Genomic DNA, 72,089 nt, shown 5'->3' with positions numbered 1-72,089 from the left:
CTCATCTAAAATTTGTTCTTCCACATCAAAAGAGTTAGCAATGCAATTTTCCATGAGATCATCTAACCTAAATGCATAAAATTTTCTATCTACCAAATCATCAATGTAATCTATCATTAAGACTTCTTTTTCATCATTGGAATGTTTCATAGTTTTAAACACGTTAAAAAATAACTTCCTCATCATTAATTCTAAGGCTAAGTTTTCCTTGTTGAACATCAATTAAAGCTCTTCCTGTGGCAAGAAAATGTCTCCCTAAAAGTAGGGGCATATCATAATCTTCTTCCATGTCCAAAACAATGAAGTGAATAGGAAAAATAAATTTATCTACTTTTACCAAAACGTCTTCCACTACTCCCCTTGGATATTTGATACTTTTGTCAGCCAATTGAAGATAAACAGTGGTAAGTGTTGGCTCCTTAAACCCAAGCTTTCTGAAGACAGAAAAGGGCATCAAATTAATGCTTGCACCAAGATCACAAAAGCCTTATCAAAATTAATTTCACCAATGATGCACGGAATAAAAACGCTCCCTGGATCCTTGAGTTTTGGAGGTAATTTATTTTGTAGGATTGCCGAGCATTTCTCATTAAGTTTTACCATCTCAAACTCCTATAACTTTCTTTTGTTTGAAATCATTTCCTTCAAGAATTTGGCATAACTTGGCATCAGAGAAGTATCATCAAGAAGATGTATGTTATTATGCAACTTTTGAAACACCTCTAAAAATTTAGCAAATTGCTTATCCAATTTAGCCTTAAGAAATCTTTTAGGAAAGGAAGAGGAGGTTTGTAAGATTTTAAATTAAGAGTAGAAGAACTTCTATTTTTCTCCATTGATGACTCATTGTCTTATTTTTTGGCTTCAAGGTCTCGGCTTTCTTCCTCATTTACATGCTCATCATCTTTTTCTTCTTTTCCAAGTTCTTTTCCACTTCGTAGAGTAATGGCCTTTACTTGTTTCCTGGGATTCTTCTCGGAATTGCTAGGTAATCCTCCTTGTGGCCTTCCCGAAATTGCTTGAGCAAGTTGTCCAATTTGAGTTTCCAAGCCTTGAATTCTTGCCTCCGTACTGTTTATAAATTTTGCCATCATATCCTCTAAATTTGGCTTCTTTTCTTATGGATTTTGTTGGTGTTGCTATTAAAAGCCAGGAGGTGCTCTTTGTTGATTATTACTCTAAGAAAAATATGGAAGGCTTCTCCATCCTGGATTGTAAGTGTTGGAGTAGGGATTAAAATTGGACCTATTGCCACCTTAAGAAATAAAATTAGCTTGTTTGGAAGAAGAAGAAAAAGGATTTTCTACTTGACAGTCTACACTAGCGTGTCCCCCTTGCCTACAAAGCTCACAAGAAGGAAAGGGAACAGAAGAAACACTCATAGCTGAAACCCCCAAACTTTCCAATTTCTTATTTAGTGTAGCAAGTTGAGCCAATAAAGCAATGATAGAATCAACATTATAAATTTCAACTCTCTTTTTATTTGTTCTCTCATTGCCCCATTGATAACTATTGGCCGCCATCTCCTCCAAAAGTTCATATGCTTCTTCGGGAGTTTTCCTCATAAGGATACCACTTGCAGCTGCATCTAACATTGAACGATTAGATTGATTAATGCCACTATAAAAAGTTTGCACTTGCATCCAAACAGGTAGACCATGGTGGGGACACTTCCTAAGCAGTTCCTTAATCTCTCCCACGAATCACATAAGGTTTCATTATCAAATTGTGAAAAATTTGTTGTGACATTCCTTAATTTAGCCGTTTTAGCAGGTAGAAAATACTTAGATAAAAGCTTTTGTGACAAGTCATCCCATGTAGTAATAGAACCTGCAGGAAGAGAATTAAACCAATCTTTTGCTTTATTCTTTAAGGAGAAAGGAAACAACCTAAGTCTAATGGCATCATCACTAACTCCATTATGCTTAAAAGTATCACATATTTCAAGAAAATTAGCAATATGAGAGTTAGGGTTCTCATTGGGGCTAGAAATTTGCACACTCATCTGAATCATCTGAATAATTGCAGGCTTGATCTCAAAATTGTTCGCTTGCACATTAGGCTTCCTAATGCTTGATGTAGTACCATCCATAGTAGATATAGCGTATGAGCTCAATGTCCTTGGATTATTTTGGGCTACTTGAGCCATCTTGTTCTTTTTCTCCTTCTTTAGCTTTTTCAAAGTTCTGTCGATTTCTTGATCAAGGGGTATTAATTCTCCACCACAAGTGTGTGTCATGCACTAGGAACCTACAAAGAAAAGAAAAAAAATTATAAAGTCAAACCCAACAAAAATTAAAATAGAATAAAATTTTGAATCCTAAAATAAAACAAATAGATATTCAATCTAAGGCTAATTTAGGTAGTTTTGATATGCAATAAACTAGTTCCCTGACAACGGTGCCAAAAACTTGTTGTGTAATTTATGCATAGTTAATTCAGGCAAGTTTACCTTAGTCAAGTATGCGTATAATGATGTGATGAGTGTCGACCCCACAAAGACTAGATCATAGTACCAAATCAATTTTAAACTAGCCTAAATTGAACTCATGAATCAATTAAGTGAATAAAAACTAAGAAGAAATAATGCAAATCTAAAACTTAGTAAAAACTAAATCAATGAATGAATGCAGCTAGGGTTTAGATTTCATTAAATCAAGGTTATATAATTACCTATTCAATTCAACTCAAGACCAAAATTACCCAAAGGTATGTTAAAGTTATTTGCATGTGATGGTGGATTTCCCTAAATTAATTAATAAACTTTCTCAAATCATGTTAATCCTTTATTAATCCAATTCTACCATTAAATTTCTAAGTGGTTGTCAAAAGGAAAAATAAGCATTAAGTTCTTTGGAAGCCTCTAATCTTAGAAGGAGATTTGACTCACTAAGCTTCCTTGACTCCCACACATGAGCTAATCATCTTTCCATATCATAGTCTAACATGCGATTTTTATTTCGTAGGGATCTAATTCATAACAATCCTTTAGTTAGTCATGCATAAACCATCGAATCTTTAAAAGGTTGGCCAATTTTTTTAAAGCATTAAGCACAGCAATAAAAATTCCTCATGTTGTGACTCTACTCGGACCAGCACTATTCTCTAACTGCTCAGCCCGGCCACCCACTACCTTCTACTGATTTGAGCATTGGAGTATCTACCCAGGGATAACTCCTCGGGCCACTGACATCTTTCTTGATTATAGATCTTGGAGCGCATCTTCATCCTTCCACCTCGACTTCGCCCTGTTGGCAAGGACTATCTAATTGTGACCTCGGTTCGTGCACCACCTCGGATTGAGTAGCATCAAATTGGCACCGTCTGTGGGAAACGCACAAAAAGCCTTCCCAAAAATCTTTTCTTTACCACGCATTCAAGAAGTAGTCAAGATGCCAAGAAACCAATCTGAGCGTTCAACCAGTCAATCCCCATCTTGGGAATCTCGCTGTCACAGCTCCACGCACCATGAAACCCAGCAACCCCAAGCTACAGTCGACCCCGAGCAATTCCAAGCAATGCAAGAAAAGGTCGACAAAATCTTGGCGATGATACAGTCACTGGGGTCTGCGGCAACGCCCACCCAGACTGTCCTTGCTGTTGTCCTGACGCGTACGAAGGCCAATCCTTGCCCCGAGGACCCCAAAACATGCCGATCAGACAAGAGGGGAGCGTGGTTCAATCAAGAAATGCAAGACACACTGAGAAGGTCCTTCTCCTTCGCCCATTCTCGCGAACCTGACAATTGTAGTAGGACCCATCAGACAACACGTGTCCCGGCCAAGGAAAGGCTTGGCAAACGGGCACCCCAGGTGGTCCCTGTCACCGAGTCCAGTTAAGTTAAAGATCAACCAGCATGGCCCAGGGAAGAAAAGACCATGCACATCGCGGTCCCAAATAACAGGGACGCAAAGATCTGGGAGCTCTGACATTGTCTAACTGAGTTGGAGCGCAGCCAAGCGCAGAGGAGTGCGGCTTCGCCTGTAGACCAGCCCATGCAACTGGACGGCTAGCCCGTCAAAGAGCAACCCTTCATCCAAGAGATGATAGACGAGCTCCCCTTCGTAGGATGGAGGGCACCGCAACTCAACAAGTACGATGGTAGCACTAATCCTGGTGACAACCTCGAAGCCCTCAAGGCCCAGTTGATGCTACATGGCGCATCTGAGGGGTTGATGTGCAAAGCTCTCGTCTCCACCCCCAAAGGACCGGCATTGACATGGTACTCATCCCTTCCCTTGCACTCCATTGCATCATGGGAGTAGCTGGAGAACCAATTTCTAGTGTTGTTCATAGCTAACCAAAAGCATTAGAAGACTTCGGCCAGCCTCATGCAGGTGTGGCAAAGAAAAGGAGAATCACTCAAAGACTACTTGGCAAGATTCAACACTGAGGCACTGCAGGTACAAAACCTAAATCAATCTATGGCTATAATAGCCATACAACACGAACTCCACCCTTCACCCTTCAACTTCTCCATCTCCAAGAACCCTCCTCAGACTATAGCCGCATTGATGAAACATGCCCAAAAGTACATCAACACGGAAGAAGCCCAAGCACAGTAGAGAGAAGAGGAAGAAAGGCCTGACAAGAAGAGAAGGGACATGGAGGAGGACAAGGTAGAGAGGTTGGATCGGGACCATAAGAGGCAAGATCACCGGCCTGACCACAGACCAAGGATGCCCACACCGACTTACTAAAACCACTGAACACACAGTGGTCTGAAGTCCTTATGCAGATTCGTGACTGTAGCTATGTCCGGTGGCCCGAAAAGATGTAGACACTGAGCAACAAGAGGAACCGCAACAAATACTACGAGTTCCACAAACCATAGCCACGACATGGATAACTGCTTTGACCTTTGCAACCACATCGAGGGCCTGATTAGGCGTGGGTACCTTGGTGGATTCGTCGATAAGAGTGAGAAGCTAGCACAAGAAGAGCCATGCCTAGAGAATGCTCGGCCACCACCCCGGGCTCCTCTAACCTGCGTTATTCATGTGATATCGGGAGGGATCGCTGCCAGAGGAGAGAGTAGCTCGAGGTGCAAGAAGTATGCATGGTTGCTCGAGATCGACAACCGCAGACATAAGAAGAGGCCGGAAGACCCGATCACCTTCACCAAGGATGACCTCCGGGGGGTCCAAACCCCACATGACGATGCCCTAGTGCTCATAGTTGAGGTAACCAACTTTGAAGTGCGGTGCATCCTAGTTGATACAAGTTGCTCAGCTGATGTCCCCTTTGAAGATGCATTCAAGAAGCTGGCATTGACAAAGACCGTCTCACCCCTGTCAACACTCCCCTTATGGGCTTCTCCGGGGAGTCACTCATGCCGATCGGGAGGATCATCCTTCCCCTTTTGATCGGAGACAACGATATTATGACAACGACCATGGCAGACTTCATCGTGGTCTGTTGCCCTTCTTCCTACAACGCCATCCTCAGCAGTCCGACCCTCAACGCTCTACGGACCTCATTCTCCACCTTCCACCTCGCCTTGAAGTTCCCATCCCAATACGACATGGGAGTAGCACGTGGAGACCAGAGAACTGCACGGCAGTGCTATCTGACCTCCTGCCAAGGACGGTGCCTTGTCACAAAAATGTTGATCGCTGAAGCATATGATCTGCAGGACGGAGTGCAGACGTAGTACAACCAACTTGTCGAAGACCTCATCTAAGTGTCGCTCAATGAGGAAGACCCCAAGAAGACGGTTCAGGTTGGCTCTATCCTGGGAGGTCATCTTTGGGAAGAACTGATGTAGATGCTGAAGGATCACGCCAACGTGTTCGCTTGGTCGGTGATGGATATGCTGAGGATCGACCCCGAAGTCATCACCCATAGCTTGAACGCCGACCCACGCTACCGACCCATCAAGCAGAAGAAGAGAAGCTTCACCGTAGAATAGTGGCAGGTGATCACCGACGAGGTCCAAAAGTTGCTTGACACTAGCTTCATCCAAGAAGTGAAATACCTTGACTGGCTAGCTAACGTGGTGATGGTGAAGAAGGTCAATGGGAAGTGGAGAATATGCATTGACTTAACCAACCTAAATAAAGTCTGTCCCAAGGACAGCTTCCCTCTACCGAGGATCGACCAGCTTGTTGACACAACAGTGAGGCACAAACTCCTAAGCTTTATGGATGCTTTCTCGGGATACAACCAAATCCAAATGCACATAGACGACTAGTAGAAAACAGCCTTCAACACCGACTGCAGACTCTACTACTACAAGGTGATGCCTTTCGTTCTCAAGAATGCCAGCGCCACTTATCAGTGGCTGGTGAACGAGGTCTTTAAGGATCAACTCGGCCAAAATGTTGAAGCCTACATCAACAACATGCTAGTGAAAAGCAAGAAGGCTGGGCACCACCTAGCAAACCTCAAGGAAGTCTTCGACACTCTCAGGAAGTACAAAATGAAGCTGAACCCAACCAAATGTGCCTTTCGGGTCAGCTCTGGAAAATTCTTGGGATTCATGGTGACATAGAGAGGAATCGAGGAAAACCCAAAAAAAAATCCAGGCCATCCTCAACATGCAGTCACCGTGGACCCACAAAGAAGTGCAACGTCTCACCAGACGAATATCAGTAGATTCATGTTCAAATCCGCAAGCCAATGCCTACCCTTCTTTTAAGGCCCTCAAACATCTAAAGAACTTCCAATCGACCGAGGAATGTGAATGGTCCTTTCAAGATCTTAAATGGTACCTGAGCTCGTCGCCTCTCCTCACCAAACTGAGCCCGGAGGACAAGCTACTGCTTTACCTCTTGGCCGGGGATGAGGTCGTCAGCTCGATACTAGTCAAGGAGGAAGACCAGGTACAGAGACCAATTTACTACACCAGCAAAGTTCTCGGCAGCGCGGAAACCCGATATACAAACCTAGAGAAGGTAGTCGTAGCATTAGTTACCTTGTCAAGAAAGCTTAGACCATACTTCCAAGCTCAGAGCACCCAAGTTCTTACCAACTAGCTCCTCAAGCAAGTACTCCAAAGGCTAGAAGAATCTGGCCACCTAGTTAAATGGAGTGTGGAACTGAGCGAATTTGACATCGACTGTGCTCCTTGGCTCGCTATCAAAGCCTAGTCCTCGGCCAATTTCCTAGAAGAATGCACCTTCACCACACAGGGCCCGGCCCCGGCACCATAGATATGGACTCTCCATATGGACGGTTCATCAAATAGACAGGGCAACGGAACTGGCCTCATCCTCCTCGGCCCAGATATCACGGTATTAGAACACGCTCTCAAGTTCAAGTTTAAAGCATCCAACAACGAAGCTGAGTACGAAGCCCTAATCGCTGGACTTCGTCTTGCCCTTAACCTTGGAGCTCGATGAATCGATGCCTTCAGCGACTCCAAGCTAGTGGTCAACCAGATCCACAACCAGTTCGAGACTTGGACCCCCACCATGGAAAGCTACTTACAGAAGGTGCAATAGCTCGTCCAACGACTCGAGCAGTTCAACATCCAATAGTTTCCTCAAGCCAAAAACATCCGAGTCGATGCACTTTCGAAGTTAGCTAGCTCGCTGAAGACCAACCTCAAGTCAACAGTGCGGATTAACACCCTAGCCCAACTGAGCATCACATCGACGGTCCTCCTCATCCTCCCTGTCCAACAAGGCCCATCCTGGATGGATGCCATCATGCAGTATCTCTGGGATGGCATGCTCCAGAAGACCACACAGAGGTCAAGAAGCTCTATCACAGATCAACCCAATTCTGCCTTATCCAGGGACAACTCTACCACCACTCACATACTCTCCCCTACCTAAAGTGTCTCCCCCCTTCCGAAGCTGACTATGTCCTTAGAAAAATACAAGAAGGTTTCTGCGGAGACCACCCAGGCGCCTGAACCCTGGCTCACAAGACACTCTAGCAAGGATATTTTTGGCCAACCATGAAACAAGATGCAACACAGCTTGTCCGAAAGTGCGATAGTTGTCAATGGCACTCTAACCTTCACCACCAACCAACAGTCCCTCTAAATCCGATCACCGGCCTGTAGCATTTCGTGTAGTGAGGCATGGATATCCTTGGCCCTTTATCTACTGCAGTCGCGCAAAAGAAGTTCCTTTTGGTGGCAATGGACTACTTAACTAAATGGGTGCAAGCCGAAGCCTTGGCACGCATCACTACGTATAATGCCCAGAACTTTTTCTAGCAAAGCATTGTCTACCAATTCGGCATTCCATGAGTCCTCATCATAGACAATAGAACACAGTTCACCTACCAAAAGTTTGAAGCCCTCTACACCGACTTGAAGATCAACCACCGAACTACCGTTGTGCACCGACCTCAGAGCAATGGGTAGACTGAAGTGACCAACTGAACCCCTATTATACGGCCTAAAAACCAGACTACATCAGGCCAAGGGAAGGTGGGTTGAGGAGCTGCTAAGCATTCTCTGGGCATACAGGACTACTCTGCAGACAGCTACCAGAGAAACACCCTTCGGACCTGGCCTACGGGGCCGAAGCCATGGTACCCGTGGAGATAGGCTTGCTAACTCTCCGGACTGAGTTCTACGACAAGGAGCAAAATGATGAAGACCTCCGCAGAGTTAAACTTGGTGTAAGAAGCACAGGACCGAGCACATGCCAGAATGGCAGCATAGCTGCAGAGGATGGCCAAGTACTACGACTCCAAAGTCTAAAGATGGGAGTTCAAAACTGGCGATCTCGTCCTCCGCAAAGTCATAGTGCCCACCCTAGGAGAAGGCAAGCTTGGGCCCAACTAGGAAGGTGTTAGACAGTTTTGTATGCCCATAGCTCCAATCAGTTTTGATGTACCTTTGGCATTTAATATAAATGAATAAAGTGCATGTTTGATTCATGTTGTATGGTATGTTTCTGTGTAAGACCCTTAAACTGGACACTTAATGAGACTCATGTTAGTTTAGAACGTTCGCAGCCATTGGATAAGTCTGGGGAGATTTATCCTGCCAAGGCTAACACTGGTGTACTGCCAAGTGTTGGGGTGGCCTGTCTCATCTACCAGGGTGAGACCCAAAGCACATGCAGTGTAGGATTACTTGAATCTTTAAACCGAACCAGACTTCCAGTATTGCCCTGGACCTTGGAGATTGATGGGCAAAACTGGAAAGTTACACCTGACTCCTAGACTCAATTATGATACTGCACTAGGTGTCAGATTGGGCTATCTTTGATATGCCAATTAGTGAGATCCTTAGCGGGGGTCAAAACCTGGGTGTGTTGGGATGATCTAAGAATTCATCTGAGTGGGTGATCATAATGACAAGATCAGCCCCTTTGTCGGACAAAGGTAATGATCGGGGATGCACTCTCTCTGATGGAAACCAAACTGTCGGCAATTGATTTCAATCGTTGGAATTTTGTTTTGCAAAACTTATATATATATATATATATATGATATATAGATATGTATGGTTTCAAAATGTTTGCAAATGGTTTTAAATCCCGGGATCCATATGAGTAGAGAGTGCAACACTGTTCCATGCAGCCGAGGGAGAGGTCCTCTCTTGTCGGGGAGTGTTTGGTCATTATGGGCTGAGAGGTTAAGTGTATGGCCATTTAGGGTTACACCTGATGGGCTAATCTTGCATCTGCCCACAGTCCCTGGGCTTTTATAAGATGGCTTGGCCCAGGGACCACTTAGTGTAAGTGTTGGGCCCATAGAGTCCATGTGATGGGCTCAGAGGGTTCACTGGGCTCTGCAGTGAATTCAGCTAGGCCTTGTAACAAAGGTTGGGCCGAACCCATGTGGCTGATATATATATATTTCCAAAAATATATATTTGAAATATATATTAAAACTGAAATATATATATAGTAAAACTAAAATATATCAGATATATATATATATAATATCTGAAATATATTATATATATCATATATATCTAAGTCGGTTTGGGTCGGTTTGGTTTCGGTTATCACACATGAAAACCGAAACCGAACCAAACCATCGGTTTATGTTTTTTGTAACCCAAAACCGACTGATGCTAAAGAAAAACCGGCCAACTCAGATAGAATCAGACCGGGTTGGTTGGTTTGGTCAGTTTGGGTCTTGTTATGAACAACCCTACTTGGCATGCACACGCACTCCACACCGCACCTTGCACACACCACATAACGCACACCGCACACACAACATACTTCATAGCACACACCACGCAATGCATGCTGACTCAACTGACCATAGAATAGTTGAAGCGCACAACGCAAAGCTCGGAAACACATAGCCGACCAAGTAAAGTGACTCGGCTGACGATGGCCAGAGCCCGAAGCGGAGAAGAATGCCCTCGCCTTCCAAGGCCCGAAAGCAGTCATCAAACTCTGCACACCCTGCTGAGGTGTAGTCAGACCAAAGCTAGCCGAAGAATGGCCAGCCCTTGAAGAGCCGAAAAGCTCTTGAGACCAATAACTGAGCTCCCTAAGATATGAGAGTTCGAAACGCACTCCAACCTCACAAGCCAAAGACCAATGATCTCAGCCACCTTCGACCTCGGCCATAGTAAGACCAAGGCCTACAACTTAGCATAAAAGGAAGGGCAGTACACAAGCTTGGAACAAAAAAAAAGATAATTTCATTAAATATCTAAAGTTTATACATCATTGTAAGCTAAGCATACCGAGCTGTTCAAAAAAAAAAAGAAGAGAAAAAGACCAACGTGCCAACAACAACAGCGCAACAAAACCAAGGCATAAGCTCAGGCAAACGCCAACAGGCAACGACTCAGTCCTCGGTAGGAGGATCCATAGCCTCTTCATTCTCCACAAGCACGTACATAGTGGGGTCATCCTCAACAGGCAGGGAGATAGTGTCTTAGGGGCCCCAAGTCTGCGCAACCTTGGCAAAGTCAGGATAATGGCACAGTGTTGTTCTCCTAAAATGGGTAAATCCAGCTTCGAAGGAGCTCATGGAAAAATCATCCATTGCATGTTGATATTCCTCCAAGGCCTTGTACTCGTCAACGGCCTGAGCCCCCTTGTCCTCGGCCTCCTTCTTCATCCGTTCTCGCTCCGCTTTCAGATCAATGATGCACCTCTTGAGGTTGCGAATGGTGTTAGCCTAGTCGTCAATTTTATGCTTTAGCTCGGCATTCTTAGCCTCCATCGCGGCAACCCGTTCACCTGCTACCTCGAATTCAGCCAGCCGAGCCCTCAATCCCACGAGCTCGGTGTGCCCCTCATCATAGAGCTGTCGCAGTTGCCAGAGACGATCGACCAAGGCAATCGCTGAACAGACATTATGCAAAAGAGACGATATCAATACAACCAACTTCAACCAAACAGGAATCTGCGAGTAGAGGTGGACTCACCGAAGCAGCTTGGCAAATAAGCGAGCACTCCAGGGTACCACTCATTGTCTTTGCGGGCACTCCAGGGTATCACTCATTGTCTCTACGAATAAGCAAGCACTCCAGCTTGGCGAATACGCCCTCATTCTCAAGCTCGTCCTCAGGATGGGCGATCCACCTTGTTATATGGAAGGTTGGGCTGCTGCACCTAGGTATATCTACTCGCGGAAAGAGCGGAACCGTAGAATGGTAACCCTCCTTCGGGTCAATGACCACAATGTCCTCGTCATTGCCCCGTACCTAGCCCTCTTCTACTACCAAGATGCCCTCTCGGCAGACCTTGGCGGGTTTGCCTCGAAACGAGACTAGGCTCCCCTATAACCACCTTAGCTACACCTCATTTGCCAAGCATCATTCTGCGAACAATCTCTTCTTGACTCACCATATTGACACCTATGCAAAGAATGAAAAGTCGGCCTTGACAAGCATAAACAGAGAAAAAAGGGGATCAACAAATGAACTAAAGCAACAAGATAGACCGGCCTCCCCATGCATTATCCCAACGTGGATCAACATCAAGAAAGAAGTGTACCGCATCACATTGATCTCCTCGGTCACAGTTATGGCCACTCTCTGCTCCTTGGTCATTCTGTCCATCTTGGGCTGCAGAACCTTACTCCACAATGCCTGGAGCACGGCAGGGAGGGGCGAGCACCCAAGACAGTGCAAGAAGAAGAATTCCCCCTTCTAGCTCTTCATCGAGGATGGGGCTCCAATCAGCACCTTAATGCGCTGTCTGGCCGAGAAATAGAAGTAACCCTACTGCTAATGCTTCAACTAAAGGAAACAGCTCACCATCCCCTAGGTAAGCTGAAGATCATGGACGAAGCAATATGACATAAGGTTGATCAAGAACCTAAAGGAGTTCGGCATCAACTGCATCGGCAACACCCGATACCAATAGAACACCTCGATTATCCCCTCATGCAAAGGAAACCTCAGCCCAGCCTCTAAACTACTCTCGTACACACAAAGCACGCTAGACCGAGCATTTGTGGGCCCCTCACCAGTCTGCACGAGAAGCTCTACCTCTACACTTGAAGGCCCAGCCTCAGCCTCCTCGGCTTGGCGGACCTCCCACGCTCTACCCCATCAAAGTCCACAACCCCAGTAAAGGACCCCGGCTCATACTCATAGTAAGAGGAACTAAAGCTAGAAGAAGAGTAAGAAGAGGAAGAACTAAAAGACGAGGACGACATCTTACCGAACTAAGAACCGTGGAACCAAAGCAGACTCCAAGCACTTCACACCACCCCTCATCAAGCTCTCTAAGCAAATCTCTCTCGCAAATGGTGAAGGAGAATGCTCTTCCCCCTATTTAAAGACTAGCAAAGGGGTGGATCAAAGTAAGATCGACAGTGGAGATCAAGTGCCTCTCTGACAAGCTCTGGAAGACCAATCAGCACAACTAGCCACCACACACGTATGGTCCCGGGAACCAAAGCGACACCTTTGACGACTCATTTCGGAGACAATGCAGACATCGACCTAGCCGGTTCACCCTAAGGAAACTAGCCCAATCAAGCTTGCGGACCCCCACAATGCGCTCAACAAGAACCAGCTTCAAAGGCCACGGCCAGCGACCGAGTCCCCACTACACCTTGGCCAAGCACTTCATTCTACACCTCAGCCAAGTAGTCCACGCTACACCTGGCCAAGCACTCTGTTCTACACTTCAGCCAAGTAGTCTGCGCTACACCTTTGCCGAGCACTCCTCTCCTCGACTTCGGAACTGGGGGAGTGGTGTTTGGATTCTGAATTTTGAAACCAAAGTTCCTCAATCGATGATCGAAGAACTCTTCAGCTACGTCCTGGAGTGCGCAGATTCTGAATCTCGACAAATGGACCAGATGCTCAACCAGACTTCAACATCGAGTTCCTCAGCCGATGATTAAAACTCTCTCTCGCACAACACTTCAGTCGAGAACATTACTCCTCAACTTCGGAACTGGGGAGTGGTGTTCGGGTCATGGTTGTGCTAGCTTTGGATGCCACGTGGCCACCCAGTCACTACCCAATCACCCTGGCCATGTCGGCACTGCTCTACCATCTCTGTGGCATACACCGACTCCGCGGCTACAACGGATAAGTATGACCAAGAATAGGAGTGGATGGGGACAACTCCATCGGGGATTAGGACTATAACCCGAAGACCTTGGTAGTTAACCTCAATCCAGCAGCCCCAGAAGCCTAATTCGATCATGACACGGACCTTCGGCTATAAAAAGGTATCTCACGCTCAAGGTAAGGGATTCCAACTTCTAGCACCCATATTGTTACTCTACTCGGACTAGCACTATTCTTTAACTGCTCGGCCCAACCGCCCACTACCTTCTACTGACTTGAGCGTCGAAGTATCTACCCGAGGATAACTCCTCGGGCCTCTAACATCTTTGTTGATTATAGATCTTGGAGAGCGGCTTCATCCTTCCACCTCGGCTTTGCCCTATTGGCAAGGACTATTTGACTGTAACCTCGGTTCGTGCAGCATTAGAAACTTTACAAATAGTGTGTTAACTCCTTTCATTCAGTCCATTTAATCATTTAGTCAACCCATTCCTACACACGATTCATTTGAAAATATAATCCTTATAGCAATAGCTGGCTCGATATCCAAACTCCATGACACAGGTTAGTCTCCATTCTTCTTTCCTTGTTCTTATTTCTTTATTTAGTTTGTTAGTTTGGTACATTAATTAGTAGTTTTGGTCATTTGCTATTTTGTTCTTTTTCTTGTTCATTTGTTTGTTTAAAATATAGCATAGTTGTCATCTGAATTTAGTTTATTTATTTATCATTTTCTAGGTCATTCGTTCATTTACTCATTTCAGTTTAAATTTTCCATCTCTTAATTTATTTCCTTAATTGTTTCTTTACCATTAGTTAGTTCCATATTTCTCCATTTTGGTGCTTGTTATTTATTTTTTTGAACCCAAAATTTATTAAAATTTTCCCTGGAAATTTAATAAAGTAAAGGTCGGTTTAATTTGGCATAAGTGGGGTGCCTAACACCTTCCTGCACCGTACGTCCCCACACCAACAAAGAATCTCATCCCTTGTGGGCCAAAGAGTCACAAAAAATAAGAGTTTTCTTGAAAATCCAGGTTTTCCTAAATTCTCAATTCTAAAAATTTAGGTGGTGACCCCGTTTTTTAAAGTGGATAGAGCCGGTTCAACCTCCCTCTGGGAGGTGACCCCATAGGTTTGAAAGAAGAGGGGAAGAAAAAAAAGGAGAGGGAAGGAAGAAGAGAGAGGATATAGGGGAAGGACAATCAACTATTGACCTGTCTTACCTCATTGGAGATGGTGGTTGTTGGTGGCTAATTTAGATGGAGGGCTTGTTCAAATTTTAGGCCTTTGGTCAAATAGGTTTTGGATCAAAATTGGGGATTTTTTGTCAAAAAAATTTAAAAAAAAAATAGAGAGAGGGGGATAGGAATCACATTTTTGAGGGGGTGGAATGGACATTCCCCCATATGGGGGAGTCCCATTCAACCTAGGATGGGAATTCCATCTGATCAACTAAATGATTGAAACTGGAATGGGCCATTCTACCATTCCAATTCCAATTCCAAGAGCTTATTTCTGTGAACCAAAAACACACATAATATGTATTTTATATTCTGTGTCATCTAATGTGTGTATAAAATTTATTTTATACATTTTGTGATATAAAATATCTTATATAATATGTATTATAGATGTTATTTTATAATATTTATATATAAACTATAACATAAAAACACATATAAATATGTAAACATGATGTAAATATAAATATGTGTTGGTTGAGCCTAAAGTGTTGAGCCCACTCCTGGCCATGAAATTTGTGGGCCTGATATGGGCTCGGGCCTAGGCCACTCGTAAATACAAAACCTAGGCTCAAGCCCAAAATTTTTGGGATAAGCTGAAAATGATCACCCCTACTCCATTCTAGAGCAAGAGTAAAACCAAAATTTATGTACAATCTTTTTGCACTCTCATGCATTTATGCCAGTGTAAATGAAACAACAAAACATAATCTGAAGGAAAATGACTAAAAAAGTATTATTTTTTCCCATGCATTAAGGATATTGCAAGAATGTTTACTCTAATTTTCTAAGTTATTATGAAGTAAATTCATGAAATGCATGGGGTTAAATAAAAATGTGGTTAGGTTTAGGTTTACACATCATTTAGAGCCCCGCTAAGGTCTATGCTTGGGGTTGGTCTTAAGTGGGCTCTTAATCCAATCAAATCCACCAAATTTATATCCCCACTTTATTAGAGAGAGTCCAAATGGCTTCAAAGAGATTTAAGACTTGAGGAGATGTTATAAACATTAACTATTTGGGGGGAGGGGAATAGATAGAGTTATATTATTAGAAAGTGTAATGATGGATTTATTAGGGGAAATTAAGACTTGAAGGTTTTTATTATGGCTTTTATATATTTAATAATTTCATTTAAAAAAATGACCACATGTTTGAGAAATGAGTGGAGATGGAGGTTTTTGTGAACATTGAGGTGTGAGAGATATTGTGAGAAAATGTGCTGAATCAGGATTAATTATAACTTTATAATACTAGAAAGGCATGATACAAGAGATATTGTGAGGTTGTGAGAGAAGATGTGTGTAGAGGCATCAAAGATTTCTTTCAAGAAGGGAAGCTCAACCGAAAATCCATTGGTCTCATTCCTAAGGTTAAAAACCATGATTTTGCTTCTCATTTTTGGCCTATAAATTTGTGCAACATAGTCTACAAAATTATAGCATAAATTTTGACTAATAAACTGAAGCCATTTCTTGGGAAACTCATTTTTGAGAACCAAAATGCCTCCATCCCTAAAAGAGCTATTTCAAACATTTTATTATTTCATGACTCATGAGGTAATGCACTACATGAAGTGTACAAAAACTTATTCAAACTTTGTAGCCAAGCTTGATATGAGTATGCAATGGTAGAGTGGAGTGGTCTTTCCATAAAAAATCCATTGAGAAGTTAGATTTTAGGAGCAAATGGGTAGGCAGGGTAATGAAATGTCTGTCATCAATGTCCTACCAAATCCTCATTAATGGCGCTCATTTGAATAAAATAATAAAATGAATTGAGAAAAAAATTGAGTAACTTAACAAGATAGACTACAAATTGAGAAAAAAATCTTAAAATTTTATTCCTTATGAATGTTAATGTATATAATTGTTCATATATAAAATAATAAAATGAATTTGAAAAAAAAAATACAATGGAATTGGAGTGAAACAATATAATAAAATTGAAATTTACAATGGAACTGAAGAAATCACAAATGACTTGGATTACAACTTACAAATAAAATTGAAAATTAAAATTTACAATAATATTAAAAATTGTGTACAATAATTGGGTTGTCGAGTTCCATCTCCTTCTTACCATCGTTTGGATTTTTCGGTGCTCTACCGGATAATGTGTCATGTCCTCCTCAATCTTTTAGTCTATCCTCTACATCTTGCCAATCTTTGAGACATGTACACATTTCTAGAGTTTCATCCATCATACAATTTCCCTTATCATTTGATGCCCCATCATCAACACTAAAACAAGACTTCAATGCAATTGTGGACACTACAAGGACATTGTGGTCTTTTTAGAGTTTTTAATACAAACTTCTTTATCACTTGGACAAGATGCCCCTAAACTAGTTGTTTATAGTAGGGGGACATTTAAGTCAATTAAGGCCCCCATAAGGCTAAAATAGAGATTGTAAAGGGAGCTCCCCCTTTTTAATGTATCATATCCTTTCCCCCTAGGCCCAACATGGCGTAGGGGTTCACCCATATTTGAGACAAGGGGATCTTCTATCTTTGTATCTCTTTTTGATTTGTTATGATATTTTGCCTACCATGTTGAATAACTTGGTTGAAAGTAAAACTCTAGCTGGCATTAAAATTTGCAAGCAAGCTCCAATAATTTCTCATTTGTTTTATTGCATATGATAGTTATAATCTTCTCAAATGCATATCTTAGTGAAGGAAGAGCTCTTTTGGATGTCCTATCATTCTATGATAAAGTTTTGGTTTAGAAAGGTGAACTATTCTAAATATAAGATATTGTTTAGTTCTAATCTTCATCTTAGGTTATAGAAAATTATAACTAACTCTTTCTATATAAAAGGTTGAAAATCCTTCCATTTATATAGAACCTTTCCTAATATTGTTATGAATAGGTATTATTTGTTTGAATTTCTGAAAGAGAGAGTTGGCAATTAAAATGAAAGGTTGGAAAAGGGCTTTTCCTTCCGATGAAGGTAAGGAAATCTTACTTAAGTCAATTGTTTTAGCTATTCCCACCTATTCTATGTCATGTTTCCAAATTCTTAAAAAATTTCTAATGATTTAATTTAGATTTAAAGAAAATTTTGGGGGTGACTTACAATGGGCAAAACAAATAGTTGAATCTCTTAGTCTCAAATTTGTAGGAATAAGTTAAATGGTGAGTTGGGCATCCATGACCCTCATGCTTTCAATTTAGCTTTGTTAGAAAAATTGGCTTGTAGGTTGTGTTCTGATTCTGCTAATCTGTGGCCTAGAACTTTGAAAGCCAAATACTACCTGGACTCCCATTTCCTCTATGCAAATTTAAGAAGCAATCCTTCTTGGGGGTGGAGAACTATCTTGGTGGGCAAGAAAATCATTAGAAAAGGAGTGTTGTGGAGGATTAATAAAGTTGTTGGTATAGAACTATCTTGGATGGGTTCAAACCTTATGGCCCTAGATTGGCTTCATCTATTGCCTTTTGAGGTTGCTAATATCATCAATCAATATCTTAGGAGGCAGTAAGTGGAGAAAACGAATAGGTTTTTCTAGCCCTTTAATGCTCGTAAAATCTTGGAAATTGATTTCTTGGAGCTGGATTGGGAAGATAGGTCAATTTGAGTATAGAATGTCAAAGAATATTTTTGTTGCAAAAACCTCCTTTGAGGACCAAGGTCCTAGCACCACTTGGTTGTGTTTGGATAAGGATTCTTGGAAGTTATTGTGGTAACTTCTTATGGAGCCAAAAATTAAGCACTTCTTGTGGAGGTGCATTCACAATGGTCTTCCTGTTAGGGGCAAAGATGTAATTCAGTCCGGTGAACCTAAAAATAATCTCAGATTTCAGCAAGAAAAGAAGGTAGAAGAGAAACAACAAGAAAAAAGGAAGAAGAAGAAGAAGATAGAGAAAAAGGGAAAAGGAGAAAGAAGTTTAATATCTCCTCTCCTTACTCTCTTATCTTTTATTAATCTCATTTAAAAGATAATTATAGTTATGCCCTTAAGTGGGTGGCCAACTGATAAACACACTTAAAAGAAATTAAAAAAAGATTAATAGGCCCATTATCAAATAAACACAAGTAAAAAAAACAACAATAATAAAATAAAGCACTATGGCTCATTCGGTCCAATCTCTCTACACTCCCCCTCAAGCTGAGCATAGATATCAATGCTTACATAATGTATAAGCTTCCTTTTGGAACACCTTTTGTCAAAACATCAGTCAATTGTTCTTCAAAAGCAATAAATGGCAAACAAACCTCCCCTGACACAAAACTCTCTCGTATAAAATGTCTATCAACCTCTATGTGCTTTTTTTTTGTCATGTTGAACAGGATTATGTATAATGTTGATAGTTGCCTAGTTATCGCAATATATAGCATCATTTGCTTCTTGCAATCAGTACCCAATTCTCCTAAAAGTGATCTAAGCCACAATAGTTTTGAACCTCCATGTGCCATTGCTTTATACTCTATCTCAATTGAGGATATAGCCACTACAGACTGCTTCTTACTCCTTTATGAAACAATGTTCTCCACCACCATAGCACAGTATCCCAAGGTGGATCTCCTATCATTAATACATCTAGCCCAGTCGACATCAGTGTATGATTCCAACTTCATGTGTTCATGCTTAGAAAACAAGGGACCCTTCCCTGGAGTGCCTTTCAGGTAAGATAGAACCCTCTTTGTAGCTGCTAAATGTGTATCTTTGGGGGAATGCATGAACTAGCCTATGACACTCACTGCATTGGAAATATTTGGCTAAGTCCTACAAAGATATAACAATTTCCCAAATAGTTTCTCAAACATTCCCCTATCAGTCAATAGTTCACATCAGTAGTTAAGAGCTTGTGATTTAAGTCTATAGGAGTAAAAGCCAGTTTAATACCAAATTTGCTAGTTTTTGCAAGTAGATAAAGGACATACATATGTTAAGAAATGAAGATACCATCCTTACATTGATAAACTTTAATCCCTTAGAAATAGTTGAGTTCACATAAATCTTTGATTTCAAATTCAGTGTTAAGAAACCTTTTGAGATTAGCCACTTCCTGAGTATCATCACTAGAAATCACAATGTCATCAACATAAACAAGCAGAAGGGTTACCAAGCAATCACTTCTCTTTACAAATAGAGTATGATTAGACTGAGCCTGTACGTAATCAAATGTAACAAGGGTAGCCTGGAATATCTTAAACAGGCTCTATGAGACTATTTGAGGCCATAAAGAGTTCCTCAATTTACATGCCTTCCCTTGCACCATTAAAAGTAAATATATATAAACCTCCTCATGTAAGCCTACATTCAAGAAGGCCTTTTTAACGTCAAATTGATGAAGTAGCCAATCAAAAGTAACAAGTAGATATAGCAAAACCCGAACTGAAGTCATTTTGGCCATAAAGACAAAAGTCTCTAGGTAATCACCACCAATCTGAGTATAACTTTTTACAACCAATCGAGCCTTAAAACTCTCAATAATACCATCAGAATGATACTTGATAGTTAACACCCATTTACAACCGATTGGTTCCTTCCCCTTAGGTAAGTCCACAATGTCCCAAGTATTGTTCTTATGTAAAGTATTTAGTTCAGTCATCATAGTATCCCTTTATTTAAGTTTAGATAAGGATTTTGGGGTAGACCTAGGATTGCATGTGTAGAAATAAAGGCAAGAAAGGAATAATAGGTTGGAGAAAGAAGGTTGTAGGACAAATAGTTAGAGATCCAAGGAGTTGTACACTTATGTTTGACTTTACGAAGGACAATAGGAAGATCAAGGTCTAGGAAGGTATCAAAAAGGGTAGAGAAGGGATGACCTATTATCTCAATAATGATAAGAGGTGCAAAAGGCTCAGTTAAAGGAGGTGAAACAGCTTGCTCATACCTGAATCTCTGTCTTTGATACAACCTTTGAAGAATAGGATGAGAAGTAAATGTTGGAGGATGAGTAGGAAGATGAGGAGCTGGAACATGTGAAGGGAACTCAATGGGAGGAGACCCAACAGAAGTAGATTACTCAATAGAAGACTCAAAATGAACTGGAAGAGGAACAACTAGGACATAGAAAATAATTCCTCTAAATGATCCCCTCAGGAGAAATACCAAAGAAAGAGATATACTCTGCAAATGTGACATCCCCATAAACAAAGCGGGTGTCATGAGTTGGATCAAAATAGCAATATCCCTTTTGTGTGAAGGCATATCATAGAAAAACACACATATGTGCTTTACACTCAAATTTGTCTCTGGTGACTATGAATATGAGCATAATAAGTATACCTAAAAACTTGGAGGAAAAGAAAGAAAATATCCTCATCAGGAAGGAAAAGGCTAAATGGGGTTTTCAAACCTAGAACCCGGGAAGGCATGCGGTTTATCAAGTATATAGTTATAAGGATGGCATCCCGCTAAAAACTTAATAAGAACATGAGATGCAAAGTAGAAGCTTCTAGCAATCTCAACAACATGACGGTTATTCCTTTCCACTACTCCATTCTATTATCGAGTGTATGAATAAGAACTCTAATGAATAACCCTAAAGGTATCAAAGTAGGATGAAAGATTCTTCTCAAAACATTCCTTAGCATTATTAGAACAAAATGTTTTGATCCAAGTATTAAAATAGGTAAGAATAAGTTCATGAAACTTTTATAAAATAATTGGTACTTCATCTCAGAATCTCATAATGTAAATCCAAGTATAATGAGAAATCATCAATGAAAATGATAAAGTACCTATAACACCCTCATAGTAGATATATGATATGGCCCCCACACATTACAGTGCACAATATGGAAAGGAGAAATTGACCTTTTATTATTCACTGAATAAGAATGTGTATAATGTTTTGCAAGTTTAAATGACTCACAACGAAGATTGAATAGAGATACTCCCTTAAAAAATTTTGAAAGCAAATGACTCGAAGTAGTGAAAGACAGATGACTAAATGTAAATTACATAACAAGACTTTATCAACAAAGTTTGATGAAATAGACTCCAAAGCTACTCCATGAAGTGGTCCAAGACTTCTATCAGGTGTATCTAATAAGTATATTTTGTTCACCTCATGGCAACTCCCAATCGTCTTCTAAGATTTTAGGTAAAACACAATGAATAGAAAGAAGGTTATAATGCAATTCAACGATTTATGCAAACTACTAACAGATAAAATATTGGTGTTAGGTTTGAGAACATGTATAATAGAGGACAAAACAAGGGAATTAGAGGCTTTGATATCCCCTTTGCTAGAGATAGGAGCAAGAGACCCAATCAGCAATGAATATCTTCTCTCTACTAGAAAGGAGCTAATATGAAAAAAAAAATGTTAAATATGCTAGTCATATGGTCTAAAGCACCATAATCAATAACCCAAGGATTTTTTATTACCTGAAATAGTATCATGATTTGTAGAAGCACGAATACCTAAATGAGAAAATGCAGATGAAGAGGTGTTGCTTGAGAAGTCGAATGTTGTAATAGTGGTCTCCAAGTGGTTAATTGGTCCCTCGTACCTTTCAAACTCTACCTTTACTACTACCAATTGCTTCATAGCAAACTTCTTATCACTTTCTCTATCTCTGCCTTTAAGTATAGTAGTAACATATACATTCTTAGGCTTCCTAGTTTGATCATTCTTCTTAGAATTGTTGTTGTTTCAAAACCTTTCTGGGATTAGATTTGGATGTAGTTTTCAACATGTGTCTTTAGTATGTTTTAGTTTTTTGCAATATTCACATATCACTTCTTTCTTCTTAATTGGACCCTTTAGTTTTATCCCAGCATGTGCAAAATGCTTTGGGGATGGGAGTCCCTGTAACTATATTTTTTGTTTACTCTCTTCACTACTAACCATAAAATATGCCTAAGCAAGGATTACTTTATCTCTAGCTAGAATATTTTGCTTCGTAATGTTAAACCCAGGTTTGAGTCCTGTGAGAAAGTTAAAGACTATTTCTTTCTATTAGTTTCATGATTGTAGTTGCATCCGTAGTGCTCTCCCATACAACTGTCTCCATTACATCAATCTCCTACCATAGTGACTTCAACATAGAGTAGTAAACGACTACACTCTTCCCCTATTGTCTCAAATTGTTTACATCATTCTTTAACATATAGGCTCTTGCAACATTCAAAATCTAAAAATATGTTTTTGTAACATGTCCCAAATTTCCTTAACTAAAGTCATCAAGAGGTAATGTTGACTTATATGAAGCTGCATAGAGTTAATTAGCCATCCAATCATTTGTAATCATTGTATAGTTCTCCTATATCCAGTTTTCATACATAGGATAAGTCTCTATTGGCTCCTAACTGCCTTGTAAGACACCCTAGTTTACCTTTACTACAAACATAGATCCTTATGGATTGTGCCCAAATTAAGTAATTTGTTTCGCTAGCTTAATTGTAATCACTTCACCAAGAATGGAATCTGATGAAGGAAGATTTGGCTCGACCTCATAACCACTCAACACGTGGCAAAGGCAACAGCTCGGCACAACAGCTCGCCAAGACGCGAGCTCCGAAAGGGGGAACCAGCGGTCCGAACTCCCTGCAAGGAGCCCGAACTCCCAGTAAGGAGCCCACCTTAGGCCCCGAGCCTTACGAACACAAAGGGCAACAACCCGAACTGGCCTGCCCCATGGCAGTTCGGGCCACACCTCTGTCCGAACTCAAGACTTCACCTCACACACCACTCCAGCACTTTGCCTCCAGGACACCGAATTGAACAAACCACACCGTACCTGACACCGAAGGAGTCCGTATCCAGGGGTGGCGCACCTGACTGACTTGGGATCTGATGCTTGACAGCTGCACTCCAACGCCCACCTGCCACTGCCACCTGCCACTGCCATCTCCAGTTACAGAGACGGCTTCGACAAAGAGCAGTGGCGGTTCTATCCCAGCAGAGGTGATGACACCCGAACTGGTAGAAGCACAGAATTAATCATACCCAACCTGACAAAAGCTTAGGAGTGAGTGTGCGAAGTGGTTATAAAAGGCTCTCTACCCCCCGAGGACAAGGTATGTGAACTTTGCGCCATCTGGTTTTATCTTGCCTTTGAGAGAATACTAACTTGAGCTTCGGAGTGATCTCACCGGGTTCTTCCCCGGAGATTCCCCACTTTCTTCTCTATTTCAGGCCCCCCTGTTGCTCCAGTCAGAGGCAAGGTCGTTGACAGCTAGGACCGGCCGGATTGCGCACCATCAATTGGCGCCGTCTGTGGGATACGCTTCTAAAAGCCTCCCTCTAAAACTCTCATAACCTCCTTTTTCCAAAAACCCCAACACTCATGGCTTCTTCCAGTAATGTCGGACATGGCATGGAGGTGAACACCACCGGGGAACAACATCAAGTCCCCATGGTGTGCATCGGACAGTTCACCATCCCCCTTCCGGTGGATGGGATCCCCAACTTGAATGCACCACAAACAGTGGCACCCATAAACCTTCCTGCCATGAACGTCCCCTTTCCTCTCCCTGTTGAAACAACCTTTACTAAACCAATTGTTGTCCCCCTGGCGACTAGCCAGAACCAGTTGGACAACCTGATGCAATGCATGCGGGCAATGCAAGCCCAAATGCAACAATTCCAGCAACATCAGCTCCAGCAGCACCAAGTACTGCACCACATCTCCCAATATCACTATCTGCAGCAGTTCCCCCAACTGCCTCTGAACCAACCAATGCTTCCACTTCGGCACCCTACTCCAAAGCCGGTTAATTCCTCCCCTCAGGGTGGACGCCGTCACCGAGGAGAGGCCTCCCAACCTTAGAACCCCCACAAGAGCTAGGCCTCATCCCTGGGCTGAGGGGAAAGAAAGATCACCCCCGCCTCGCAGCTCGCCGGCGGGTCGGGCACCTCGCCTGCCAAGTCAATATCTCGACACTCCAAGTCTGAGCTCCCGCTGACAGAGAATCGGTTCAGCGTCCTGGCGGCAGACTACTAAGCCTGGGCCCATCGAGCTCGGCAACACAGAGGCCAGCAACGCCAGCACCAAGCCCACTCAGCAACGAAGGCACCGGCGAAGTTGCCGAACTACCACCCGTGTCCTGCCCGAGCTCAGAGGTAAAGAAGAGATGAGCTCGGACGAGGTAAAAGCTGCCCCAATTCTCTCAGTTCCTTCCCCCCTCGCATCAGAACTCCTGCAGTCCCCATGCCCAGAGACTTCAAGCTCCCACCTTTGGACAAGTATGATGGGTCCTTTGACCCCAACGACCACGTCGATGCTTTCTAGTCCCAAATGCACCTCGCTAGGGCCAGTGAATCGTGCATGTGCGTGGCCTTCACCACCACTTTCAGGGGGGTAGCCCGCACTTGGTACAGGAACCTGGCCCCCGGGTCAATAAGATGCTGGGCCCAGTTCGTGCAGGTCTTCACTACACACTTTGTCACCAGCAAGCGGTGCCCTAGAACCGAGGAAAGCATCTTTGGAGTAGTCCAGAGAGAAGGAGAATCCATCCGAGGCTACATCAAGTGGTTCAATGAAGCGTGCTTGCAGATACCGCGATTGGACCCCGCAGTGCAGCTCGCGGCGGCCAAGAGAGGAGTAACACACAAGGAGTTCAAATGGCACATGGTAGCTAACCAGCCCGCAACCGTGGTTGAGTTCCTCAAGCTCGTGGATAAGTTCATGAGAACAGAGGAAGAGATCAACCAAAGGACTGAAAGCGAGATCGAGAAAAGGAAGAGGGAAGGCGAGCCCTCCAACCCAGTCGACAGAAAAAACTTGGCCCGGGAGCCGAAGCCGAGCCAGCCGTTCCGAGCTCCCTCAGTAGTTCGGACGGATTACACACCGTTAAACATGAGGCGGACCGAGATCTTGATGACGATCAAAGATGCCCCATACGTAAAGTGGCCACCTCGCCTAAAGGGGAATCCAAACAAGAGAAATAAAAATTTGTACTGTAGTTTCCATAGAGATCACGGTCATAGTACCGAACAGTGTAATAATCTCCGGGACGTGATAGAGGGACTCATCCGTCGCGGATACTTGAGAAATTTTGTACAGCATAATAATAATAATAACAATAAGGCAGGTTGGTAAGAGGAGCACGGAAAGGATGCCCCCGAATCTAGCAGCAGGCCAACCGAACCGTTGCAACGATAGCCTCCGGAAGAGAGACCAGTTCGAGGAACCATCCATGTGATAGTGGGAGGTTCAGTGGTAGCAGGGTGTACTTCGGCAGCAGCCCGGACGTCAGTTCGCGAAGCAGCCCGAGAAGAACAAAACCCTCCAAAGAGGCCGAAGACTGAAGAACCGATCTTCTTCACGGAAGACGATGCGCGAGGGGTCCACTACCCTCACGATGACACACTTGTCATAAAACTAAGGATCAACGACTTCGAGGTCAGGCGCGTACTCGTGGATTCGGGCAGCTCGGCAGACATCCTCTTCAAGTCAGCATTTGACCAGCTACAGTTGCAGAGAAGCGAGCTAAAACCCGCAAACACTCCTCTAGTGGGCTTCAGCGAAGAGGAAGTCAGGCCCCTCGGGAAAATAACAGTACCTGTGGAAGTCAGCACATGGCCTTATGCGGTCAGACTCAACCACGATTTCCTGGTGGTCGCGACCCCCTCCCCTCACAATGCCATAATAGGGCGGCCAATTACGCATATCCTGCGGACAGTGGTCTCCACCTACTATTTGGCAATGAAGTTCCCTACAGACTTCGGTGTGGGGGTAGCGCGGGGCGGCCAGCTTGAGTCCCACAAGTGTTATGTTGCCGCCCTGAAGGGAAAAACCAAGGTGGTCGATGACCTTGAACAAGAGCGGCCTACGGAGCAAGGCAAGGAATGAGCTTCGCCCACAGAGGAAACGGTCGCAATCCCGACTTCGGCTACAGACCCAGCTCGCACGCTATAGATCGGTGCTTCCGTCAAGGAACCTCTACGAACCGAACTGGTAAGTTTTTTACTTCAAAATTTAGATATTTTTGAATGGTCCGCGGCCGATATGCCCGGTATTGACCCCGGCCTTATAACTCACAAACTTAATACTAGACCTGTTCATGGGTCGGGCTGGGCTGGGCTCGGGTCGGGCTTTGACTCTTTATTAACAGAAAACTATTAGGCCCGAGCACGAGCTCGGCCCGACCAACGGGCCTACAACTTGGGCTCGAGCCCGGCCCTGATAAAAAGCCCGAAGCCCGAGCCCGAGCCCAAAGCTCGACCTAATGAAAGAAATTCAAAATTTTCTGACATTTTCTATTTTAATTTAAATGTTTTTTCCCCTATTTAAATGAACAATGGGCCTTCAAGTGAATCAATGGCCTCAAATCAAAAAAAATTATTCAAATAGACATCACATAGGGTTTTTACTTAGGTTTAACTATAGGTCGGGCCGGGTTTACTTAGGTTTAACTATAGGTTAGGCCGGGCCGGGCTCGGGCCGGGCTATTTTGGCAAAGCCCGAGCACGGCTCGAATTTTATGCGAGTTGGGCTTTTTGGCCCGAGGTTAAGCCCGCGGGCCAAAAAGCCTGTTCAAGCCCGTCCGGGGGTCGGGCCGGGCCGGGCCAGCCCGTCGGGTCACCCGGCCCATGAACAGGTCTACTTAATACTGACCCTGTAGTCAGACCCATTAGACAGAAGAAGCGCAACTTAGCCCCAGAGCGCTGGAGGGTGGTCGACGAGGAGGTCGAAAAGCTCCTCGCAACAAACTTCATAAGGGAAGTTCATTACCTGAGCTGGGTAGCCAACCCGGTGCTGGTGAAAAAGGCAAACAGCAAGTGGCACATGTGCGTCGACTACACCGACCTGAATCGAGCTTGCCCGAAAGATTGCTTCCCCCTCCCCAGAATTGACCGCCTAGTGGACGTGACCTCGGGACATGAGTTGCTAAGCTTCTTGGAAGCCTACTCGGGCTACAACCAAATCAGGATGGACCAGTCCGATGAGGAAAAAACCAGCTTCATAATCGAGTTCGGCCTGTACTGCTACAAGGTCATGCCCTTCGGATTGAAAAATGCTGGGGCGACCTTCCAAAGACTTGTAAATAGGCTGTTTCGGCCCTTAATTGGCACGGAAATAGAATGTTATGTAGACGACATGGTCGTCAAGACACAGTTTTCACAGGAATTAATATAAGACTTAGATTCTGTCTTCCAAATTCTGCGTCAATTTAGCATGAAACTGAACCCAAACAAGTGTGTCTTCGGTGTCACCTCAGGTAAGTTCCTAGGGTACATTGTCAACTGGCGCGGTATTGAGGCCAACTCAGACAAGATAAAGGCCATCCTAGATATGAGACCACCCAGAAAAGTAAAAGAGGTTCAGAGGCTAAACGGCCGCATAGTCGCTCTGAGCCGCTTCATGTCCAAATCAGCAGACCGCTGCCTGCCTTTCTTCAAAGCAATCAAAGGCAAGGGGTTCGAATGGACCCGAGACTGCCAGCTCGCATTCGATGAGCTAAAAAACTACCTCGTTAGTGTGCCGATCTTAGCTCGGCCCAAGAAAGGTGAGGTCTTGGAACTGTACCTCTCGGCAAGCGACGAGGTGGTCAGTTCGATACTAATAAAAGAAGTAGATCGGGTCCAACGACCCATCTATTATGTTAGTAAAATTTTGTAGGGAGCAGAGACAAGGTACTCGCATATAGAAAAGCTAGCATACGCACTGGTGATAGCAGCTCGGAAACTCCGCCCATATTTCCAGGCTCACACTGTCATCGTCTTGACTGACAAACCTCTGAGGCAAGTCTTACTCAAGCCCGAGGTTTTCGGTCAGCTGACGAAGTGGGCCATCGAACTCAGCGAGTACGACCTCCAGTATAAGCCACGAACTGCTATTAAGGCCCAAGCCTTAGCAGATTTTATCGCTGAGTGCACGTTCAGCCTTGAGGTCCCCAGGCCGGTTGAGCCCAAGATCCTCAGTTCGGGTGAGCGCGAAGCTCCCAAGCCAATAGAGTATGAATCCCGTGAAGTAGCAGCCAGTGTAGCATCTCTCCTAGTTAGGACAAACGCGAACTGGGATGAGGAGCCCTGGATCCTTCACGTAGATGGCTCCTCGAACCAACAGGGCAGTGGGGCTGGAATAGTACTACACGGCCCAGGTGGCACGAAATTGGAATATGCACTACGCTTTGAGTTCGCGGCATCCAACAACGAGGCGGAGTATGAGGCACTGATAGCCGGACTGAACCTAGCGCAAAAAGTAAGGACAAAACACATAGTTATTTGCAGCGATTTCCAGCTTGTAGTCAACCAAGTTATGGGCGAATACGAAGCACGCGAGCTAACTATGATCGCATACTTGGCAAAAGTAAAGGAGGCTCTGCTCAACTTCCAGTCACACTTCATCAGGCAAATACTGAGGTCAGAGAACACTGAGGCCGACGCCCTGTCCTGGCTAGCCAGCACGAGTCACAACACCATGAGAACCGTGTACATAGAGGACTTACCTCGGCCTAGCATTCTCGGTGGGGCAGAGTAGGTCGCTCCCGTCCTTGAAGCAGAGCCGAGCTGGATCGACCCACTCGCGAGCTTCTTGCTAGATGGAACCCTCCCTGCGGACCACAATGCAGCCAAGAGAGTGCAGCGCCAGGCAGCCAAATACGACATAATAGATGAACGGCTGTACCGATGGTCCTACACGCAGCCCTACCTGCACTGCTTGCGACCTACCGAAGCTGAGCTCGTACTCTGTGACACTCACGAAGGTCTATGCGACGGACACTTGGGAGGCAAGGCCCTCGCTCAAAAGGCACTTCGACAAGGGTACTACTGGCCAACGATGAAGGCGGAGGCCGTCGAGCTCATTAGAAAATGCGACAAGTGTCAGAAGCATGCCAATATCCACCATCAGCCTGCTGCCGACCTCAACTACCTCACTAGTCCATGGCCCTTTGCGCAATGGGGCATCGACCTCTTGGGGCCATTCCCACCAACAACAGGTGGGAGAAAGTTCCTAGTGGTGGCGGTAGATTACTTCACAAAGTGGATAGAAACTGAACCTCTAGCAATAGTTACAGCCCGAAACATATAGAACTTCTTTTGGAAGAAGATAGTATGTCGCTTCGGGCTACCTCGGGTACTGATCTCTGACAACGGCAAGCAGTTCGAGGATATCAAGTTCCAAGAATGGTGCTGAGATATGGGAATTTGTCAGAACTTCACATCGGTCGGCACCCGCAGGCAAACGGTCAGACAGAAGTAATGAACAAAGCCATCCTCCGCGGACTAAAAGCATGACTAGACCGAGCTAAAGGGTTGTGGGCGGACGAGCTACCAAGTGTTCTATGGGCTCACCGAACTACGAAAAAAACCGCCATGGGAGAGACCCCCTTTAACCTCACCTACGGCACTGAAGCGGTAATCCCGGTGGAGATCAAAATACCTACACTGCGACTAGAAGCATATGACGATCAGACAAACGGAGACAAGTTACGTACCAACCTCGACCTACTGCATGAGGTAAGGGACCTCGCGCACATCTGGACAGCAGCCTACCAGCAAAAAGTAGCTCGGTACTGCAATGCCAGAGTAAAGAAGCGGAGCTTCCGCGTCGGCGACTTGGTTCTCCGTAAGATCATGGTACCCAAACCCAGCGTGGGCAAACTTGGACCAAATTGGAAAGGGCCCTATAGAGTAAAGAGAGTGCTCGGGGGGGCATACGAGCTCGAAACCTTAGAGGGCAAACAAGTACCCTGAGCGTGGAACATCGTCAACTTAAGGCGATACTACCTATAGACCACCAAGCAAAGTGGACAAAATCGCTACCAGAGCCTAAGGGCTAGGATGCCGAGCTAACGAAGAAACCTTGGCATAGGCAAGCAAAGAAAAGTGTCAACCAAAGGCTCATGCGAAGTGGAGACAACGAACTAATATGGACATCGGCATCTCAGAGACTAAGTATTAACACCAAAACAGGCCGCGCGAGTGCAGTAACCTGGGCAAGAAACAGGTCGGGCATATGGTCAGTTCAGGAGAAAAAACAACCAACACTTAACCAAAAGAAAGTCGTTCCATTTCAAAATATGGGTGTACATTTCGAACAAAAAAAAATACATATCGAGCTCACAGGCCCAAAGGTACTTATTCTTCATCAGAAGGCACTTCAACAACACCCGAAGGTCTTGCCTCGCCCTCGGAATCCAGCTCACCATCAGCGGCGTCGGCCATCACCTGAGTAATGCGCGAAGTGGATATCGCACTAATATTAAGCTCGGGGTATGTATTCCGGATCATCCATCGGCTTAGTTTAAAGCCCTTTCTGTACGAGTTCACCATCAGTTCATTAAAGCATGGCGAGGCAATGTACTCATCGACGGCCTTCTTCTTGGCGTCCTCAATGCCTTGAGAAAAGATCTGTGTCCTCTCCCGAATATCCTCTTGAAGATATTCAACCTGATGCTGCAAATCCAGCCTCAGGTCTGCCATATGCTTCACCACAACTCCCATGGCCTCAGCATCTCTCTGAGACCTCGCCTGCCTGGCCTGTGCAGCGCGAGCAACCGCCTCAGCAGCACGAAAAGCCTCTTCGGCAACTCGCGCCTGCCTCGAGCTCCTTTCCACCTGGGCCGCCAAGGCATGGATAGAAGAATTCACCTACCAAAAGGGAAGAACAAAATGATTAAAAGAACGACAGCAAAAAGGATAAAAGCAAAGAGCCCGACAAGAAATCTGACTTACCACCATGGCATGAGTGGCAGCATGACAAGTTATTTGGTTCAAAGGAAGCTCGGACCATGCCGCGACCTCCTTAGGATAAATGGCCTCCCTACTCTTCTGTAGAGCGTGGTTTGGTGACAACACGCTCCTAAACTCGCCTTGGGCCCCCGAGCCTGAGGGCCCAGCTCGCGTGTAAGCGGACTCAGAGTAAGCAGGAGCCCCCGTGTAAGTAGCCTCGGCATAAGGGGCCCCTACCGCTTCATGGACTGGAGGGGTCATCTCAGGCTCCCTGAGCGGATCCACAGACGGGTAGTCTGGTACTTCGAGCTCCGCGTCTCGGGGCAGCTCGGCACGAGTTCGCTTGGCGACTCGCTTCCTCCTCTTCATGCCGTGAAACAGGTGCCCACCACGAGTCCTCTCTAAGTCCATCACACCTGCAAGATGAGCTCGACATTAGGAAAAAACGAAAGAACAAAGCAAAACAAAAGACAAACCTGAGTAAGAAACCTACCCGAACTCAAACTGGCCTCAATGAGCTTGGCCTCCGACAGATAATGATGGCATTTTAGCCCAAGTCGTGCCCATTACCGGAGGCCCTTCGCCGTCTCTTTATCAAGCGTAACACTGGAGTCAGGGGCGGCCATCCCCCACCCGGTTTGAAACGGCCACCCCAATACACTTCGCACCCCGAAGTAGTCCCACTTCCACGCCGGGACCTTGTTGGAAAGTTCATGTAAAAGCTTAAAACCCGGGCGAGGAGACAAGTAATACGCCCGCCTACGCTCGGGAAGGGGACCCGCTTGCTTCTTAAGCATTAAAATGGAAGAGAAGATCTCCAAGTCTAAAGGAAAACCCTGTTTGCAAAATAGGGAGATTGTCCCCACCAAGTTACGAATGGAGTTCGGGTGAAGCTGGCCGACAGTAACGCCGAAGTGGTTCATGACCTCGACAAGGAGGGGGTGGAAAGGCAGGCGCAACCCCGCAGCGAGCTGCTCCCGGAATATCACGATCTCTTCAGGACCGTGTTCCCAAGGGAAATTGCCCGAAGGTATGAAGTAGGCGTACTCCCCAGGCAAGTTGTAATGGGTAATAAGGGATTGAAGTCCCTCAGGCGTCATGGTCGAGGGCCCAAACTTGTCTAATATCCAACCTCAACGAGAGGTGGACGCCAAACTACCCGAGGTGACTCGGCCTACGGGTTCGAACTCTTCCTCGAGCTCTACCTCCGGTTCGCTAGGACCATCGGGGAATGCAACTCGGTTCGTAGAACCTGCATCTGACCCCCTTGAAGAACCGTCTGAGCTATCCGAGCTAGACATCGGGAGGAGAAGATGGATTCCAGGAAAGTACTCACCCGGAAAAAGGCTTGAACGGACTACGGGAACTTGAACACGAGCTAAAAACCTTAAATGCGAACTAAAGGCTTGGACGCGAGCTGAAACTTGGATGCGAGCTCAAGAAGCAAAATGCAGAAGTGACAAAGCGACTGGGGTCCCCCACTATATATACCCATAGTAACCAAGAATCAACGGCTCAGATCAAAGCCAATCTGACGGCCTGTAGTCGCACTGACCGCACGTCTCCTGAGACCGAGACGTGACTGGTCACATGTCTCTCGAAACTGAAAGCGCACGTCTCCTCACATTAAAGGCGGCAATGGCACGTTTTCAAATTTGAAAAGACGCCCGATGTCGCGTCTCCCGGCGGCGCGCTTTTTGAATTTTGAAATAAAGCGCGCGCTGTCATGTCTCCCAGTGGCGCGCTTTTTGAATTTTGAAATAAGGCATGCGTCTATCAGCATTTGTAGACAGATCGGCACGTTTCCCGTCTTTTGGGTGCTCGAGAAACCCATAAGAATCCTAACGACGCACCTTGCGCTATTAGTCAACCAATTCGAAGTATGGGACAAATCCACCCGCCACCTCGCGAACTCCCCGTGCCAGGGCAAGGCCCTTAGCACGAGGAGTGGGGGCAATTGATGAAGAAAGATTTGGCTCGACCTCGTAACCACTCAACACGTGGCAAAGGCAGAAGCTCGGCACAACAGCTCGCCAAGACGTGAGCTCCGAAAGGAGGAACCAGCGGTCCGAACTCCCAGTAAGGAGCCCAAACTCCCAGTAAGGAGTCCGCCTTAGGCCCCGAGCCTTACGAACACAAAGGGTAACAACCCGAACTGGCTTGCCCCATGGCAGTTCGGGCCACACCTCTGTCCGAACTCAAGACTTCACATCGCACACCACTCCAGCACTTCGCCTCTAGGACACCGAACTGAACGAACCACACCGTACCTGACACCGAAGGGGTCCGTATCCAAGGGCGGCGCACCTGACTGACTTGGGATCTGACGCTTGATAGCCGCACTCCAATGGCCACCTGCCACCGCCACCTACCACCGCCATCTCCAGTTACAGAGACGGCTCCGACAAAGAGCAGTGGCGGTTCTATCCCAGCAGAGGTGATGACACCCGAACTGGCAGAAGCACAGAAGTAATCATACCCGACCTGACAGAAGCCTAGGAGTGAGTGCGCGAAGTGGTTATAAAAGGCTCTCTACCCCCCGAGGACAAGGTATGTGAACTTTGCACCATCTGGTTTTATCTTGCCTTTGAGAGAATACTAACTTGAGCTTCGGAGATCTCACCGGGTTCCTCCCCGGAGATTCTCCACTTTCTTCTCCGTTTTAGGCCCCCCTGTTGCTCCAGTCAGAGGCAAGGTCATTGACAGCTAGGACCGGCCGGATTGCACACCATCAGAATCTATTGAACCAAGGATGAACACTAGAATCTATTTCATATCACTTCCAGATTGCTCCATTGACTAAACAAAAATTCAAAACAAGGTTTTTAGTTTCTATGGACCTAATTGAGGTCAGTCCAATACATGTATGTCCCAAAATTACGATTTCACTACACCTAGCTACCTAAGAGAAAAAAAAGGGGAAGAGTAACCGCTCCTGCAAAGCTTTCCAAACTCTTTCCAACTTCAACCACCTACTTTTAGGAATCAAATGATACTTCCCAAACTTTGAGCACCGCACTCAATCTGTCTCCTTAACATGTAATTGTAAACTCTCTAATCAACTAGGGTTTTGGGCAAAAAATCAACAACCTCATTTTCTTGGCAATATATAACCAGAATTTTGTCTCTCAAACCCTCCACCAACTAGGTACAAATGTTCTCAAAACAATAAGTGATTCATCTCTCTATACACTCTTCTAAATTGAAGGGTGTATGAGAAAAAAAAAAAGAAAAAAAAACAAAAGAAAGAAAGAAAAGGAAGAGGTGATTTGATACGAAGATGTGATTCAATCCAATAAATCTGAAAATAATATTAGATTTCAGCAAGAAAAGAAGAGAATGTAGAAGCAAAATAAGAAGAATATAGCAAGAAGAAGATGGAGAAGGAGGAAGGAATTCAATATCTCCTTTCCTTACTTTCTAATATTTTTATTAATCTCACTTAATTAGAGATAATTATAGTTTTTCCCCTGAGTGGGATGCTAACTTATAAACTCACTTAAAAGAAATAAAAAAAAAGATTAACAGGTCCATAAGAATGAGGTCTATTATCAACCAAACACAAGTAAGAAACAATAATAACAAAAATTAAGCACTAGGACCCATTTGACCCAATCTCTCTACAAGCAATATCTTTTAAGAGGAATATTATTAATTCACCTATCTATGGTAGATTTTCTAAGTGGAAATTATAATGCATGCTTTCCTCTTTTTGACAAAGTAAGGTGCACACAATTATGGGAAGGAGTGGGTTTAAGACCTCACTCTAAGTCAAAAGATATTGCCTTTGGCAGATGGATTGACAACATTTTTAAAGTTTTAAAGAAGTGTAATATTGAAACTCTTGTTAATATATCAATTTGTTTATTATGGGAAAGAGTGTGTTTCTTGGCATGATTCTTGATTGTGCGGGAGAAAACTTGGGAATGACTTTTGTACATTTCCTATAGATAGTACCAATCTGATTTTGTCCAATCTGAGGTATTCTGAATCAAGATCGCATTCATATAGTCCTGCCAACTAGTGAAGATGAGGTGGAAGGACGAAGCCACGCATCAAGATCAAGATCTGAAATCAAGAAAGAGGATCAGAGGCCTGAGGAGTTGCTTCCCAGGTATGCACTCCGATGCTCAAGTTAGTAATGAGAGAGAGATGGGTGATCGGGCCGAGTTGTTGAGAACAATGCTGGCCCGAGTAGAAGCAGAGTGATGGTATGAAGTCTGAAGAGTTAAAAGTCTCTAACTTTGAGTAGGGATTACCTATTTATAGATGAAGATCCGTGTCCAATTCGGATGAGGCTTCCGGGGTTGTTGGGATGAGGTTATCCGCCGAAGTCTTTGGGATAAGTGCTCTTCCCCGACGGAGTTGTCTTTCTTATCCATATGGGATTCCTCTTCTTGGTCGCATTTATCCTTCCTACATGGTGTCAATGTGGCTGAGGAGATAAGACGGCCACAGAGGCCATCACGTGGCACACGGGGCCAGCTCAACCATAAACCAAACACCACTCCCCCAATTCCAAAGTTGAGGAGTGTAGTGCTTAGCCACAATGTGGCGTGGAAGAGCTCTATGGTTCTCAACTGAGAAACTTGAATTTCGGTTGAGCACGCTTTCTAGAATGAGTGGCTTGAGGTGAAGCCAGTTAGTCGAGTGAATCGTCCGGTTTGACGCCCGTACCATTTTGAGACGGATCAGTAGGGGCATCGTTTCATTTCCCAGAGACTATGCGTGTGCGGAGAGCAGTGGTGTCGTGTTGTCTTCCCAAGTTGTCAGAGGGCGGCGTGGAATCATTGCCATTGATCTGCCTTGATCTAGGTTGCTGGGAGTCCTATAAAAGTGGGGTGTAGAGCATTTTCACTGTCATTTGTGGAGAGTATTCTATGGAGCTCGGAGAGAAGTAGTCCTTGGCTGGTGCTTTATTTTTCCACGGTGCTAATCTTCACTAAGGTAAGATGTCCTCTTCCTCGTCCTTTGACTCTTCTTGTTCTTCTTCCTCTTCTTTCAGTTTCAGTAACGAGTCCGAGCGGGGGTCTCTCGTAGAGGCTACTGCGCTCACGGTCCGTGAGGTTCATGGCTAGGGGGCTAAGGTTGACGGACTTGAGGTTGAGACCGTGGAGCTGGAAGAGGCCGTAGTCTGGGGGGCCAAGGCTAATGAAGCTGAGGATGAGGTAGTGTGTGAGGAGGGGCCTCATGTCCCTCTGTGGCTCAGCAGCCGCTTTGGGTCTACTTTGTGCTGTCTAAATCTCGAGGATCTAGCCTGAATTAGGGCCTTGTATTATATTCCTGAGGAGTATGAGATGAGGTGCCCGAGTGCTAGTGACCAAGCCACCTCGGCTCAGCCAGGCAAGCTCTATGTCTATGAGTATATCCTGATGGCCGGGTTGAGGTTTCCTTTGAGCGAAGGTATTACCGCGGTGGTTATGTGTCCACAGTCTATCGATGTTAGCCTTTTATGCCAAACTCCTTTAGGTACCTGGTTAGCCTTTTATGTTACTACTCAGTCCACAGTCTAGAGGTCACTCTATCGATGTTCATTTATTTTTTACAACTGAAAAAACACCAGTAGGGCTACTATTACTTCTCGGCTTGGCAGCATAACAAGGTGCTTGTCAGGGCTCCATCTTCGATAAAGCATTGGAAGGAGAGGTTCTACTTCGTGCGCTGTCCTAGAGGTTGGTCGTTTCCTACTGAGCTTCTTAAGCCGAGGACCAAGGTGAATGCGCCAACCGAGGAGGAGTTGGCATCTATTAGGCAAATAGAGAGGATATACGTGATAGAGTACACGTCGTTCTCGATGTCGATCCTTGTCGAGCTGATGAGCGGCATGGCCGAGCGATACCAGTCCGGTCTATAGGTCATACTAAACTGTCTTTTTTGCTTTCGAGGTCTTTGCATGGTACTGATTTGTCGTTGACTTGTGCGGGTACTGGAATGGCTAGCTTCAAAGAAATGGCTCCGCGTATGAGGGTCGCGGTAGAGAGGACACGGTCAGGCAGGACTCAAGGTGCACGACCACGGGTCGTCGAGCCGCAGTCGAGGTCGGCGGAGTGCACACCTTGGCAAACAAAGAGGCCGAGGCTTCCGAAAGAAGGAGTGGTGGTAGACCTAGAGGAGATGATGCTTCAATTCGACCATCTGCGGAGTGCACCAGAGGGTTCTATGGATGTATACATGCCGTAGTGGAGTGTCCATCCAGGGGACGGGCTTGAAACAGAGGGGGTCCTTGAGCAGCTTGTCCAAGGTTTGATGATGCCTATCATCAGGCAGGAGATCGGGGGTTTGACCAGCGGTTCTCTAGAAAGCACGGCTCTTCGTCAGATAGTGGTGATAAGTCCTTTCCTTTTTCCTCTAGTTGCTTACTTTGGTTGTTCGATTGCTTCTTTCACTTGTACTGATGATTAATTATTTTTGTAGTCTGCTTGCTAGGTCGTCAGCTTGGTCGATCGCCTTTGTACGCTACGGTGCCTTTATGAGGCACAGGAGGCGGAGTTCGAGTAGGTGAAGATAGAGATTGCCGAGCTAAAGGCCAAGTTATCCGGGATGAAGTACGACATGGAAGAGCACGACGTCACTATTTGTAAGCTAGATGGGTGAAAAAGTGATCTAGGAGTGAAGGGAAAAAAAAATTAAAAGCAAGCTAAGTGGGTGGAAAAGTAAAACTTTATCTCTTGGAGGAAGAATAACCCTCCTAAAAGCAGTAGTGGGTAATATGGCCCAGTTTCATATGAGTATGCTTCATATCCCAAAAGAAACCACAAAGGAATTGGACAAGGTTCAAAAAAGTTTCTTATGGGGAACAAAGCAAAACAATAAGGGCCCATTTGGTTCATAGTTGGAATCGGAATGGGAATCCTTCGGAATTAGAATTGAAATGGTCTAAGTCTATTTGGTTTAGACAGGAATGGGGAATGGGAATTAGAATAAGTAGGAATGGAATTTCATTCCAGAGGGGTAAGGAATGGCCATTCCCTTAAATGGGGAATGCCATTCCAGCACGAATGGGAATGGGATTCCAATTCTGCCCAACCAAATAGTTGGAATCAGAATAGTCCATTCCAATTCTGATTCAGACCCCTATTCCCACGAACCAAACGGGGCCTAAAACTTTTGCTTTCACAAGCTAGAGAAACATTTGTTTGGCCAAAAATGGTGGAGGATTAGGGATTAGAAAACTAACCCAAGTAACCAAGCCAATTTGATGAAAATGGACTATAGAATAATGAATGATGAAAAGAATTTATTGGTTCAAATGGTTAATAGAGACTTCATGGATCGCAAGCCCCCAAGAACATGCTCATGCACCTGGAGAAAATTAACCAACAAAAAGTTCATATTAAGAAAGGCCTAATGTGGAATATTGGCAATGGGGAATCCTGTAATTTCAAGAAAGATAATTACTTAGAAAATAAATCAATTATGGAGATAATGGATAATAATAAATAGAAATAAATAATTTGAATTTAAAAATCAAGGATTTTATTGATCGAATTACAAGAAAGTGGGATCTTGCAAAGCTTGCCACTTACGTCCACCAGCAAATTATTGATTGAATTAAGAGCATTCATATCCCTGCAATGGAAATAGAGGATAAAAGAACCTGGGTATATGCCCAAGTGGAAATTTCTCCATCAAATCAGCAAATAATGCATTGAGTGATGAGAATAGTCTAGATCAATACCTTGTTAAAATAATAAGGAAATCAATACCTCTCCCCATCCCTGTCCCCGTTCCCATCCCTACTAACGATGATAAGGTTATCTCCATCTCTGTCCCCATGGGGATTCCCATTCTTCATGAGTTTTTATAATATTAGCCATTTTGTTTTTGTTTTCAATTTTATTTTAAAAAATAAAATAAAATAATTAAAATTTACAATCCTATTAGAAAAGATTCAAATATATTCAACAAAAATTTTAAAATATTAATATATAGATGTATGTATACATATATACATATATACATATATAACATATGCATACATATATACATATATATTAGTGGGGATCCCATGAGGCGGATATCGGGGTCCCTGTAGCCCCCACCCCATCTACGCTAACGGAGATGAAAATTTCCCCATCCCTGTCCCCGCAAGGGAAAATCATCCCTATCCCTACCATATTCGAGGTGGATCCCCACGAGGATCAGGGAAACGAAAAAATTGCCATCCCTATGCACAGTAGGATGTGCTTGTGAGGCGTCCTTGTGTGAGGAGCAGATCCCATCACGTGCCTGTGAAATTGGTTTGAGGCGCGATGTGTGAGAAGCAGGTTTGGTCTTGGATGCGACGGGATTTGCTCCTCACAGGCACATCCACCATGCATTGGGAACATCTCCTATGAATAATAATGGGAGATGTTCTCAATACATGATAGGATGTGCGTGTGAGGCGCCAAATGTGAGGAGCAGATCCGGTCTCGTCTCGGATACTCTCTAACCGGGTTTTACGTGTGGTACGTTTTTGGTCAGTTCACGTGTGCAGGATAGCGACGCAGGCAGCGGCCCAAATCGAAAATGGTTGAGAAATCAGAAACCCTAAAATAATGAAAAAAAGGAGGAAAAAAAAAACCCGGTCCCCCATCACGTAGATCTCCCTCTTCACACCCTCTCTCTCTCATTATCCGTTGTCTTGTTTGTCTCAACCGCCAAATCTCTGTGAATTCAAAGCTCCCTCCAATCTCCTATCGCTTTCTTTTTCATCTGCCAACCGCATTTTCGCCTCCTCTATCAGATACACAAGACTTCATTTCATCTCCAAAGGTTTTTCCCACCTCTTTAATGTTTTTCTGGGATCCTTTAGCATACTGCAATGCAAGCTTAGACATGGATTGGTGTTTCTTAATTCTGGTTTGATCTAGAATTGATTCTCCTTTTTTCCGGGTTGAGTCGCAATTTTCTGGAAGATTGACTGGTTTTTTATTTTTTCTCTTTGAGATGTTCGCTTTTCTTTGTTGAATTTCAGTGTACGTGGAGGACTCTTTGATGACGGGAGGGGATTAGGGTTTAGTTCTTATTATTACTTCAGTGACGTTTTCTTAGTTTGTCGCTTTATTTTATTTTTATTTTTAGGATTAGATGATGATGATGATGGTGATGGTGAACTAATCGATCATTGGAAGAATAGTTTTTGCCCGTTTGTTTAAATTTTGATTCATCTAAGATTAATTTGTACTGGGCAATTGTCTGCTATACTACCGAGCATTTGCTTGCAAATGTTGTCTTTGTTATAGATAAAATTTGCCATTGTTTCCTGTATTGGTATGATCATTTGTCTTTTGTTGAGAACTGGGTTTCTTTAGGGTTGTTGTTTACATCTATGATTTCTTGTTATGCTCCATGGTTATTATTTCAAGTGAAGTACAACTTGAAGAGTATCCTGGTTTGATTTGTTGCCTTGGTTCTTGCTCAAATTTGCAATGTTTTTATGCATTGGTTACTGTAAGATGATGTTTTTATATTGGAAAATTGCTGGATGGTGGTCTTTTCATTTTGTATCATGTTATATTTTTTTCGTTCTGTTTGGACTTTGGAACGTGCTATTTCAACTATTAGGAGCTTTGTGGTTTTGAGTTTTTTTCCCCATACATTGTTTTTAGTATGGATACTATTTATTGTTTTATTTGAGTTCATTTTATTTTTTTCACTGTTTATTTTCCTTCCACCTTGTCTTAGTTTCTTAGAAGACATATTTACTTGTATCAATTTTGGGTATTTCTATTGGTTTTAAGACCTAGAACATTTGAAAAAAATGATTCTCCGTTCTTTTTCTATTTGTAGTTTACATAGGCAGACTACAGTTTGATGAGTATGAAAACTTAATATGCTATATTGCATGATCTGAATTTGATGTCTTGTTAAGTTATGTTCATGATGTTTTGGGTTTTACCTATAGGTAGATTGACGGGATTTAAAGAAGCTCTGTGGAGAAGAAATGCTGATATCTGTGTTAGTAACACTGAACAATATGCTAGTTGGGTTAGCATTGCAAAAGTGTTTATATCCACTTAATCATGGCCTTTTGAACAGTGAAAAGCTTTCATTTGCTTTGACACACACAAGTCTTTAAGCTAAAGTGCAAAATTGTACTTCTTCCAAATCTCTTTAGTTACCCTTGTGTTGCACTGGAGGTTATCATCAAATGTCAGAATGTGAAATGGTGATAATTAAACCTGAGGTATGTCACATATGCAGGTTTTAAGAATGCTAATGTTGTTATTTTTGATAGCATTTTACCTTTAATTCAAGGAAGTGGATTCAAACCATTGGAAGGATACTTTTCCCTTATTTAATTGCAAGCATTTTTTTCTTGTTTTTGTCTTTGTCTGTGCATACTTGTAAAAGCTTGGGTATGCTTGAGCTTATCAAACTTTATGATTTCTTATGTTATATTTTATTGGTTTGACTTGAGCACCTGCTGGATTTTGGTCGTGTACTGAACGAGTTCGGCTTCAGTCAGGGCAAAGCCCATTCCAGCAGCCTTTACTGCCATGCATTGACAATATCTCCGTACTAGTGTACTTTATTTCATGGGGAGATATTCTCAATGCAAGGTTGCAAAAGCCTGTTAGAATGGTGTGTGGGCACAGGTTTGCCTTGATAGAAGCCGATCTCGTACTGAACCTATTAGCTGCTTCCTTTCCTTAATAATTTCAACTGAAACTCTGTCTTCCATGTTATGGTTCGTTAGGTCATGAAGTCTTACATCTGGCTCCAAACCGCTGATGGCTCAATACAGCAAGTAGAAGAAGAGGTTGCAATGTTTTGCCCCATGATTTGTCGAGAAATTCTTCAGACAGGCATGGGGTCTTCTAAGAACTATGCTATTTCACTTCCACAAAGAGTTAATCCATCTATTTTGAGCTTAATACTTGATTATTGCCGGTTTCATCAAGTACCAGGTCGCTCCAATAAGGTCTGACATGTTTCTGGCTCTTTATGAATATTAGCTACTCCTTTCTTTCTTTTTGGAATTTTGAGTGCTCTTTCTTTCTCCTCTGGTTCCATCCTGTTGTCAGTTGATCAAGAACAGATGAAAGCTGGATACTTAAAACCATGATAAAGAATGCAATTTTTTTTTTCTGAAGTATTGTTTAAAACATATTATAGTTTCAATTACCGTCTTCATCACCGGATAATCTAGCAGTGGCTGAACCAATGTGCACTATTTTGCCTAGGAGCGGAAATCTTTTGATGAGAAGTTTATTCGGATAGATACAAAAAGGTTATGTGAGTTGACATCTGCTGCTGACAGCCTCCAATTGAAGCCTTTAGTTGATCTCACCAGCCGTGCACTTGCTCGAATGATTGAAGGGAAATCTCCTGAGGAGATACGTGAGACATTCCATTTGCCTGATGATCTTACTGAGGTGTTTGTTTATTGAAAGAAATTTCTCTCTTTTTTCCCTTAACATGTTCTTGCATCTTGTCTCTGTCTATGCCATATATTTTAGTTTCTGGTAGGGCTGTCAATGGGTCGGGTCTACCCGATGGACCCAAACCAATTGGATCGATTACAATGGTTCTGATTCCATGATTTTGTTCCGTTTAATAATTGGGTTGGTTCCAGTTCTTGTCTGTCCTGAACTGATTCACACCCGGAACTGATTATTTGATTAAATACATATAACATTTTCTTGATTTCTTATAATTTTTATCATATTTTAAGTTTGAGATGGTAAATTTGATATATAATAAATAAGACAATATTAGTTAAACTGTGATATCAAAATTTAAATTTTAAGTCATTATTTAAATAAATAAATATTGTTTTCAGTATAATCGGGTCTGGACCCGATAGACCTGATTATTAACCGGGATGGTTCTGCATCTATGATTTTGTCCCGATTAATAATCGGTTTGGGACTGGTTCTATTATTTCTCATGCAGATATGATTGATTCCAGGAGGAGAAATTGGAGCCTTTAAGAAACACAGCTGATGATCCACGGATCAGGCTATTAAATCGACTTTATGCAAGAAAAAGGAAAGAATTAAGAGAGAGAGAAAAGTTGAAGGTGATTCCACATCTTTCCTTTTGTATTTTTCTTCATGCATATAAGATGGTATGCATGTTAGACTCGAGTTAGCATCAAATGTGTTTTCCATCTTTTCAGAATGTTGAAGTTGAAGAGGAGCGTGTGGATGAACGCTCAGTTGATGACCTCCTGTCATTTATTAATGGAGGAGTTGGAGGTATTCACGAGTAATGTTTTCGTTCTACCTTGTATGATTTTATTTCTTTTCCTTTGTTCATTTCTTTTTTCATACTTCCTAAATCTATTCGACTTTATTGCATATTACTATTTAACTTCTCAAGAGTTTGTTGTTTTGCTAAGCAACTTTATATGTGAAAGAAACTTCAATTCTGGAAGAAATGTTGATTAATTTACTTTTCTGTTTATTGGATCATGTTGTTAGAGCCAATAACCAAGTAATGCCATGTTATTAATGTTGTTTCTCTAACAAGATAAAAACTTATAGAATGTCATGGAGTGTTAAGGTTGTGATGAATCCTTGCACATTCAAGATGAAGAACTTGGTTGCAGCAAGAATCCTGGTTGAAGTTCAGGACATTCACTTGGTTCCGTTGAGTTTGATGCTTAATTTCATAGGGGAGTGATGGTCGAAGGCTGTATACCGCTTTGATGGCTTGAGGAGGAGATAGTGGTTATGCCGAATCATTGTCAGGATATGTCCGTCGTGAAGAAGAGAAGGGGGAGTTGCAACTGCAGGTCTCTAGGAGTCAGGAGGAAGAAGATGTTGGGAGCTGAAAAGTCAGGGAGTTGGAGAGCCATAGAGAGGAGAAAGGGGAGACTCTAGAGAGGTGGGGGGCAAAAAAAGGAATTTTGGGGGAAGGAGAAGAAGGGATGTGAGACTGCCCTTTTGTCAGTTTTATTTGGTATTGGTTTACTTCCCTTTTTGGGTGCAAGTGGTCCTCTCTGACAGGGTGGAAGGTTTAGTCAACCCTAATGGTATCAGTGGTAAGACAAGGAGGGGAAGGATTATTTGGAGGTGTACTAGAGCAACAATACTTTGGACCATTTGGGAGGAAAGAAATGATAGAATATTTGAAAGTTAAGAAAAATGCAAGGAAGCTTTAGTTGAAACAATAACATTGAGGGTGGCACATTGGGTAAAAAGCTTGAAGTTGTTTTCAGATTTTAAAGGTCAAAGACTTTTTCAGGGTTTGGGGACTTATTGCTGCTTCATCATCTACGAGACGATAGTTTTTTGAGACTTGGTCCCCTCCAACAGATGGTTGGAAGAAGCTGAACTTTGATGGGAGTTGTGTGGGTAACCCAGGCCCTTCAGGTATTGGGGGGGGGGGCATTTGAGATGAAAATGGATTCATTGTTGCTCTGTACTCTGGTCCTGTAGAGGAGGGTGATGTGGCAAGGGCAGAGTTTCTAGCTGTAGCATATGGGGTTGAGAAGGCTAAAGAGTTGGGGATTAATAGACTGATCATCGAGGGAGACTCAAAAATTGTGATAAAATGGTTGCAGAAAGGGGAAGGGGTGACATGGCAGTTGGAGAATGATTTCAATCCAGGGGGGATGCGTTAGGAGATCTGCCAATGGTTTGGCAGATAGCTTAGCAAAGCAAGGGGTTCAAAGAACCTATATGTTTTGGGCACATTTGTAATTCTGTTCTGGGTCAGCTTACTAAGCTGATTTCTTTTGCAACTTCTTGTATCTTAAAGCATTTTAATTAGTGAAATTCTTTCAAAGTTATTGATAAAAAAAACAAGGTACGTTATCTGAGAAGGGACACTTGGCAGGAGGTCTTAATACAAAGGTTGGTCCCAATAAGGCTATTTGCTCCATTTCGAGTATGAATGTGGATCAAAATGGATGTGGGACACATGGTTAGCAGAGATTTTCTATTGACTAAGGGTAGTGTTGGAGCAACATCAAAGGGATATGAGTTTAAGGGTAAGGTTTCAGAAGTCAATTTTCAAAAGGAACTTAAGATAGGTGGGGTCTGCATCAACAAAAGTCTATTGGGAATTCAAAAGGGAAGATTTAAGAGAAGATTCAAAAGGAAGCCACAGGTAGTTCGATTTCAGAGGAAGATGTCGTCCTACCTCATCAAGTCAGCTCATCTGAAGACGTTGAGCCTAGAAGAAGGCTGGAATGAAGCTAAGGTTTTGATTATCAGCTGCTTTGATAGTCGGTTTAGGAAAGGTAAAAAGGACAAGAGGTCTATCTTAGGCCCCAACAGATCAAGATTTAAAAGGTGCAGGACATTTGGAAGGTCTTTTGTGTCGGAAGCTGGAAAGAGAAGGGAGGAGAATTGGGTTTGGGTGATCGCTAGGTATGATAAACGTGGTAAGAAGAGTTTGGTTGGAGGAATAGGGGTTAGGGTTGTTGATGACCAAGCCTCTTTCGTAGAGAGTGGCGTTGGCTGCTACTCACAGGCCGATGTGTGCCTATGGCGATTTGCTCCCCTTTCGAGATTAGGACTGTAGTAGGGGTGGATTCGAGCCAAGCCGAATAGTACAAGGCTCGAGCTAGAACCTTGAGATCGAGCTCGGCTCGAGTCAAAAACTCGTAAGCTTGAGTTTGGCTCGGCTCGAGCTCGATTTGAGAAAAAATGTTTTATAAAAATAAAAAATTATATATAAAAAATATTTTTTATTTGATACTTGCTCTCTCCTCACCTTGAATTAGGGGACTGTGTGGGGAGCAATAGAGGGCTCTTGCTCTCTCCTCGTCCTCTGTTCGGTTCTCTTGCCAAAGTGAAACCCTTGAAGACAGTTTTCTTTTACTTGCTCACAACAAAAAACATGATAACATGCAACAGGTTCTATTATAAAAAATAAAAACCAACCAATAAACTATTGTATATTTTTTATTTGTTTTAAATATTGTATATTTTACATTTGTGTCTAGGTGTCCACCTAGTCTCCTAGGGGTGCACCTAATTCCCTGGGTGTGCGCCTAACACTATTTTTTCCTGGCATTTGAGCAAGGTGCTTGAAAAGCGCCTAGTTGACAACTATGATAGAGTGCCTGGGAGCCAAAACAGTTTCTGAGAGGGTTAGAAGATTGTTTCTTAATTGGAAGTTGTGTCAGGTTCACAATTCTTCATGACAACAATTATGGCAGCTATGGCAGATTAATTGGTGACAAGCATGGCAGGACCCCTCTGTACTGGGACACTCTCCCTCCATCTGGATCTTTTGGTGCTAGTCTGTGGAAGGGTATCATGTCAGTCAGTAAAGACATCAACAGATTCATTAAAATTGCCACTGGAAATGGGGCAAATGCCTACTTTTGGAGGGATGCCTGATGTGGGCAGGACTGCAGGACACCTTTTGTGTGCAGTTTCCATGTTCTTGATTTCCACCAACAAGGAGGCCATAGTTCGAGACTGCTCTGAGAACGTGGTATCTGGTCTCTCCTGGAGTCTCCACAATTCAAGTGAAATCTGAATGATTGAGAGGTGGAGGTCTTTCTGAGTTTGCTGGACACCTAAGTGAAGCACAGCTTTAATCTTCTATGGCTGATTGCAGAATCTGGACTGGCAATAGTTCTGGTATCGTCTCAATCAAATCTTGCTATAGCCAATTGGTGGAGGAAGGACTGGCCTCAGTTGGATGGGTCTGGGTTTGGAAATCAGTGGCCCTTCCAAAGGTCAAATTCCTTATTTGGGTGGAAGCCTGGAACAAGATCCTTACAAGAGAGAATTTATATCATTGAGGCCTGGTCTTGAATGACTGCTGTGGTCTGTGTGGCATGCCTGGTAGACAAGTCAGATTTTTATTCATTGCCAAGTGGCTACCAGGTTGTGGCATCACTTTCTACAGCTGTTTAGAAATCATTGGGTGTTGCATGACAACTTGGGTGGGTTGCTTTCTCCTTGGAGGTCATTGGGCCATAGCCGGAGAGGTCACATTCTTTGGAATCTTGTGCACCTTGCTATCTGCAGGGCAATCTGGAAGGAGTGCAATTCTTATATGTTTGAGTCCAAAGCTTCACCTATTGAGGTGAAAACCCACTTCATGCCATAAGTTGACTTGAATTTTACTGCATTGGTTTAAAAATGCTACAACAATTGCATGTAGTGTCTTAACCATTGCAGACACAAACTCGTGTTTTATTCTTGGATTTGTAACTCTGGCAGGTTGGATCTTATTTCCTTGGACATCCTGAGATTGTTTTGAAATTTTATGTGGCTGTTGTGTAATTCCTGTTGTTAAATCAATAAGAAAGGGTTATAGAGGGAAGGACTGAAAGAAGATTTTACTTTAGTCATAAACTCTGTGCCTGAAAAACAGGTGTGTCACAGGCGCATTCATGGACATTCATGTTCCCACTATTTTCATGCTCTTGTGGAATATTATATACTTGTTCATCTTGGTTACTGCAGAATGATTATTTTGTACCATCTCCTTCCAATTATTTCTTATGCAAGTGGAATGTCTAAGAGTATGTCTTGTTTAAAACTTAGTCTAATGGATTAAGTGAAAATCTGTTATGAACAGATTCAAAGGGGGGTAAGACTGCAAAGCATAAAAAGAAGAACCGCAGAAGAAAAGATCAAGCAAAAGGCACAGCTTTGAACAACGTAAGCAAAATCTCTAAGAAGGTTAGTGATTCTATCTTTTGATTTTTGTTATGAGATTTGCTTGGTGATGGCACATGCATTTCATTGAAATTATTTACTAGTTGATCAATTTTAAATCTTGTAGGAGCCGGAATATCTCTCTTCTGAATGCAACAATGGTGAAGCTGGCAATATTATTGAATCCAGCTCCAGTAAAACATCAAAAGTTCAAGATGTTGCTGTTGATAGCCTTGGCCCTAAAGTTGAGTTTGATGATGGTGATATTGATGATGAGCTTGACCCTGCAATGAAAGAAGAACTTGATAGGTGAGATGAATTATATATCTGAATATTTGGATATTCTTGAGGATGTGCTTGGTTCAGTGTCTTAACTGTGACAAGTACAAATTAAGCGCAAGGGGTTTTAGAGTCTGAGACACTAGTACCATGAGAAGGTGTGGAGCTGAATGAGGTGAGACGCCACCTATGACAAAGGAATTAAAAAAATAATGTGACAATATGCAAATTTATATTCCGAAATAAAACAAAGATGAGAAGTGATAACTGATAACTCCTGTTTCTTTGCTTTTTCCTGTTTGGGAGACAGTGAAAAAGGAGATGCTAGTGTATTTTCTTAGACTACCTCCAAATACCTCTTCTTCTCAATAATGTGGAGGCACAAACCTAAGGAGATTATATGTCCTTCCAACCAAACTTGCTGATAAGTAACCTTGTCACCAATGAAGACTAGGCATGGTTTTGCCGAATGAGTTACTTGTAGTTTAGAGATGAGCTAGACGATCAGGAGTCTTAGGTTAGGCAGGACAGGATGTGGCCTGGAAGCTATTTGTTCTCTCTGCCCTATTATCTACATTGAACAAGTTACAGCCCAACATTCCCTGCCACCATGTGATGGGCTAATTAAGCCTTTCTAGTAGGCTTTAGAAAAACTTGAAGTGAAGCTTTCTACAGATTTACATTAGGGAAAAGTCCAATAAATGTGGTGTACAGACTACAAAACCAACACATCTTTTAATTTGGAGAAGTATTGGCAATCTAGAATCTCCTATGGACTGCCTGAATTGACTGTGTCATCTCTTACGCGGGTGAAAAGTGGAGGTTTTCTAGGGAAATATCCCAACTCACCTGTTAAGGAAACCTTTTTTCATTGCTCTTAGTTTTTTTGTCATTCAGAAAGTTGTGAAGTTCAAAGTTTCTAGCAATTTATTATTTTTTTCCTCACAAAATTGAAAAACATCTTGAAATTTTTATGATATTTTGAGGTAAATATTTTATTTCTTATTGTCTTTTGTATAAACAAGGCAGGTACAGATATTTTATTGGAAGAATAAAATCTATGGTATTACCTTATTCAAAGCTTGATAAAAAACAAAAGAATTACTTGATTCACATATTTAACTTCATGTTAGCAACTAATGGTTGTCTCTTGAACTTTATGTACCATTCCATATATCTAGTATCTATGAAAAATATAATTATATTATATGGAAGGTGGCTCCCAGATATTAGATTTTCATTGTTTCTAAACTTCTAGATTATGTTCGGAAGTCTTTTTTGACTGCACACAACTCATTGTTTATGTTTAATTGTATGATATCCTCAATGAGTGCAGGGAAGTAGAAGACTTTGCTAGGAGACTAAATTCAGACTGGCCTGAAAGAATGCAAGAGATTTTATCTTTGGGTCAAGAAAGAAGGCATGTCCCCATATCTATGAATGGCAACGGTTCTTCACGGAGATACACAAGTATGTTCCCCCCACTGCCTACTTTGTTCTGGAGATTGTTTTCTAATTTGAGCTGTTTGCTTATTTAATGTTGGATAGCATATTCTATATTATTCTCCACCATCACAAATTTAATTCAGGGCAATGTCATAAAACAGTTATCAATCAGAAAATGCCACAAAACAGTTGAACTGAATTAACATTCTTCAGTTTGTGGGTTGACTCATCAGTTTGAATTTCATTGAGACTTGGGTGCAATCTAGAAGGAGCGACTGCCATCTAAGATCATGTGGAAAATCTGCATTACTATGATACAAAAGTAGCAAATTAGAAATAAAGAAAACTTTTCTTCTTCATGAAATAAGAGAGAAAACACCATGTTATTCCTCAATTTTGCTCCCACAGCAGCAAGTCAGCAACTATGGATAAGAGATGGTCAATCAATTCCTATTTATTTACCTGAAAAATCATTTTTCCCCGTTAGGAACTTGATTAAGAAGAAACTGATTCAATCTTTTGGGGGGTTTGTATTTTCTACTCGATTCAGTTCTCAGAGACTATTCTTTGTTTACAAAAGATGTTCAAAAGCTCTTTAATAAAAGGGAGAAATGACAGACCATATTAACTATCTCTGCTTTCCTAACACTTGCTCAAGGTACGACTGAGCAAGGCTGCAAATAGAAGCCAGGGATACTGTCCAGTCAATGTGCATGCACATTGTGACCGATTTTCCCATGTGCGAAAGAGAATGAAGGTACCGTCTAGGGGAGGTCTGAGGTTCAAAGTGGTGAAGAAAATAGGAGGCCTATGTGGAGGCTTCGAAGAGCTGGATAACTCTTTCTCTGCCAAAAACAGTGGAGTGGATACGGGTAAAAGCTTGATGGCAAGGCCCGCCTCCTTCAGTAGCGGACATAGTTTAGAGGGGTGCAACAGTCTTGGCTGAGATGGTAGAGGCAGAAGACGTTCGGATCTCGATGATGTTGAAAGGCCAAGATATTGGGGAGTTGGTGGCTTCAACACTCGAAAGAAAAGAAGTCAGAAGGGGAAAAGGCCGGTGGAAGGTCCACTCTTGCTGGAGAAACTCACCCTCCGGTGATCAGGGGAACTACCCCCCCACACCCAGTAGTTCAGATTGAAGCCGATGAGGACTGCCCTAGAGAACAGTCCGATCTCAACTTATGTCAGGCTGCTCTGTCAGCGGAAAAGTCCAAAAGCCTTGACATTCAAATTTTGAATGCATCTTGAAGTTGAAAATCAAACAACACGTGGCCAGCCAGCTGGATGCCTGGCAAATGAAATCTTGCAAGCATAAGAAGCGTCGTGTTTGTCGTGGCCCAAGCCGCATCAACCCTTAGGGCAGCTCCTTCTTGGGTCCACGGGCTTCCACTTCAGTTCCCCTAAGCCCAAAGTCCACCCCAGACATGGTGGTCCAGGAGACGACCAACCCACTTTCTGATCAGGCTGATGGTGGTTCCCTAAACCAGGCTGAACCACCTGCCATTTGAGGAGGTCAACAGAATGAAGTCACCCCAAGTTTGGAGCCTTGTGCTCCCTCCAGCGGTCCTCAGGAGAGGTAGTTATGGGTGCAAACCCACCCCCAGTCATCGTTTTCCCCTTTGTCACCGATGGGTATGGCTTTGGCATCGACAACAGCTTTACCAGAGCATCTTGATGATGTCTCCTCGCCTGAAGCATCCCCACTAGCAGTGGTGCGACCAGACTTCGATTTGGAGGCAAGTGAACCTATTTCCAAGGTTGTCTCAAACCCCCTGGATGAGAGCCTCTCTCCCTGGGTCCTCTCTAAGTTCCTTTCTTTTGAGCAGTTTCTGGGGGCTTCTTTTAAGGGAACGGAAAGGGAAACAGTGGACCTGTTGTTGGAAATTGAAAAGAGGTTCATTGAGGAAAAAGGAAGGGGAGGAGAACTAACAGGGAACTCTTCCGTTTGGCCTGGGGACTCAATGACAGGGCAGGGGATTCTGGTAGCAGAGCTACAGGATCTTGGAGACAAAGATAACTTCTTCTCATCTCTATGTCAAACCTAAAGATTATTTCTTGGAATGTTAGGGGTCTAAACTCGGGAAGAAGGACAATGCTCATCTGCTCCTTTTTGAATAAGTGGCAGCCAGATGTTCTGTGTTTACAAGAATCAAAACTTCAACAGGTGGATTTTTCCGTAGTTAGAAGTATTTGGTGTCAAAGGAATTGTGATTGGCTTGCTCTCCTAGCTATAGGCACAAGAGGTGGAATTCTAGTGATTTGGAGCAGTGATACTATTGAAGTAACTAATAGCTGGATAGGGGAGTTCTCAGTTTCTTTGGAATTTAAGATGTTAATTGGGGATTTTGTGGGCTTATTTACTTCAGTTTATGGTCCTATGGATGTTGGTGTCAGACCTAGATTTTGGAACAAATTAAATGCACTCAGAGGAGATTCCTCCATTCCTTGGTGCATCGGAGGGGACTTCAATACGATCAGATTTGCCTTGGAGAAAAAATGGGCAGGCCAGAAGATACAGGAATGAGAAGCTTTGCAAGTTTTGTTCAAAGGTGGGGATTACTGGACTTGCCTTTGGCTGGTGCTAACTTTACTTGGACAAATAACCAAGCTGCACCTACTCTAGCAAAATTGGATTGTTTCCTTTCCTCCCCCCGACTGGAAGGACAGTTTTCCCAACCTATTTCTGTCAGCCCTCCCTAGACCCTTGTCACACCACACCCCACTTCTTCTTGACAGTGGGGGGCTGTCTCCTCTGCGGGGCCCTTTCAGATTTGAGCATATGTGGTTAAAAGATGGCTTTATGAAAATGATCCAGGGGTGGTGGGAAAACATGAATTTCTCTGGTTCAGCTAGCCATGTGTTCCATCTGAAACTGAAGGATTTGAAAGAGAAAATTAAAGTGTGGAATAAAGAATGTTTAAAGGGGTTGAGGCCAAATAAACTGAGTATCTTCAGAAAATTGTTGACCTGGATTTAGAGGAGAGAAGCCCATTGAGTGATTTTGACAAACTTTCAGTTCAAGAGGAGGTTAAATGGAGGCAGCGGTCCAGTAATCTTTGGTTGAAAGAAGGTGACAACAATACTGGTTTCTTCCATAAAATGGCTAATGCTACAAGGCGTATAGACAACATTAATTCTCTTAAAGTAAATGGGGAGGTGTTGGAAGAGGACAGTAGAATTAAAAATGCCATTGGGGTTTCTATTCAGAACTGTACAGAGAAAGGTGGAAAAAAAAGGCCTAGACTGGATATGGATGGACTGGATATTAACAGATTCTCTGAAGAAGAGGCTGCAGTTTTAGAAAAACCATTTTCAGAGGAAGAAACCAGGGAGGCTATCTTTAAAATGGAAGGAGACAAAGCCCCAGGCCCGGATGGTTTTACTTTGAAGTTCAATAAGCTGGGTTGGAGTTCATCAAGCAAGACCTGCTGAAGGTTTTCACAGAACTTCATGCAAATGCTTCCCTAGAAAGGTGTCTTAACTCCACTTTTATCACCCTGGTTCTTAAGAAGGAAGGAGCCTTGGAGTTGAAGGATTATAGGCCCATCAGCCTCTTAGGAAGTGTTTACAAGATACTAGCAAAAGTTTTAGCTTCAAGGCTGAAGAGAATGATGGGTAAGATCATTTCACCCTCCCAAGGAGCGTTTGTAGAAGGGAACAGATTCTTGATGGGGCCCTTATTGCTAATGAGTTGATTGACTTGTGTAGAAGGGAGGGTAAAGGGGCTCATTCTCAAAGTGGACATTGAAAAGGCTTTTGACCATGTTAGTTGGAGTTTCCTGAACTATATTCTCACAAGAATGAATTTCAGCTCCAAGTGGCAAAACTGAATCAAGGTTTGTGTAACCACTCCCACTTTCTCGGTCCTTCTCAATGGTGTTTCCTGTGGTAGGTTTAAAAGTCAAGAGGTCTAAAGCAAGCCCTTTGTCTCCCTTCCTTTTCAATAATTATGGAAGCCTTAAGTAAGCTCACTTGTAGGGCAACAAATAGTGGTCTCCTTCATGGGTTTAAAGTCAGTGAAAGAGGTACTCAGATCTCTCTACTTCAATCTGTTGATGACGGTCTTCTTGTGTGACTACTCTTCGGATCAGCTGGTCTGTTTGGGTTACATTCTCAGATGGTTTGAAGCAATTTCAGGCCTCAAAATTAACTTATCTAAGAGTGAAACTGTTGAAGACAGAGGAAGGTCTTCCTGATCCCAGTATGGCTAGTGTCCTGGGCTGTAAAACTGGAAATCTGCCCACCCCTACCTTGGTCTTCCCTTGGGAGACAAATGCAGTTCTAAGAGGATCTGGGATCCGGTTATTGACAGATTTGACAGAAAATTGGCAATGTGGAACTCTAAATATTTATCAAAGGGAGGTAAGCTTACTCTAATTAAGAGTGTCTTGTCTTCACTGCCAATCTATTATTACCTATCCTTATTTCAGATTCCTGCCAGTGTTGCAAAGCTTCTAGAGAAGAAATTGAGGCTCTTTTTATGGGCTGGGTGGAGGAATAGTTCAAGTTTAATTTGGTAAGGTGGAATTCTGTGTGCAAATTAAGGAGAACTGGTGGTTTAGGAATCAAAAATCTTAAAGTTGTTAACAAAGCTCTTCTTGGCAAATGGTGTTGGAGATTCAGCAGAGGAATAATCTCTAGAGAAGAATCATTGTAGATAAGTATGGGCTCACAAATCTAGGGTGGAACTTGGGTCCTGGCCTTCTCCCAAGGGGTTGTGCCTTGTGGAGAAATGCCGTCTCTGTCTTCCCTGATTTCCTGAAAGGATTTAAATGCAAGGTTGGCAAGGGTAATCTCCTCAAGTTCTGGTATGACAAATGATGTGGGGACACTGCTTTAAATGAAAGGTTCCCCTCTCTCTTTGGCCACAAGATTGTTAGTGGAAAACTGTTTTGACTTGAGGAATGGTGAAATTATATGGAGCCCTACCTTCAGAAGAAACCTTAATGATTGGGAACACTAACAGATCTTCTAAGTAGATTCACAGTTTCAAGCCCAACCCACAGTCAGATGATGAAAGAATTTGGGCTTGGGAGGCTTCTGGCACTTTCTCCTCTAAGTCTTTCTACAACAATCTTGTGGCCGAGGAGGAAGGAGACTTCCCTTGGAATATAATCTGGAAGTCCAATGCTCCTTCACAAGCAGCATTCCTGGTTTGGACTGCAGCACTTGATAAGTGCCTAAACCGCAGATCGGCTACTCAGAAGGGGGATGCAGCTTCCTAGTTACTGCTGTCCTTTCTGCACTGAAGCTCCTGAATCTTCCAATCCCATTTTTATTCATTGTAACTTCTCTCAGCAGCTTTGGGAAATGGCTCTCTCCTGTTTTGGTGTCTCTTCTTGCCCATGTGCTTCAGCCCTTCAGCTACTTCAGGGGTGGACCCTTGAGGGTCTAAATGTAAGAGGCAAGCTGCTTTGGATGATCTTTCCAGCTGCTATCCTTTGGGCCCTTTGGAAGGAAAGGAACAGCCGGATTGTTGACAATCTTTCCAATGGTGTAGTTTCAGTCAAGAACAAAGTTATAGGTTTTCTTTGTTCCTGGTTAGGTGTACAAAGAGCTTTCACTAGAGTTCAGCTTATTCCTTTTTTGCAAGCTAGTCCTTTCTTTATCTGATTTGTCAGATCCTTTGTAAATTCCCAATGTACAGGTCCTCATTGTACATGGGATGATGTATTTGGTTTCTTTTTGCAATACAATACTTTACCTTCAAGAAAAAAAACAGACAGACCATATTTCTTAAAATAGAAATGTACTGCATGTTATCTAATCATTGTCATGCTTTATTTTAAATCCAGATGCAAAATAGATCCTGAAACAAGGTGGTTGTTCATTCACAAACTGCATCAGTAATAAGTCTTTGGTCTGGGCTAACAGCCATAGTTGTCAAGGCGTCGCTTAGGCGCCCTGCTTCGCCCAAATGCCTTGACTTTTAGCAACTAGGCGCCCGCCTAGGCGACAAAAATGACAAGGCAGGCGCCTTTTATAATATCATTTATATTGCTGTATCTTATTAATGTATGTGTTAATACATTTTATTATATGCTATATATATCAATTCTATTTTGTTTTGATGTTTACTATTGAAATTTAAAAGATCAAAGGGTTTTGAGAAGAGAAAAAGAAAGAAAGAAAGAAAAGAAAAGAAAGGGGAAAGAAACAATAGAATAATAAAGTATTCATAAAAAAAACAGTAGAATAATAAAGTTCTTTTTTCTATCTTGAATATTTATCATATAAAGTTAATAACCTTCTTTAGCTGCTAATTAATATGAATTTGCTCTATTAAATACTTATTATAGTAGTATTATTTTTGAAAATAATGAAATTAATATGTAAAAGATTTTTATCTTTTAGATGTGATGATTTGCCACATTTTAGAGGAAATTTAATGTTCTTAATAAAGAGAATTGCTATTTTTCCATTAACATACATGCTGAATGGTATATAAACTAGGAAACTAGCCAAAAGTCAGTTTTTCATACTATAAAATTTTTATTGCCTAGGCAATGCCTAGGCGCCCCAGTGTCGCCCAGAATCGCCTAGATGCCTCGAAAACTATGCTAACAGCCAATCCTAGGAATGGATTTTCTCTAGAACTTCTTGTTATGCCCTTCATAATCATGAAAACAAGATGCCACTCCATGGCAGTGATTTAAAAGGTGCGCCTAGGCGCACAGGTGAGGCGCGCCTAAAGCTCTGAGAACCCCCTATTTGCGAATGTTCATTCATTCATTGCAATAAAAAATCTTCTTAAAAGGCAATGAAAGTTATAAAATCATTATTTTTTATGTGAGAAATAAGAATTTCAGACCCTAACATAGATTTATTCGGGCTTGCCTTGAGGGGCATGGTACAAAGGCGACTCATGGAGTCAAGAGTGCAATATATTTTATATTGCATTAGCTATTTGAAGCAATGCAATCAAGGAAAAAAAGAGATTGTGGGTTTTACATACTTGAAAATGCTTTATATGTTTGCTTTTATTTTTAAATTTTCATTTGAATATGCTTTATGTTTATGTATTTTAATTTTAGATAATAGGTTTTTTAAAACATTTATTTTAAAATTTAAGTTTATATTTTTTATTAACATTATGTTTAATATTCTTTGAATTTTTATATTTTTTTGGCGTTTTTTTTGAATTTTCTGATATATTTTTTTATTTTTTAGCTTATTTTTTTTGTAATTTTGCTTTGCTTAAAAAGGCACACGCCTCGCCTTGTGCCTTGCGCCTCAGGTGCAAATTGGCCCTTGCGCTTTTTTTGCGCCTTGTGCTTTTAAAACAACTGCTCCATGGGTTGGTCACTGGTGTTTCAACTATTCTTATTTTATTTCATTTAAAATATGATATATTATAATTTTTTTTGGCTAATGGTGCTGCTGAAATGCAACATCAACCCAAGTATTATTACCTTATTCAATTTATGATTGCTTAAATCCGAAAGCTTTGAATCCAAGAATCCAAGCTGGCAAAGCTGAAATAACATTATTTAAGTCAAATTGCTTTGCAAAATTCCTTTTTATTTTATGGATAAGTCATCTATGCATTGACTATAGCTATTGGGATCATGTTGTTGCTCCAGCTATTGTGATGATGGTAATGAATAACTCATGAAATAATTCATTCATTTGAGCAGGGTTGGAGCAGAGATGTACACCCATGGATGCCCACTGATTGGAATAGGCAGTGCTGAATGGTTTCAGTGAGATGCTAACAAGGTATGGCTATGTTGATGGGCACCCAGAGAAGAGGCATTGCTGTTGGCATGAAGAAACATGCATTTGCCTTTTATTTCCTTTGCTGGATTGGGAATTTAATTCACAGGGGCCATGCGTGCTGAGTAAAAAGGAAAAGAAGGGAAGTTTCTCGTGTGCCAATTTATAGATATGCCCTTTTAATCTTTTCGACCGTATGAGGTTGCCCATCAGGAATTTCAAGCCATGCCCATGTATTATTTTCATTGTGAAATCACAATCTGTTAGTAACAACCATGTACCAATCTTTGTTATTGATAGTATAAAACAATTAATTATCAAAGAGGCTATTGCCAATTTAAATTCTTTGGTGGTAGTGGAATTTACCAATGACAACTTGAGGATGAAGAACATTATTGTAAACCTGTAAACTTTGCAAGGTGCCAACCAGTCGTAGTGGAGACTTGGGATTGATTCCCGCCTGCACCTGGGTTGGGGTATGGGTTGCCCCCGTTGTGTAATCCTTCAAAAGAAATAAAAAAAAAAAAAAAAATTAATATGATATGCCCTGTATCATATTATTTGCATTGGACCGACCATATCTAATAAAGGTTCTAAATATTGATACGTCTGATACGTCGGTATGGGCGTATTGGTATTGTTTTTTATTTTATTTTTACTTTTTAAAAATCTGGTTCAGGGGGTTGGTTTAACGTTCCTCCACCCCTTGAACTGGTCAAAACTCCGATACACGCTCTGTAGGGGTGTATTGGGGTGCGACCGATGCATAGTGATTTTTTGAACCTTGTATTTATCCTGTATCAGTCAATATGGATCAATCGCAGCCGTAGTCTCGAAAGTGAGGTCAAGCTTTCTTTTGAGATTGGATTCCATCCACAAAATTTGTCTTCACACTGTCCTCCCAACAATTGCAGCTGTGCAATGGGAACATTTATATATCCTTTTATGTTTTTATTCATGGGAAGATGTTTTCAATACAGTAGAAGGAATTGGGATTTACTCCTAGATTGCACTTCACACCGAACTCACAACATATCCCACCATGCATTGGGAACATCTCTCATGAATAATTACACAAAAATATGGGAGATGTTCCTGATACATGGTGGGATGTGCCTTTGAGGTCGGTGTGAGTAGCAGATCCGGACTTGGAGAATTTGGCTTTGGTCAGTGCAGACGGGTGCTTACACTGTTCGAACAGCCTTTTGCAACTTTGCATTAGATTTCTGCATGAAATAAAGTATGTAAGTACGAAAATATTCTCAATGTAAGGCTGTAAAGACTGTTCAAACCGACGTAGCACTGACCGAAGCCGAACTCACTCAAGGGGAAGTGTTAGTGTGAGGACAAATTTTGTGAAGATGTATCTGGATTCGTGTGTTTTAGCCTATGCTACCCTTAAAAGGCAAGGTGCTGCACAGACTTTTTTCTTTCCTTTTTTCTCAAGGCAATTAGTACAACCACTGAGTATACATAACCAAACTGCTTCTTTGATCAAATTTATAATCGTGAGCTGATGGATAAAAGAAGATACTGTCAAACTGACAAGGTCAAAGTTCATCTACTGTGGGGGAGAGGTTCCTGTTAATTTCCCTCAGTCCTTATCTTCCAAGTTTCAACCATATTTCATTTTGACACACCTCCTGAAGTATGACCAACCATCATCACCCGCCGGTAAAATGCCACCAAGTATCACCAACCGGAAGGTTACTTGTAAACGCTGGGTTTTTGGTTTTTGATTCATCAATGACTTCAAATTTCTTCTTTTTCTTCTTTAGAATTAAGAGATGAACCTTGAAAGGATATTATTATAGAATTCGACTGGTATCATAAAAGTGGTAATCAATCGGGTGGGTTTTCCTCAAAATTCATGGAGTTTTGAACGGTCAAAGTCTTTCCAGTATTATATGTCTACACAACACTGAGTTCATTTCACCTATTTGGGTTGTGTATTTTGGAGTTGGATGTGCGGGTAGACTAGGGATGGATTTGAGCCGAGCCGAGCCAAGCCGAATATTTAGGTATTTGAGTTCAGCTCGGTATAGTATTACAAGGATTGCTCAATTCGAACTGAAAATGCAAGCTCAAGTTTGGCTCGAATGAAAAAACCATATATTATAAGGATAAAGATTCATTGACAGACCCCTGGGGGCCGAATATCCCTAGGGTTAGTTCGATATCGCAGACGACACAATAGGACATAAGGCCGAGCAAAAACCTAAAGGGGTTCGACATCAGCTGCATCGGAAACACCCTGTACCAGTTTAACACCTTAGCGAACCCCTCGCTCAACGGGAACCTCAGCCTAGCCTCCAAGTTGTGCTCATAAACACACAGCTCACCGGGCTGAGCATCAATGGCCATCTCCTCGGGTAGCGGACACCTCATTTGGTATTCTGCGGGAATGACATATGTAGCTTGGATCCGAGCCATATCCCTGGCCGTCAAGACGTCGGGCGTGGTACCGGTCCGGCGACCTGCCCAGAGAGGAAGCTCCGTCTCCATCCCAGAGGGACCAACCTCGGCTTCCTCAATTTCGGCAGCCACGAAGTCTCTCAGCTTAGGCTCGTAGGTCGAGTTGTGAGAAGAGCTGGAACCAGAACTACTAGAGGACCCAGATGATGAAGAGGACCGACGAGATGAAGAGGACATACCAGACAGTTTGTGGAGCTGAAGAACAAACGCCACCAAGCTATCTACCGAACTGTGTGACCAACGAATCCGCCAAGCAGTGGATGTAAAACACTCTCGCAAGCAATACTGAGGATAGGGAAAGGGGGCTCCCCCCTCTTCCCTTTTATAACTATAAGGGGCACAGGCTGAGGAGAGATCAATGGTGCAGATGAAGCACCCCTGACAACGCCTCGGAAGGCCAACCGACGTGACCAATAACATATGACAGGAAGCCTTGAAAACCAAAGCGGCACCCTCGGCAGGCAGCGGTTGCACCCATTAATTATGCCGATTCAACTACTGTACCGATCCAACCTTCGCGGAGAGACCCGCCGTACCAGTCCAACCATCGACACGGATCCTCAGCTAGGCCACTCAAATCCTTAGCTAGGCCGCTCGAATCCTCGGACTAGGCAACTCACGACCACAAGGCCGTGCAGTGGTCTGGCCGAGCACTCCCCCTCCTCGGCAGCAGAATTGGGGGAGTGGTTCAAGAACTGAAATTTCGGTTCCCATTTAAGTTCTGCAGCCGACGATCGGAGGACTCCTCAGCAACGACCAACACGGTGCGACAATATGCATGCTCGGAAGTTCCTCAGCTGGGCAACGAACCTAGGAAACCTCATCCCTCGGCTTCGGAACTGGGGGAGTGGTGTTGGGGACATGGTTGAACTGGCCATGAGGCCCCTGGTCATCTATCACAGCTCAGCCACGTCGGCATAGTCCAGCCGGGCTACGGCATTGCCATGATCCCGCCAACCATGTCAGCTACACCCCACGGATAAGCCCACCTAATGGATAGGGATGGGAAGACAACTCCGCCGAGGAGTAGGACTCTGCCCCCTGTAACCGCGGCAGGGAACTCTGCCCCGATTTCCCTGAAAACCTACTCCAATTAGGATACGGACCCTCTGGCTATAAAAATGTACTCCATGCTCGAGGTAAGGGACTTTTGACTTCTAACACCCACACTGCTAATTAGCCTGGACCAGCATCCCTATAGCTTAGCCTGACCATCCACCACCTCCTACTGATTTGAGCGTCAGAGTACTTACCCGGGGGTAATTCCTCGGGCCTCTGACTTCTTCATTGATCGCAGATCTTGAAGTGCGGCCTCATCCTTGAATCTCGGCCCTGGCCTGCTAGCGAAGACTATTTGATTGCCATCCTCGATTCGTGCACTACCTCAGTTTGAGCAGCACCACCAAGTATTTATAGTTGACATGTACAAAAATACAATTTCCATTGCATTGTTTTTCTTCTTTCCTTGTTAACTAAGATGAAGAACATGACCCTAGGTGCTATTCTAAAATTTCCTTCAAGCGTAGGATGCCACCAAATCTGTTTTCCAATGGGAAAACCTGCTAAAAATAAATGTTATTATCAACAATTGTTTGATATAGAACATGATAATAACAAAAAGTTAGGTCCAAGAAATTGCGAAGGACAATATTCATACAAAATCTACAGGTATGATATAATATTAGAAATTAAGAAATTGGTTCTTCAATGATTCTCCAAGCTTTTGTCATGAAATGAGCATCAAAGATACTCTGATAAATAACAGAGAGTGTCTTAATTAGAAGAAATGTAATTATGGATGGAAATGTGGTACCTGTAGAATTGCTGAAAGGAATTTGAGAGGGTCTTAAGAAATGTGGTACCTGTAGCAGGAAAGAGGCTGAAAAAAAAACCTTCAAGGCTCAAAATCGATTGCAACCACCTACCTTTAGTGAAGATGAGAAGGAAGAATGCTTGATCGTGGAGAATAACGTTAATAAGTGTTAGCTTATTGGCGTCAGTTGGTTGCAGATCAATTGTTGAGACAAAAAATGAAGGATTTCTGCAACTCCTGTTACTTCTGCAATGGGGATTGGAACTTGGAAGCATACCTAGGTTCAGAAGGGGGGGGGGGGGGGGGGCGGATGGATGGCTCCTCCCATTTATCTTTTTTCTTCAAGTTTCTTGTCATTTGTTTAATTGCTATGTTTTTACAATTTTATTGTTATCAAAATTGATTATTTGTTGTTTTGTTTCTAGGGTTTGGAGTCATTTGTCTTCAATTTATTTTGGGTGCTATAGAGAAAATCATCCTCTTAGGTTTGCTAATTAATCTACTTGATTTAATTTCTAGGTAATTCTCTTTTTCTATCTACCTTTTTCCTCTCTCTATCTTCTTTTTCTCATTCCTTTTGAGGGTTGTACAGATCTAGATGGTAGTGAGACATGGTATGCAATGGAATATCTTTTTCTCTCCTTGATTTAATTGCAAGTGAACGTTTCAAATTCCCTATCTTTTCCTCTCTCTCTAACAATGCTTATATCTCTTATTAATATCTTACTAATGTAGGTTTCAAATTACCTGTATGTCACAATGCTCATGCATGCCCATTACTAATGTGAATGAATAGGTGGATTGGAGAGAGAGCTGACTTCGCAAATTGGAAGTGGTGGGAAGGTGATGGGAGAGAGAAGTAAGGAGAATGTACGAAGGGGGGTTTAGAGAAAGGAGATGCATGGTGACGTGGACAATTTTTCTTTATACATATAGAACTAGTTGGGGACCGGGTTAACTTTGGCTGTTAGGGCCCAACAGCATATGCTGTTGAGACAGTTTCTGGGTTGGACACGTTCTGGGCAGTTCATCTATTCACGCCCATGCTTTGATTTTTAGTAAAAATAAATTAAGATGTAAATACTAATTTACCCATTCTCATGGGAACATGGCCCCAGAATTTCTCTCAACAGCATAGGCTTTTGGCCACCATCAGCTAAAGTTTTTCCGTAGAGACCCATGCGATGCCTGGGAAAACCCATACCCAATGTCCAATTTGATGATAAAATGGATCAAAAGGATATATTGAATGTCAATAACATGACAAATTTATGTAAATTGTATGACCTATGTTTGGGCCTAGCCTGAACAGATTGGATAGTGGCCTATGTATGGGCTAGGCTAGGGTGGAGTGGTCTATGCCCAATGTCTAGGCTTGGGTTAAGGTAATCTGTGTTGTGGCCTAGATTACTAATTTTTAGTAAATTACCCACAAAATGCACCGCAATTTAAGCACTAAATATCATTAAACAAAATAAATCACAAAATACACAAATAATTCAAAGTCAAGAGATAAATTCATCACAATTTAAGTACCACAATCAGTAATTATTGAATAACTTTTAATTATTATTTTTTCAATAATTATTGATCCAAATAATTAATTAATCCTTGATAAAAATTAATTGATCATTTCATAAAAAATAAATAAATGAAATTACTAAAAATTAATAATTAAATTTCAAAAATGCATTAAATAAAGTTCAGGTAAACTATTGATAGTTGACCGTTAAATAAAAAAAAGATAATAATAATAATAATAATAATAATAATAATAATAATAATAACAATAATGATAATTTATTGTTAAATAAGAATAGTTTAATTTCAGAAAATTACTCACATGAATAATTAATAATATATCTCTAATAAATATTAATCATTGATTTTTACTGAAATTATTTTTCCATTGAAAATTTTCAATGAATATCTACAAATATCAATAAATATTTACAAATTCATATTTTGAAAAATATCAATAACTAATTACTGAAAATATTAAAAAAAATGATATTGTAGAAAAATTTCATAAATATCTGAAGTGGAAATTTTATTTTTCAGTGATTATATTGAAAAATATACAATAGTTTAGTAATATATCAATAATTATTCAATGATTTTTAATTATTAATTTCAGTATAATTGATTTTTACTGAAATTAGTTTCCACTAAAAATATTAGCAATAACTAATCATTATTTAAAGGTCATCCACAACCTTATTCATGAAATATGACTATTATCATGCATAATTCTCAACATTTTATTTCTGCTATAATCTCTTTATGTGTAGAAAAAAAGTAGTAAAATAAAATATGTAAAACTATTTACAAAGCTTATTAGAAAGCTTTGATGTTTTCTATATGGAATTAATTGCTTCTTTTCTCTTTTTTTCTTCCCCTTTTAACTTCTTAGAAGGTTACCTACATGAACTACTTGGAACAAAACTTGACAAAAATAGCAATTAATCATGTGAAAACATTTGAATATTGTTCACAAAGTTCAATTAAAGAGCTTTGATGTTTTCCTTGAAGCTCATCAAATCTTAAACAAAAACAGCTGCTAAACATGCTTCTTTATATATACAATGGCTTTTCTTTATTTCTCTTTCCTCTTAACTTCTTAAAAGGTTACCTGCATGATAACTAGTTCAAACAAAGCTTTTCCATAAGGCACTTTAACCATACTACAGACAGAAATTAAGTCATCTATCAGACCAACAAATAAACCAATGTTTATCCAGAAAAGATGTAGACAAAGCAATAGAGAAGAAACATTATTTCAGTAGGGAGAGACCATATGAGAACTCATATTGAACTAAATTCAAGATGTTTAAAAAATTAAGGACCTTTAATTTAACAATTTCTCTTTCTCAATAACTGCTTCTCTAGTACTCCAATACTCCATGCAAACCAAAATGACTCATATAAGATTGTTCTAACCATGGTTTACAAAATCAGACCGGATTGGACCGGACGGTTAGACCGGAAAAACCGAGAATCGGTCAGGCCATTTTACCTCAGAACCGTTTTTTCCCCCAAAACTATTGATTTGGTCAGAAAACCACTAATTCAGGTGGTCTAATCATTCAATGGTTTGACTGGTTTTTATTTTTTTTTAAATTTTTTATCAGAATGGGTCATATCTTCGGTTCAAATGATCGAACAGTTCAACCCGAGAACTTGACCCCTGATCGGTTTTAAAAACCTTGGTTCTAACTGCCATTAACCATAAAAAAACTTCTATTATATCCACCAATGGATGCTGTGGAGAGTACATCTGCACAAGAGGTCCGAAAGCAAGCAGATAAGTGATAGAATACTAACTATTAGATTATTTATTACTTTTTTCTAATTTATTTATTACTTTTCAACCCTTTCTATTTATTTTTTAATCCATTTGCGAATTGATTATTTACTCATGTGAACCCTATTTTAAATTTTTCTTTTTAAAGCGACAAGACAAATGTAATGATGACATTTTATATTTATTACTTTTTAATCCTTTATTTGTTATCTTTCTCCCTCTCTCCTCTTTTTGGGTGTTCTCTCTCCCTTTCTCATCTCTCTCTTCTCTATCTTTCCTTCTCCGTTATTCAATTAATTAATTATATTATTTTATAATCAAATACAATCAATTAAATTTAATTAAAATAACATATTTATTTAACTTATTTTATTATAAAATAATAACTTCAAAATTAATTAATAAAACATTTTAAATAATTAAATTAAGTTTAATTAAGTAAATTAAGTGGGCTGTGCTGGGGGTGGACTTGGACTTAGTCTTGGTCATGCATGGGCTTGGGCTAGATTTGTGGAGATATGGGCTGTAGATTTGGGTTTGATGGTACAACTCAAGTTGGTTAATTAATAGTATGTGTCTAGTAGTGTTGGTTGGCTATGATGGGCTAAAATTGGTCTAGGGGCTGAACAGGCAAGTCATATCATATATAGTTAATCATTTTATGTTTATATTTTTGGGAGAAATGGGTTGTGCAAGGGATTGAGCCACATATAATTTTGTTGGGCTAGAGTTGATCTAGAGTAGGGGTGAACAATATTCAGTTAAAATCGAAAATTTTGGTTCTAGTTTTTTTTTTTTGATTAATTCAGTTTGATTTATTCTTTTTTCGAGAATTTCAATTTTGGTATAGGTTTTCAAAATTAGAAATTCGATTAACTAAAAAGAACTTAATTAATTGAATTTCATTATACAATATATATACACACATAATATATAATATATAAAATTATACTTTTATACATTAAAATATAATATATTATAATTAAATTTGGTTTCAACTAAATAATTGAAAACTGAATCTAAAGTTTTAGCTTTGATTTCATTTACATTTTTTAATTTTGATTTTAAAATTTTGGTGTATTCAATTCGGTTTTTATTCGAATAAATCAAATGTTCACCCCTAGTTTAAAGGGTAGATTAATTACTTGAGTGTTGTATTTTGTTTTCATATGTTCTCAAAAGTGGATAGTGCAATAGATTGGAATGGCGCTGGGTAGCCCGACAGGTTGGCCCAACCCGGTCTGTTTTGAGTTAGGCTTGGACATGAATCTATGCTCACAAGCTCAAGCTTGGACCCAAAATACCAGGTTCGGCTTTTTCTGGGTCAAGCTCGATCATGTGTGTGTGTATGTTTCATTGTTCTTCTTCTCTTTTTTCAAGCTATAGTGAAAATTTTTATTATTTTTGGGTTTTGAGGCCTTTTAATATAAATACAATAGTTTTTTATTGAATAAAAACAGAAAAAATCTTTTTTCCAAATTTCTGACTAGACTTCGGGCTTTATAGGAGGATCAGACTCGGGCTCTAGTCTTAGGCCCGATGATTGGGCCAGGCTTAGGCTCAGGCCTAAATGTTTAAAACAGAGACAAAGAGCGGCCTGAACCTGGCCCGTAAATAGGTCTAAGCCCAATCATAAAACTAGGCATTGGGTTTGGACTTTGGATTGGCTCTTAATTAATAGACAGCACATGGACATTAAATATAACGTTATGTTGGTTGTTTTCACAACTAATATTAGCCATGAATGAAAAAAAATGGAAAAATAAAACACTGAAATTAGGTTTTAATTAATTTTCTTTCTATGAAATAAATAAAGGGTTGAGTTTATTTAAATGCATATATAAAAGGGGGTTATGAAATTTGTTTTTATTAATTATTGTAAATTATAGAGTATGAGGGGATGTAGCTCAAATGGTAGAGCGCTCGCTTAGCATGCGAGAGGTACGGGGATCGATACCCCGCATCTCCATACTCAATTTTAATTTAGTATAATATAATCTCGTGGATTGGGGGATCGATACACTTATCTGTGATTCGGCGCAAGTCAAGGTCGCAAGACTCGCAACGCATGGGATAATTTCAGCTCAAAAACTCTCCCAAGCAGAATGGGGAGTAGTGTTTAAATAAGCATAGTTAACTTCCTCAAAAACTGGTTCATAGTTTTGGCGCCATTGCAGGTTAAAGCTTTTAAGTGCTGCACTGCTTGTGTTTCCGCAAAGACATATTTGACATTTAAACTCCTTTCAAACTGAACCTAAGGCTGTGTTTGGTTGCAATGCAAATAAATTTGTTTGGCATTGTAAATGATTTAAGTGTAAATTCTGATTTATTTTTGTTTCAAATTTTAGATTGTTTTGTTTGACTATAGTACAGATAAAAGTAAATTAAGATATGAAGCAGAATAAAATAAAACCCAAAACAAAATCAAAAATGAATTTACATTTTTTTTTTTTCATTTGCACTCCCAAGCACTTGTACTACCAGTGCAAATAAAATTGCACTGCAACCAAACACGGCCTAAAGACACAAATTTCTAACATATTCGAACCCATAAAAAATAAAATAAAAAAGAATTACATGAGTGAGGTCTCTCTTTTTCTCTCTAAAGGGTGGACTTTGGTAGAGCAGTTGGATTGCCCCATTTAATTTTGAAACCACCTCTGTACAGATAAGGCTGTGTACATCTGTCTCTCCCTAAACCCCGCATTTCCCTCCTCCCCTTTTCCTAATCATGCCACGGGTAATACCTCGTTTGTAGAGCAAACGGTAAAATTCCTGTTAAATTATAATATTTTTATTTTTGAAATTAATTAAAAGGCAAAAGTGAAAAAATGAGAGGAAATCCTTTGAGCCTTTGGACTCCGAATGAAAAACTCCATTAAACAAAGGTGCTATCCACCATTAACAGATAGATTGCAGGAGACCTTCTTGGGTAGGATAGAACTACAAGAGGTTCTCCTGAAGTATTCTCAGACATGGAGGACGAGGACCAGGGTGAGATATCTCCCGATGTTTGAAGGACTAGGAACAATTCCAACAGTTACCTCCCCATTCTTCTTCATTTTCCAATGAAGCCTAGAATCCAAAACTAAAGTTCAGGCCTACTCAGTAGGATGGGAAATGGTGGTGCTTCAACAGATTCCATATAATCATCTTCCCTCCAAGCAAACATGAAGGACTCATACCTCTTTACAATATTATCAACACCAAGGGAAAGTAAAATCAGAACCAAATCCTTATCATGGTATGGTGTTGATATAGAGGACCCAACATCTCAGCAACAGCCATTCGATTCTCGACTATCAGTTGCAGAGCACATTTGAAATCTTACAATCGCATTATTTTCTTCATTCATATTTCTTATACTGCTGGTAGATGGAGAGTTTGGCCATTCGATTACAGTTGTAGCAACTTTGTTCTTGTCGTTTTTGTACTGGTGAGAGATGTTGGACCATCTGATTCTTCTATTCAAAAGAAGAAGACCTGTGATTCGTTGTTAAATCCCTTTGAAAATTTGAGGAAGATTGAGTCCCCGTCTATATTTCTAAGAGTTTCGTTGTGAAGATTTATGGAACTAAATAAGTGGATTTTCTTCCCCTGGCATAAGCTCGTCTTATCTTATGCAATCGTTAATGGTGGATATCACTAGTCTTTCATGGCATTTTCATTTAGAGCCTAACAGACTTGGGTCTCCTCTATTTTATTTTATTTTTTTTCACTTTAATTTCTTTTTAAGTTTTAAAAATAAAATTATTAGTTAATGGAAGTTTTACTGTTTGGTATTCCTCTACACATGGGAGCAGGGTGCCCATGTGGAGGATACTAGATGTGTTCATTTCTGATTGGAAGTGCACCCTTGCCCATACCATTTTGAGTGCAGGAGATCCAGTTTGTGATTCAGGGAACTTGATTCTAGGTGTAGGAGAGAGAAATACTTGATTCCACCATCTTCTTACAATGTTTGTTTCCATGCATACCGGAGAATGGTGGTGCGTTGCACACTCGGTAAATAGATTGTTACATACTTGGCCAATACCTTGTAGCAATTGAATTTTAGCTACGGTCATAGAAACCGTGGCTAAAACAGGGGATATAACCACGAACAATTTCAATTTCATGTTTCTGGAAAAAGAGTTTAGCTTTAGCTATGGATAGTTTGTCCGTGGTTAAAAACTATTCAAATCATTGGTAGTTAAAAGATATTTGTTGCTAAGTTACAAAAGTAGAAGTTGGTCATTTCGTCCGCTCTCTGTCCATGGTTAAAAGCTATTTATCACTATAGTCATAAAATTTTAATTATTAGTGGCTATAACTACGAAGTTAATTGTCTTTAGCTATGGCCATTTTATTCCAATCTATTTAATGTAATCCATTGAAAATTAATTATTAACAATCATATTATATTAATTAAAAATATTTATTATTTATTTATTACTATTTATATTAAATTAATAATTATGAATTTATCAAAGTAAATAAATAAAATTAATAATTAACAAATTATTAGCTCATTAATATTGAATAACAACAATAATAATAATTAATGTGATTGCTTTTTAATGATAATTAAACTAGCAAAAAAATATTAAGAATTTCATAAGTACATTAACAAAAAGATAATAATTTCTAAAAAAGAAATAAATAAATATTATCTATTATTTAGTTAATTAAAATTAATCATCAAAAAATAATTTAATTATTTAAATAAATTAATAATAAATAAAAAACGATAAATCAAATATGACTAACCACTAATAATTAATTAATTATTAATGAAAAATAACATTGATATTTAAACTAAATGATTTACTTTGGTAAAAAAGTTATTAATAAAGTAATAGTTATAAAATATAGATAAATAACTATTAATTATTATTTAATTAATTAAATAATTAAAAGATGAAATGTAAAAATAAAACATATTATTTTTACTATATATAATAAAACAAATATACACACTAAACAATGTTTAGGAAGTTGGACCAGTTATTAGATAGGCCAATCAAACTATCGTTAAACCATAACCCAGCCCTTTGCCAATTCGATCATACCCCTAACCTTGCTTTCTCCAAAAATATTAGCTAAAACTATCCACCTAACTGGTCCAACCCATGAACCAATGAACCAGTCTTTGCTTTGTGTAACCATTCGATTTTGGTTTTTTAAATGATGTCATTTTTTAATTTACCATATATGTAAACTTTTGGAGGCTATAACATTGTATTTGGCTATCCTATTAGGGTGATCTTTTTCTTGTTTTTCTTATTTTTGATAAATTTTTGCTATCTACATGTCCCAAAGTGTTGAAGGCACTTACTCTGCTATTTTTGCCAAAAAAAAAAAAAACAAGGGTGATCGTTTTAGCTAGTTGGAAAATTCTACGATTGGACCTAAGTGTTGTGTTAAGGCCCTAACTAGGGCTACATTGCAACTAAGTTGGATCAGATCTGATTCAAACCCAATTCCAATTTGATAAGAGCTAGATTCAGATACCACCGTTGATCCTAACAATTCAGATCATATTGGGAAAGTTGACCCATTTAGTTGACGAATCAAATTCAAATATACCTTGATCCAATCCTTTAGTTATGAAATATTATATATTATATATGTATATTCTATATATATGTTTTATATATTATTCATATAATTATATGTTATATATTATGTATAATAATATTATAATATATTATTCATATTATATCATTATTTTTACTACAATTCTAATTGAATCAGATATCTAACATGATATTAAAATTCAAATTCGAATCATACTCTTGAAAATCAGATGGATTCTTATCGGATTCGGATTGGTCGGATTTCTTACCAGATCATATCAGATCAGATATACCTTTTAACAAATCTGATTTGATCTGTTTGCAGCCCTAATTGGGGCTCAAGCCCTCATCAAAACCACAAATTTTAGGGCCAAGCCTAGGCCTACTTTAAGCTTGCCTTGGGCCCAACTTAACCTGCATATATTTAAATATATGTATATTGTGGGTAATATTTATGTTATTTTATATTACATATAAATATAAATGGCCCAGGCAAGGCCCTGTCTTACATGTTTCATACCCAAAACCTGGCCTGACCTTAAGCCATAGCCCTTAATTATCACAGGTGTAAAACATGACTAGGCACGGTCCATCATCACCTATCTATAGTGCAAAAGTTTCCGTCTCAAAACCCCTTCGAATTTCCTCCCTCCCCTTCTATCTCACTCTATCATGTGGTATCTTGAAACCCTTTGAATTTCACCTATAGCCTGCAACACCTTCCACTCTTTCACTCATGAACCCTAAGGTCCTAGTTTTACAAAAGCAGCCTTATTTTTTTGAAAATATTTTTAGTATATAAATATAAACTTCTAGGTGCCATAACTTTGTGTTTGGATGTCCGATTAAGGTGATCTTTTTTTTTTGGCTTATTAAAATTTAAAATCAAATTTAACTATAATTTAACATGCACTTAAATCCTATTTAAAAATTATTACATTAATAAAATCTACATTATAATTAAAACTAATTGATGATAAAAATTAAAATCCATTTTATATAAATATAAGTTGATTAATAAATTTGTTAAATATTAATTAATATAATAATATAAACTTTAATTTATAATTAATTACTAACATTTCACAATAAAACTTTATAATTGATAAATTAAAATCTAAAATCAAATTTAACTATAATTTAATATCCACTCAAATTCTATTTAAAAATGAATGTTTGATAAACCAGATGTAAGATTATTAATTAACTAATAAGAAGTTTTTCTCGTTAAAACAAAATCTCCCGCCTATCCCTCTCTTTTGAATCCTCTATCTATCCGTTTCATTGAAATAAAGCAACAACCCTTCACATTCCCTTTCAATATGCAACGAAAGGGAAATGACTCTCCCTCCAATCGAAACCATTTTGAGTTTTCAAAAGAAATGACTCTTCCTCTTCTAATTAAAGTTCTATGCTATAGATTTTCTTTTGCCAAAAATCAAAATATGCAGGAATAAGAAGCAAATTTTCCATTACAAAAAGAATAAAATTTTCCCTCAACAGATGTATTTTCATTTTGATTGAGAAGGATATCTGGCCCATTGTTGTGTTTGGACTGAAGAAGTAGGGTTTTTGCTTTTCGATGAGAAGGAGACTCCATTGTTGCATTTGGATGGAGAAAACACATGGTTTGTTGAATCTTAATCATTTTTCCATACTGCTCAAATCATCTGTATCTATGCTCTCTT

General features: G+C 41.2%; 1 protein-coding gene and 2 non-coding genes across 4 annotated transcripts; all 3 read left to right on the top strand.

Annotated features, from left to right (window-relative positions):
• Nucleotides 1-1,653: 1,653 nt before the first annotated feature.
• Nucleotides 1,654-1,759, top strand: LOC148790788 (small nucleolar RNA R71). The gene has a single exon (XR_016078055.1). It is a non-coding gene; the product is annotated as a small nucleolar RNA R71 (small nucleolar RNA).
• A 38,034-nt stretch (nt 1,760-39,793) lies between these two features.
• Nucleotides 39,794-57,573, top strand: LOC104586365 (SKP1-like protein 21). Of its 2 annotated transcripts, XM_010243565.3 has the most exons (10): nt 39,816-40,005; nt 41,138-41,419; nt 41,933-42,157; nt 42,420-42,611; nt 43,148-43,258; nt 43,358-43,436; nt 47,731-47,834; nt 47,938-48,119; nt 49,426-49,559; nt 57,173-57,573. In XM_010243565.3, the coding sequence occupies exons 2-10, from the start codon at nt 41,384-41,386 to the stop codon at nt 57,208-57,210; spliced, it is 1,101 nt and encodes a 366-aa protein (XP_010241867.1). In that variant the 5' UTR covers nt 39,816-40,005; nt 41,138-41,383; the 3' UTR covers nt 57,211-57,573. The 2 variants fall into 2 exon arrangements, with proteins under 2 accessions (XP_010241868.1, XP_010241867.1); XM_010243566.3 differs by lacking the exon at nt 41,138-41,419 and having other exon boundaries at nt 39,794-40,005.
• A 9,166-nt stretch (nt 57,574-66,739) lies between these two features.
• On the top strand, nt 66,740-66,812 carry TRNAA-AGC (transfer RNA alanine (anticodon AGC)). Its single transcript has one exon. It is a non-coding gene; the product is annotated as a tRNA-Ala (tRNA).
• Nucleotides 66,813-72,089: the final 5,277 nt, after the last annotated feature.

The sequence above is a fragment of the Nelumbo nucifera genome, chromosome 6 (assembly GCF_055504915.1).
Source record: "Nelumbo nucifera cultivar China Antique chromosome 6, China Antique-T2T, whole genome shotgun sequence".
NCBI classification, from domain to species: domain Eukaryota; kingdom Viridiplantae; phylum Streptophyta; class Magnoliopsida; order Proteales; family Nelumbonaceae; genus Nelumbo; species Nelumbo nucifera.
The sequence above is the reverse complement of the archived record's forward strand: the minus strand, read 5'-3'. Positions and strand labels throughout refer to the sequence as shown.

Excerpts from the sequence above, each read along its gene's own strand:
- LOC104586365 (XM_010243565.3), top strand. The coding sequence starts at position 41,384 with ATGTCAGAATGTGAAATGGTGATAATTAAACCTGAG. Across the intron at positions 43,437-47,730 it reads TATTAATGGAGGAGTTGGAG|ATTCAAAGGGGGGTAAGACT; the intron begins GTATTCACGAGT and ends TGTTATGAACAG. Across the intron at positions 48,120-49,425 it reads ATGAAAGAAGAACTTGATAG|GGAAGTAGAAGACTTTGCTA; the intron begins GTGAGATGAATT and ends CAATGAGTGCAG.